This window comes from Stenella coeruleoalba, assembly GCF_951394435.1.
Source record: "Stenella coeruleoalba genome assembly, contig: scaffold_76, whole genome shotgun sequence".
NCBI lineage: Eukaryota > Metazoa > Chordata > Mammalia > Artiodactyla > Delphinidae > Stenella > Stenella coeruleoalba.
The window spans coordinates 1,256,754-1,328,842 of NW_027646368.1; positions in this window are offsets into that span (position 1 = coordinate 1,256,754).

Genomic DNA, 72,089 nt, shown 5'->3' on the forward strand with positions numbered 1-72,089 from the left:
TTGGCTTAAGGAACTTTATCTGTGCTCATTTCAATCTCTGGTTTTATGCAGCACCCCAACTCACCTTTCCCCTTAAGCAAGCATAAGTTGGTTTTCTAAATTTGAGACCCTGTTCTGTTTTGGAATTCAGTTCCTGTGTAGCCAAGTTTACATTCCATGTATTAGTGATATCTTATGATGTTTCTTTTTCTGTGTGACTTATTTAAGTTAGAATCATCGTACCTGAATCCACTCATTATGCTGCTACGGGCCTGATGACATAGATTTCATTGCTGAGTGATACTGCATTGTACGTAAGTACCACAAGTTCTTTATCCATTTTTCACTTTCTGTGATATTGAACTTGTACGGTAAACGAGGTTCTTGTAAACAGAGGCGTCCCAAATTTGGGGTGGCTGTGTCTTTTTCATTTTAATTTCCCTAAGCTATAGGACCATAAGTGGAAGTGCCCTAGGCTCTGTTGCTTTGTTTTTTCGATGTTTCAGGAAACACCATACACTTCTCCCGAGTGTGTGTTGGCAATTTACATCCCGCCCATCAGCATAACAAGGCTCCCAGTTCTCCATGGCCTGTCCTGCCTTTCTGGATTTTACACTTTTTTCAGATGGCCCTTTTGTCCGGGGGGAAATGAGACTTCATTGTAGTGCAGATTTCCTTTGCAAGTTTGCTTGGTTGGCCAAAAAGGGCGTATGCGTTTTTTCCTGAATATATTCAGGAAAAATCGCATACGCCCTTTTTGGCCAAGTGCATCATTGTGGACGTTCTGCCTCTTTCCCTATGCTTTTAATGCAATTCCAGTCTACCTCCTGAAATCGGTTTCCTGCAATTCTGCCCCGCTTTCAAGTCCGCTTGGCAGCCTTACTTCAGTATATTTTTGGACGATAGCTGTCATTTATAGTTCTGCAGGTTTGTGAATTACAGGGCCCCTGAGCTCCTTTCTTCAACTCGCTTTCTTTTGAGCTGGCCGCAACACCGCAGGATGGCTTCAGGCCCTAATCTGGTTCCGGCACGCCACGCTGAGCCTTTGGTTAATTCCTCTTCCTGGTGGGAAATGAGAGTTAAATTTGCCCGTCCAGACACGTCCAGCTAGTCTCTCATTGGTTCTCCCTATTCCTGTTCATCTTCCGCAGAAATTGCAAACTGGGCCAAACAGGAAGTTAAATGCCCTGACTCTCCAAGTGGGGAGAGTGTTAGTAAAGCGTCTGGAATGTTGCACCCGAGTACCAGGGGAGGAAAACTGAGACATATTTGAACACATCTCCCGTTCACACGGTTGATCATACTCTGGGTTCCACATGCATGTTTTAGCTGAAGGAAGAATACCTTAAACCTGGGTAGTTGAGACCCGTGGAATGGGTACCATGCAATATGACTTCAAAGGGTCTTCATTTGCTCACCGAACCTCTCCAATCCTATCACTGCTGCGTTTATGCCCCTGTACACACGCTTGATTCTCTTTTGGAGACATAGCAATCCATAGGTTTTAAGATACTTACTAGTCAGGTACATTCTTAGGCGTTTAATATGGGGTGTTGGGTCCATTTCGTTGAGCAAGGAGTAGCTCTTGTCTATTTCATATTTGGCTTAAGGAACTTTATCTGTGCTCATTTCAATCTCTGGTTTTATGCAGCACCCCAACTCACCTTTCCCCTTAAGCAAGCATATGGTGGTTTTCTAAATTTGAGACCATGTTCTGTTCTGTAATTCAGTTCCTGTGTAGCCAAGTTTACATTCCGTGTATTACTGATATCTTATGATATTTCTTCTTCTGTGTGACTTATTTCAGTTAGAATCATCATACCTGAATCCACTCATTGTGCTGCTAAGGGCCTGATGATAGATTTCATTGCTGAGTGATATTGCTTTGTAAGTAAATACCACAACTTCTTTATCCATTTTTTACTTTCTGCGATGTTGAAATTGTACTGTAAACGAGGTTCTTGTAAACAGAGGCGTCCCAAACTTTGGGGTGGCTGTGTTTTTTTGATTTTAATTTCCCTAAGCTATAGGACCATAAGTGGAAGTGCCCTAGGCTCTGTTGCTTTGTTTTTTAGATGTTTCAGGAAACACCATACACTTCTCCCGAGTGTCTGTTGGCAATTTACATCCCGCCCATCAGCATAACAAGGCTCCCAGTTCTCCATGGCCTGTCCTGCCTTTCTGGATTTTACACTTTTCTCAGATGGCCCTTTTGACCGGGGGGAAGTGAGACTTCATTGTAGTGCAGATTTGCTTTGCAAGCTTGCTTGTTTGGCCAAAAAGGGCGTATGCGTTTTTTCCTGAATATATTCAGGAAAAAACGCATACGCCCTTTTTGGCCAAGTGCATCATTGTGGACGTTCTGCCTCTTATCCTATGCTTTCAATGCAATTCCAGTCTACCTCCTGAAATCGGTTTCCTGCAATTCTGCCCCGCTTTCAAGTCCTCTTGGCAGCCTTACTTCAGTATATTTTTGGACGATAGCTGTCATTTATAACTCTGCAGGTTTGTGAATTACAGTGCCCCTGAGCTCCTTTCTTCAACTCGCTTTCTTTTGAGCTGGCCGAAACACCGCAGGATGGCTTCAGGCCCTAATCTGGTTCCGGCACGCCACACTGAGCCTTTGGTTTTTCCTCTTCCTGGTGGGAAATGAGAGTTAAATTTGCCCGTCCAGACACCTCCAGCTAGTCTCTCATTGGTTCTCCCTATTCCTGTTCATTTTCCGTAGAAATTGCAAACTGGGCCAAACAGGAGGTTAAAGGCGCTGACTCTCCAAGTGGGGAGAGTGTTAGTAAAGCATCTGGAATGTTGCACCCGAGTACCAGGGTACGAAAACTGAGAAATATTTGAACACGTCTCCCGATCACATCGTTGATTATACTCTAGGTTCCACATGCATGTTTTAGCTGAAGGAAGAATACCTTAAACCTGGGTAGTTGAAACCCGTGGAATGGGTACCATGCAATATGACTTCAAAGGGTCTTCATTTGCTCACCGAACCTCTCCAATCCTATCACTGCTGCGTTTATGCCCCTGTACACACGCTTGATTGTCTTTTGGAGACATAGCAATCCATAGGTTTTAAGATACTTACTAGTCAGGTACATTCTTAGGCGTTTAATATGGGGAGTTGAGTCCATTTCGTTGAGCAAGGAGTAGCTCTTGTCTATTCCGTATTTGGCTTAAGGAACTTTATCTGTGCTCATTTCAATCTCTGCTTTTATGCAGCACCCCAACTCACCTTTCCCCTTAAGCAAGCATAAGTTGGTTTTCTAAATTTGAGACCCTGTTCTGTTTTGGAATTCAGTTCCTGTGTAGCCAAGTTTACATTCCGTGTATTAGTGATATCTTCTGATGTTTCTTTTTCTGTGTGATTTATTTCAGTTAGAATCATCGTACCTGAATCCACTCATTATGCTGCTACGGGCCTGATGACATAGATTTCATTGCTGAGTGATACTGCATTGTACGTAAGTACCACAAGTTCTTTATCCATTTTTCACTTTCTGTGATATTGAACTTGTACGGTACACGAGGTTCTTGTAAACAGAGGCGTCCCAAAATTTGGGGTGGCTGTGTCTTTTTGATTTTAATTTCCCTAAGCTATAGGACCATAAGTGGAAGTGCCCTAGGCTCTGTTGCTTTGTTTTTTAGATGTTTCAGGAAACACCATACACTTCTCCCGAGTGTCTGTTGGCAATTTACATCCCGCCCATCAGCATAACAAGGCTCCCAGTTCTCCATGGCCTGTCCTGCCTTTCTGGATTTTACACTTTTTTCAGATGGCCCTTTTGACCTGGGGGAAGTGAGACTTCATTGTAGTGCAGATTTCCTTTGCAAGCTTGCTTGGTTGGCCAAAAAGGGCGTATGCGTTTTTTCCTGAATATATTCAGGAAAAAACGCATACGCCCTTTTTGGCCAAGTGCATCATTGTGGACGTTCTGCCTCTTTTCCTATGCTTTCAATGCAATTCCAGTCTACCTCCTGAAATCGGTGTCCTGCAATTCTGCCCCGCTTTCAAGTCCTCTTGGCAGCCTTACTTCAGTATATTTTTGGACGATAGCTGTCATTTATAACTCTGCAGGTTTGTGAATTACAGTGCCCCCTAGCTCCTTTCTTCAACTCGCTTTCTTGTGAGCTGGCCGCAACACCGCAGGATGGCTTCAGGCCCTAATCTGGTTCCGGCACGGCACGCTGAGCCTTTGGTTATTTCCTCTTCCTGCTGGGAAATGAGAGTTAAATTTGCCCGTCCAGACACCTCCAGCTAGTGTCTCATTGGTTTTCCCTATTCCTGTTCATCTTCCGCAGAAATTGCAAACTGGGCCAAACAGAAGTTTAAAGGTGCTGACTCTCCAAGTGGGGAGAGTGTTAGTAAAGCGTCTGGAATCTTGCACCCGAGTACCAGGGGAGGAAAACTGAGACATATTTGAACACGTCTCCCGTTCACACGGTTGATCATACTCTGGGTTCCACATGCATGTTTTAGCTGAAGGAAGAATACCTTAAACCTGGAGAGTTGAGACCCGTGGAATGGGTACCATGCAATATGACTTCAAAGGGTCTTCATTTGCTCACCGAACCTCTCCAATCCTATCACTGCTGCGTTTATTCCACTGTACACACGCTTGATTCTCTTTCGGAGACATAGCAATCCATAGCTTTTAAGATACTTACTAGTCAGGTACATTCTTAGGCGTTTAATATGCGGTGTTGAGTCCATTTCGTTGAACAAGGAGTAGCTCTTGTCTATTCCATATTTGGCTTAAGGAACTTTATCTGTGCTCATTTCAATCTCTGCTTTTATGCAGCACCCCACCTCACCTTTCCCCTTAAGCAAGCATAAGTTGGTTTTCTAAATTTGAGACCCTGTTCTGTTTTGGAATTCAGTTCCTGTGTAGCCAAGTTTACATTCCGTGTATTAGTGATATCTTCTGATGTTTCTTTTTCTGTGTGATTTATTTCAGTTAGAATCATCGTACCTGAATCCACTCATTATGCTGCTACGGGCCTGATGACATAGATTTCATTGCTGAGTGATACTGCATTGTACGTAAGTACCACAAGTTCTTTATCCATTTTTTACTTTCTGCGATGTTGAAATTGTACTGTAAACGAGGTTCTTGTAAACAGAGGCGTCCCAAACTTTGGGGTGGCTGTGTCTTTTTGATTTTAATTTCCCTAAGCTATAGGACCATAAGTGGAAGTGCCCTAGGCTCTGTTGCTTTGTTTTTTAGATGTTTCAGGAAACACCATACACTTCTCCCGAGTGTCTGTTGGCAATTTACATCCCGCCCATCAGCATAACAAGGCTCCCAGTTCTCCATGGCCTGTCCTGCCTTTCTGGATTTTACACTTTTTTCAGATGGCCCTTTTGACCGGGGTGAAGTGAGACTTCATTGTAGTGCAGATTTCCTTTGCAAGTTTGCTTGGTTGGCCAAAAAGGGCGTATGCGTTTTTTCCTGAATATATTGAGGAAAAAACGCATACGCCCTTTTTGGCCAAGTGCATCATTGTGGACGTTCTGCCTCTTTTCCTATGCTTTCAATGCAATTCCAGTCTACCTCCTGAAATCGGTTTCCTGCAATTCTGCCCCGCTTTCAAGTCCTCTTGGCAGCCTTACTTCAGTATATTTTTGGACGATAGCTGTCATTTATAACTCTGCAGGTTTGTGAATTACAGTGCCCCTGAGCTCCTTTCTTCAACTCGCTTTCTTTTGAGCTGGCCGCAACACCGCAGGATGGCTTCAGGCCCTAATCTGGTTCCGGCACAGCACGCTGAGCCTTTGGTTATTTCCTCTTCCTGTTGGGAAATGAGAGTTAAATTTGCCCGATGAGACACGTCCAGCTAGTCTCTCATTGGTTCTCCCTATTCCTGTTCATCTTCCGCAGAAATTGCAAACTGGGCCAAACAGGAGTTTAAAGGCGCTGACTCTCCAAGTGGGGAAAGTGTTAGTAAAGCGTCTGGAATGTTGCACCCGAGCACCAGGGGAGGAAAACTGAGACATATTTGAACACGTCTCCCGTTCACACGGTTGATCATACTCTGGGTTCCACATGCATGTTTTAGCTGAAGGAAGAATACCTTAAACCTGGAGAGTTGAGACCCGTGGAATGGGTACCATGCAATATGACTTCAAAGGGTCTTCATTTGCTCACCGAACCTCTCCAATCCTATCACTGCTGCGTTTATGCCCCTGTACACACGCTTGATTCTCTTTTGGAGACATAGCAATCCATCGGTTTTAAGATACTTACTAGTCAGGTACATTCTTAGGCGTTTAATATGGGGTGTTGAGTCCATTTCGTTGAGCAAGGAGTAGCTCTTGTCTATTCCATATTTGGCTTAAGGAACTTTATCTGTGCTCATTTCAATCTCTGGTTTTATGCAGCACCCCAACTCACCTTTACCCTTAAGCAAGCATAAGTTGGTTTTCTAAATATGAGACTCTGTTCTGTTTTGGAATTCAGTTCCTGTGTAGCCAAGTTTACATTCCGTGTATTACTGATATCTTATGATGTTTCTTTTTCTGTGTGACTTATTTCAGTTAGATTCATCGTACCTGAATCCGCTCATTATGCTGCTACGGGCCTGATGACATAGATTTCATTGCTGAGTGATACTGCATTGTACGTAAGTACCACAAGTTCTTTATCCATTTTTCACTTTCTGTGATATTGAACTTGTACGGTAAACGAGGTTCTTGTAAAGAGAGGCGTCCCAAACTTTGGGGTGGCTGTGTCTTTTTGATTTTAATTTCCCTAAGCTATAGGACCATAAGTGGAAGTCTCCTAGGCTCTGTTGCTTTGTTTTTTAGATGTTTCAGGAAACACCATACACTTCTCCCGAGTGTCTGTTGGCAATTTACATCCCGCCCATCAGCATAAGAAGGCTCCCAGTTCTCCATGGCCTGTCCTGCCTTTCTGGATTTTACACTTTTTTCAGATGGCCCTTTTGACCGGGGGGAAGTGAGACTTCATTGTAGTGCAGATTTCCTTTGCAAGTTTGCTTGGTTGGCCAAAAAGGGCGTATGCGTTTCTTCCTGAATATATTCAGGAAAAAAGGCATACGCCCTTTTTGGCCAAGTGCATCATTTTGGACGTTCTGCCTCTTTTCCTATGCTTTCAATGCAATTCCAGTCTACCTCCTGATATTGGTTTCCTGCAATTCTGCCCCGCTTTCAAGTCCTCTTGGCAGCCTTACCTCAGTATATTTTTGGACGATAGCTGTCATTTATAACTCTGCAGGTTTGTGAATTACAGTGCCCCTGAGCTCCTTTCTTCAACTCGCTTTCTTGTGAGCTGGCTGCAACACCGCTGGATGGCTTCAGGCCCTAATCTGGTTCCGGCACGGCACGCTGAGCCTTTGGTTAATTCCTCTTCCTGGTGGGAAATGAGAGTTAAATTTGCCCGTCCAGACACCTCCAGCTAGTCTCTCATTGGTTCTCGCTGTTCCTGTTCATCTTCTGCAGAAATTGCAAACTGTGCAAAACAGGAGTTTAAAGGGACTGACTCTCCAAGTCAGGAGAGTGTTAGTAAAGCGTCTGGAATGTTGCACCCGAGTACCAGGGTACGAAAACTGACACATATTTGAACACGTCTCCCGATCACATGGTTGATCATACTCTAGGTTCCACATGCATGTTTTGGCTGAAGGAAGAATACCTTAAACCTGGGTAGTTGAAACCCGTGGCATGGGTACCATGCAATATGACTTCAAAGGGTTTTCATTTGCTCACCGAACCTCTCCAATCCTATCACTGCTGCATTTATGCCCCTGTTCACATGCTTGATTCTCTTTCGGAGACATAGCAATCCATAGGGTTTAAGATACTTACTAGTCAGGTACATTCTTAGGCGTTTAATATGCGGTGTTGAGTCCATTTCGTTGAGCAAGGAGTAGCTCTTGTCTATTCCATATTTGGCTTAAGGAACTTTATCTGTGCTCATTTCAATCTCTGGTTTTATCCAGCACCCCAACTCACCTTTCCCCTTAAGCAAGCATAAGTTGGTTTTCTAAATTTGAGACCCTGTTCTGTTCTGTAATTCAGTTCCTGTGTAGCCAAGTTTACATTCCGTGTATTACTGATATCTTATGATGTTTCTTTTTCTGTGTGACCTATTTCAGTTAGAATCATCATACCTGAATCCACTCATTGTGCTGCTAAGGGCCTGATGACATAGATTTCATTGCTGATTGATATTGCTTTGTAAGTAAATACCACAACTTCTTTATCCATTTTTCACTTTCTGCGATGTTGAACTTGTACTGTAAACGAGGTTCTTGTAAACAGAGCCTTTCCAAACTTTGGGGTGGCTGTGTCTTTTTGATTTTAATTTCCCTAAGCTATAGGACCATAAGTGGTTGTGCCCTAGGCTCTGTTGCTTTGTTTCTTAAATGTTTCAGGAAACACCATACACTTCTCCCGAGTGTCTGTTGGCAATTTACATCCCGCCCATCAGCATAACAAGGCTCCCAGTTCTCCATGGCCTCTCCTGCCTTTCTGGATTTTACACTTTTTTCAGATGGCCCTTTTGACTGGGGGGAAGTGAGACTTCATTGTAGTGCAGATTTCCTTTGCAAGTTTGCTTGGTTGGCCAAAAAGGGCGTATGCGTTTTTTCCTGAATATATTCAGGAAAAAACGCATACGCCCTTTTTGGCCAAGTGCATCATTGTGGACGTTCTGCCTCTTTTCCTATGCTTTCAATGCAATTCCAGTCTACCTCCTGAAATCGGTTTCCTGCAATTCTGCCCCGCTTTCAAGTCCTCTTGGCAGTCTTACTTCAGTATATTTTTGGACGATAGCTGTCATTTATAACTCTGCAGGTTTGTGAATTAGAGTGCCCCTGAGCTCCTTTCTTCAACTCGCTTTCTTGTGAGCTGGCCGCAACACCGCAGGATGGCTTCAGGCCCTAATCTGGTTCTGGCACGGCACGCTGAGCCTTTGGTTAATTCCTCTTCCTGGTGGGAAATGAGAGTTAAATTTGCCCGTCCAGACACCTCCAGCTAGTCTCTCATTGGTTCTCGCTATTCCTGTTCATCTTCCGCAGAAATTGCAAACTGGGCCAAACAGGAGGTTAAAGGCACTGACTCTCCAAGTGGGGAGAGTGTTAGTAAAGCGTCTGGAATGTTGCACCCGAGTACCAGGGTACGAAAACTGAGACATATTTGAACACATCTCCCGTTCACACGGTTGATCATACTCTGGGTTCCACAGGCATGTTTTAGCTGAAGGAAGAATACCTTAAACCTGGGTAGTTGAATCCCGTGGAATGGGTACCATGCAATATGACTTCAAATGGTCTTCATTTGCTCACCGAACCTCTCCAATCCTATCACTGCTGCGTTTATGCCCCTGTACACATGCTTGATTCTCTTTCGGAGACATAGCAATCCATAGGTTTTAAGATACTTACTAGTCAGGTACATTCTTAGGCGTTTAATATGCGGTGTTGAGTCCATTTCGTTCAGCAAGGAGTAGCTCTTGTCTATTCCATATTTGGCTTAAGGAAATTTATCTGTGCTCATTTCAATCTCTGGTTTTATGCATCACCCCTACTCACCTTTCCCCTTAAGCAAGCATAAGTTGGTTTTCTAAATTTGAGACCCTGTTCTGTTCTGTAATTCAGTACCTGTGTAGCCAAGTTTACATTCCGTGTATTACTGATATCTTATGATGTTTCTTTTTCTGTGTGACTTATTTCAGTTAGAATCATCATACCTGAATCCACACATTGTGTTGCTAAGGGCCTGATGACATAGATTTCATTGCTGAGTGATATTGCTTTTTAAGTAAATACCACAACTTCTTTATCCATTTTTCACTTTCTGCAATGTTGAACTTGTACTGTAAACGACGTTTTTGTAAACAGAGCCATTCCAAATTTTGGGGTGGCTGTGTCTTTTTGATTTTAATTTCCCTAAGCTATAGGACCATAAGTGGAAGTGCCCTAGGCTCTGTTGCTTTGTTTTTTAGATGTTTCAGGAAACACCATACACTTCTCCCGAGTGTCTGTTTGCAATTTACATCCTGCCCATCTGCATAACAAGGCTCCCAGTTCTCCATGGCCTGTCCTGCCTTTCTGGATTTTACACTTTTTTCAGATGGCCCTTTTGACTGGGGGAAGTGAGACTTCATTGTAGTGCAGATTTCCTTTGCAAGTTTGCTTGGTTGGCCAAAAAGGGCGTATGCGTTTTTTCCTGAATATATTCAGGAAAAAACGCATACGCCCTTTTTGGCCAAGTGCATCATTGTGGACGTTCTGCCTCTTTTCCTATGCTTTCAATGCAATTCCAGTCTACCTCCTGAAATCGATTTCCTGCAATTCTGCCCCGCTTTCAAGTCCTCTTGGCAGCCTTACTTCAGTGTATTTTTGGACGATAGCTGTCATTTATAACTCTGCAGGTTTGTGAATTACAGTGCCCCTGAGCTCCTTTCTTCAACTCGCTTTCTTTTGATCTGGCCGCAACACCGCAGGATGGCTTCAGTCCCTAATCTGGTTCCGGCACGGCACGCTGAGCCTTCGGTTATTTCCTCTTCCTGGTGGGAAATGAGAGTTAAATTTGCCTGTCCAGACACCTCCAGCTAGTCTCTCATTGGTTCTCCCTATTCCTGTTCATCTTCCACAGAAATTGCAAACTGGGCCAAACCGGAGGTTAAAGGCGCTGACCCCCCAAGTGGGGAGAGTGTTAGTAAAGCGGCTGGAATGTTGCACCCGAGTACCAGGGGAGGAAAACTAAGACATATTTGAACACGTCTCCCGTTCACATGGTTGATCATACTCTGGGTTCCACATGCATGTTTTAGCTGAAGGAAGAATACCTTAAACCTGGAGAGTTGAGACCCGTGGAATGGGTACCATGCAATATGATTTCAAAGGGTCTTCATTTGCTCACCGAACCTCTCCAATCCTATCACTGCTGTGTTTATGCCCCTGTACACACGCTTGATTCGCTTTTGGAGACATAGCAATCCATAGGTTTTAAGATACTTACTAGTCAGGTACATTCTTAGGCGTTTACTATGGGGTGTTGAGTCCATTTCGTTCAGCAAGGAGTAGCTCTTGTCTATTCCATATTTGGCTTAAAGAACTTTATCTGTGCTCATTTCAATCTCTGGTTTTATGCAGCACCCCAACTCACCTTTCCCCTTAAGCAAGCATAAGTTGCTTTTCTAAATTTGAGACCCTGTTCTGATTTGGAATTCACTTCCTGTGTAGCCAAGTTTACATTCCGTGTATTACTGATATCTTATGATGTTTCTTTTTCTGTGTGACTTATATCAGTTAGAATCATCGTACCTGAATCCACTCATTATGCTGGTACGGGCCTGATGACATAGGTTTCATTGCTGAGTGATACTGCATTGTACGTAAGTACCACAAGTTCTTTATCCATTTTTCACTTTCTGTGATATTGAACTTGTACGGTAAACGAGGTTCTTGTAAACAGAGGCGTCCCAAACTTTGGGGTGGCTGTGTCTTTTTGATTTTAATTTCCCTAAGCTATAGGACCATAAGTGGAAGTGCGCTAGGCTCTGTTGCTTTGTTTTTTAGATGTTTCAGGAAACACCATACACTTCTCCCGAGTGTCTGTTCGCAATTTACATCCCGCCCATCAGCATAACAAGGCTCCCAGTTCTCCATGGCCTGTCCTGCCTTTCTGGATTTTACACTTTTTTCAGATGGCCCTTTTGACCGGGGGGAAGTGAGACTTCATTATAGTGCAGATTTCCTTTGCAAGCTTGCTTGGTTGGCCAAAAAGGGCGTATGCGTTTTTTCCTGAATATATTCAGGAAAAAACGCATACGCCCTTTTTTGCCAAGTGCATCATTGTGGACGTTCTGCCTCTTTTCCTATGCTTTCAATGCAATTCCAGTCTACCTCCTGAAATCGGTTTCCTGCAATTCTGCCCCGCTTTCAAGTCCTCTTGGCAGCCTTACTTCAGTATATTTTTGGACGATAGCTGTCATTTATAACTCTGCAGGTTTGTGAATTACAGTGCCCCTGAGCTCCTTTCTTCAACTCGCTTTCATGTGACCTGGCTGCAACACCACAGGATGGCTTCAGGCCCTAATCTGGTTCCGGCACGGCACGCTGAGCCTTTGGTTAATTCCTCTTCCTGGTGGAAAATGAGAGTTAAATTTGCCCGTCCAGACACCTCCAGCTAGTCTCTCATTGGTTCTCGCTATTCCTGTTCATCTTCCGCAGAAATTGCAAACTGGGCCAAACAGGAGGTTAAAGGGACTGACTCTCCAAGTCGGGAGAGTGTTAGTGAAGCGTCTGGAATGTTGGACCGAAGTACCAGGGTACGAAAACTGAGACAAATTTGAACACGTCTCCCGATCACATGGTTGATCATACTCTAGGTTCCACATGCATGTTTTAGCTGAAGGAAGAATACTTTAGAGGGAAGGCGGAAGATGGCGGAAGAGTAAGACGTGGAGATCACCTTCCTCCCCACAGATACACCAGAAATACAACTACACGTGGAACAACTCCTACAGAACACCTACTGAAGGCTGGCAGAAGACCTCAGACCTCCCAAAAGGCAAGAAACTTCCCACGTACCTGGGTAGGGCAAAAGAAAAAACAGAGACAAAAGAATAGGGACGGCACCTGCACCAGTGTGAGGGAGCTGTGAAGGAGGAAAAGTTTCCACACTCTAGGAAGCCCCTTCGCGGGCGGAGACTGCGGGAGGCGGAGGGGGGAGCTTCGAAGCTGCGGAGGAGTGCACAGCAATGGGTGCGGAGGGCAAAGCGGGGAGATTCCCGCACAGAGGATCGGTGCCGACCGGCACTCACCAGCCCGAGAGGCTTGTCTGCTCACCCTCTGGGGCGGGCGGGGCTGCGAGCTGAGGCCGGAACGCAGGGAGAGGACTGGGGTTGGCGGCTTGAACATAGCCTGAAGGGGTTAGTGCACCACAGCTAGCCGGGAGGGAGTCCGGGGAAAAGCCTGCACCTGCAGAAGAGGCAGGAGACTTTTCCTTCCCTCTTTGTTTTCTGGGGCGTGAGGAGAGGGGTTTAAGAACGCTGCTTAAAGGAACTCCAGAGACGGGCGCGAGCCGCGGCTAAAAGCGCGAACCCCAGAGACGGGCGCGAGCCGCGGCTGAAAGCGCGGAATCCAGAGACGGGCGCGAGCCGCGGCTGAAAGCGCGGAATCCAGAGACGGGCGCGAGCCGCGGCTGAAAGCGCGGAATCCAGAGGCAGGCGCGAGCCGCGGCTGAAAGCGCGGAATCCAGAGACGGGCGCAAGCCGCGGCTAAAAGCACGGACCCCAGAGGCGGTCAGGAGACGTTAAGGCTGCTGCTGCCGCCACCGAGGGGCCTGTGTGCGAGCACAGGTCACTCTCCACACCCCTCCTCCGCGGAGCCTGTGCAGCCCGCCACTGCCGGGTTCCCGGGATCCAGGGACAACATCCCTGGGAGAGCGCACAGCGCACCTCAGGCTGGTGCAAAGTCACGCCGGCCTTTGCCACCGCAGGCCCGCCCCGCACTCTGTGCCCCTTCGTCCCCGCCGGCCTGAGTGCGCCAGAGCCCCCAATCAGCGGCTCTTTTAACCCCATCCTGTCTGAGCAAAAAACAGACGTCCTCCAGCGATCTACATGCAGTGGCAGGGCCAAATCCAAAGCTTAGCCCTGGGAGCTGTGAGAACAAAGAAGAGAAAGGGAAATCTCTCCCAGCAGCCTCAGAAGCAGCGGATTAAAGCTCCACAATCAACTTGATGTACCCTGCATCTGTGGAATACCTGAATAGACAACCAATCATCCCAAATTAAGGAAGTGGACTTTAGGAGCAAGATCTATGATTTTTCCCCCTTTCCTCTTTTTGTGAATGTGTATGTGTATGCTTCTGTGTGAGATCTTGTCTGTATAGTCTTGCTTCCACCATTTGTCCTAGGGTTCTATCCGTCCATGTTTTTTTTTTTATTTTTTTTCTTAATAATTAATTTTAATAACCTTATTACACTTTACCTTCGTTCTTTCTTTCTTTCTTTCCGTCCTTCCTTCCCTCCTTTAGACAACGAATCATCCCAAATTGAGGAGGTGGTCTCTGACAGCAAGATTTAGGATTTTTCCCCATTTACCTCTTTTAGTGAGGGTGTATGTGTATGCTTCTGTGTAAGATTTTGTCTGTATAGCTTTGCTTCCAACATTTGTCCTAAGGTTCTTTCCGTCCCTTTTTTTTTTTTTCTAAATAAGAAGTTTTTAATTCAATAACTTTATTATACTTTATTTTATTTTTACTGTATCTTCTTTCTTTCTGCCTTTTTTCCTTCTTTCCCTCCTTCCTTCCTTCCTCCCTCCCTCCCTCCCTCCTTTCTTTCCTTCTTGCCTTCTTTCCTTCTTTGCTTCTTTCTTTCTTTCTTCCTTCCTTCCTACCCTCCTTTCCTTCTTTCTTTCCTCATACTTCTACTAATTCCCTCTACTTTTTCTCCCTTTTATCCTGAGCCTGTGGATGAAAAGCTTTTGGTGCTCCAGCCAGGAGGCAGGGCTCTGCCTCTGAGGTAGGACAGCCAACTTCAGGACACTGATCAACAAGAGACCTCCCAGCTCCACATAATATCAAATGGCGAAAATCTCCCAGAGACCTCCATCTTAACACCAGCACCCAGCTTCACTCAACGACCAGCAAGCCACAGTGCTGGAAAACCTATGCCAAACAACTAGCAAAACAGGAACACAACCCCACCCATTAGCAGAGAGGCTGCCTAAAATCATAATAAGGCCACAGACACCCCCAAACACACCACCAGACGTGAACCTGCCTACTAGAGAAACAAGATACAGCCTCATCCACCACAACACAGGCACTAGCCCCCTCCACCAGGAAGCCTACACAACCCACTGAACCAACCTTAGCCACTGTAGACAGACATCAAAAACAGGAGGAACTACAAACCTGCAGCCTGCAAAAACGAGACCCCAAACACAGTAAGATAAGCAAAATGAGAAGACAGAAAAACACACAGCAGATGAAGGAGCAAGATAAAAACCCACCAGACCTAACAAATGAAGAGGAAATAGGCAGTCTACCTGAAAGAGAATTCAGAATAATGATAGTAAGGTTGATCCGAAATCTTGGAGATAGAATGGACAATAGATTGGACAAAATGCAAGAATCAGTTAACAAGGACCTAGAAGAACTAAAGATGAAACAAGCAACGATGAACAACACAATAAATGAAATTAAAAGTACTCTAGATGGGATCAATAGCAGAATAACTGAGGCAGAAGAACGGATAAGTGACCTGGAAGATAAAATAGTGGAAATAACTACTGCAGAGCAGAATAAAGAAAAAAGAATGAAAAGAACTGAGGACAGTCTCAGAGACCTCTGGGACAACATTAAACGCACCAACATTCGAATTATAGGTGTTCCAGAAGAAGAAGAGAAAAAGAAAGGGACTGAGAAAATATTTGAAGAGATTATAGTTGAAAACTTCCCTAATATGGGAAAGGAAATAGTTAATCAAGTCCAGGAAGCACAGAGAGTCCCATACAAGATAAATACAAGGAGAAATACGCCAAGACACATATTAATCAAACTGTCAAAAATTAAATACAAAGAAAGCATATTAAAAGCAGCAAGGGAAAAACAACAAATAACACATAAGGGAATCCCCATAAGGTTAACAGCTGATCTCTCAGCAGAAACCCTACAAGCCAGAAGGGAGTGGCAGGACATACTGAAAGTGATGAAGGAGAAAAACCTGCAGCCAAGACTACTCTACCCAGCAAGGATCTCATTCAGATTTGATGGAGAAATTAAAACCTTTACAGACAAGCAAAAGCTGAGAGAGTTCAGCACCACCAAACCAGCTTTACAACAAATGCTAAAGGATCTTCTCTAGGCAAGAAACACAAGAGAAGGAAAAGACCTATAATAACGAACCCAAAACAATTTAGAAAATGGGAATAGGAACATACATATCGATAATTACCTTAAATGTAAATGGACTAAATGCTCCCACCAAAAGACACAGATTAGCTGAATGGATACAAAAACAAGACCCTTATATATGCTGTCTACAAGAGACCCACTTCAGACCTAGAGACACACACAGACTGAAAGTAAGGGGATGGAAAAAGATATTCCATGCAAATGGAAGCCAAAAGAAAGCTGGAGTAGCAATTCTCATATCAGACAAAATAGACTTTAAAATAAGGACTATTAAAAGAGACAAAGAAGGACACTACATAATGATCAAGGGATCGATCCAAGAAGAAGATATAACAATTGTAAATATTTATGCACCCAACATAGGAGCACCTCAATACATAAGGCAAATACTAACAGCCATAAAAGGGGAAATCGACAGTAACACATTCATAGTAGGGGACTTAAACACCCCACTTTCACCCATGGACAGATCATCCAAAATGAAAATAAATAAGGAAACACAAGCTTTAAATGATACATTAAACAAGATGGACTTAATTGATATTTATAGGACACTCCATCCAAAAACAACAGAATACACATTTTTCTCAAGTGCTCATGGAACATTCTCCAGGATAGATCATATCTTAGGTCACAAATCAAGCCTTGGTAAATTTAAGAAAATTGAAATTGTATCAAGTATCTTTTCTGACCACAACGCCATGAGACTAGATATCAATTACAGGAAAAGATCTGTAAAAAATACAAACACATGGAGGCTAAACAATACACTACTTAATAATGAAGAGATCACTGAAGAAATCAAAGAGGAAATCAAAAAATACCTAGAAACAAATGACAATGGAGACACAACGACCCAAAACCTGTGGGATGCAGCAAAAGCAGTTCTAAGGGGGAAGTTTATAGCAATACAAGCCCACCTTAAGAAGCAGGAAACATCTCGAATAAACAACCTAACCTTGCACCTCAAGCAATTAGAGAAAGAAGAACAAAAAAACCCCAAAGCTAGCAGAAGGAAAGAAATCATAAAAATCAGATCAGAAATAAATGAAAAAGAAATGAAGGAAACAATAGCAAAGATCAATAAAACTAAAAGCTGGTTCTTTGAGAAGATAAACAAAATAGATAAACCACTAGCCAGACTCATCAAGAAAAAAAGGGAGAAGACTCAAATCAATAGAATTAGAAATGAAAAAGGAGAGGTAACAACTGACACTGCAGAGATAAAAGAGATCATGAGAGATTACTACAAACAACTCTATGCCAATAAAATGGACAATCTGGAAGAAATGGACAAATTCTTAGAAATGCACAACCTGCCAAGACTGAATCAGGAAGAAATAGAAAATATGAACAGACCAATCACAAGCACTGAAATTGAAACTGTGATTAAAAATCTTCCAACAAACAAAAGCCCAGGACCAGATGGCTTCACAGGCGAATTCTATCAAACATTTAGAGAAGAGCTAACACCTATCCTTCTCAAACTCTTCCAAAATATAGCAGAGGGAGGACCACTCCCTAACTCCTTCTACGAGGCCACCATCACCTTGATACCAAAACCAGACAAGGATGTCACAAAGAAAGAAAACTACAGGCCAATATCACTGATGAACATAGATGCAAAAATCCTCAACAAAATACTAGCAAACAGAATCCAACAGCACATTAAAAGGATCATACACCATGATCAAGTGGGGTTTATTCCAGGAATGCAAGGATTCTTCAATATACACAAATCTATCAATGTGATAAACCATATTAACAAATTGAAGGAGAAAAACCATATGATCATCTCAATAGATGCAGAGAAAGCTTTTGACAAAATTCAACACCCATTTATGATAAAAACCCTGCAGAAAGTAGGCATAGAGGGAACTTTCCTCAACATAATAAAGGCCATATATGACAAGCCCACAGCAAACATCATCCTCAATGGTGAAAAACTGAAAGCATTTCCACTAAGATCAGGAACAAGACAAGGTTGCCCACTCTCACCACTATTATTCAACATTGTTTTGGAAGTTTTAGCCACAGCAATCAGAGAAGAAAAGGAAATAAAAGGAATCCAAATTGGAAAAGAAGAAGTAAAGCTGTCACTGTTTGCAGATGACATGATCCTATACATAGAGAACTCTAAAGATGCTACCAGAAAACTACTAGAGCTAATCAATGAATTTGGTAAAGTGGCAGGATACAAAATTAATGCACAGAAATCTCTGGCATTCCTATATACTAATGATGAAAAATCTGAAAGTGAAATCAAGAAAACACTCCCATTTACCATTGCAACAAAAAGAATAAAATATCTAGGAATAAACCTACCTAAGGAGACAAAAGACCTGTATGCAGAAAATTATAAGACACTGATGAAAGAAATTAAAGATGATATAAATCGATGGAGAGATATACCATGTTCTTGGATTGGAAGAATCAACATTGTGAAAATGACTCTACTACCCAAAGCAATCTATAGATTCAATGCAATCCCTATCAAACTACCACTGGCATTTTTCACAGAACTAGAACAAAAAATTTCACAATTTGTATGGAAACACAAAAGACCCCGAATAGCCAAAGCAATCTTGAGAACGAAAGAAGGAACTGGAGGAATCAGGCTCCCTGACTTCAGACTATACTACAAAGCTACAGTCATCAAGACGGTATGGTACTGGCACAAAAACAGAAAGATAGATCAATGGAACAGGATAGAAAGCCCAGAGATAAACCCATGCACATATGGACACCTTATCTTTGCTAAAGGTGGCAGTAATGTACAATGGAGAAAGGACAGCCTCTTCAATAAGTGGTGCTGGGAAAACTGGACAGGTACATGTAAAAGTATGAGATTAGATCACTCCCTAACACCATACACAAAAATAAGCTCAAAATGGATTAAAGACCTAAATGTAAGGCCAGAAACTATCAAACTCTTAGAGGAAAACATAGGCAGAACACTCTATGACATAAATCAAAGCAAGATCCTTTCTGACCCACCTCCTAGAGTAATGGAAATAAAAACAAAAATAAACAAATGGGACCTAATGAAACTTCAAAGCTTTTGCACAGCAAAGGAAACCATAAACAAGACCAAAAGACAACCCTCAGAATGGGAGAAAATATTTGCAAATGAAGCAACCGACAAAGGATTAATCTCCAAAATTTACAAGCAGCTCATGCAGCTCAATAACAAGAAAACAAACAACCCAATCCAAAAATGGGCAGAAGACCTAAATAGACATTTCTCCAAAGAAGATATACAGACTGCCAACAAACACATGAAAGAATGCTCAACATCATTAATCATTAGAGAAATGCAAATCAAAACTACAATGAGATATCATCTCACACCAGTCAGAATGGCCATCATCAAAAAATCGAGAAACAATAAATGCTGGAGAGGGTGTGGAGAAAAGGGAACACTCTTGCACTGCTGGTGGGAATGTGAATTGGTTCAGCCACTATGGAGAACAGTATGGAGGTTCCTTAAAAAACTACAAATAGAACTACCATATGACCCAGCAATCCCACTACTGGGCATATACCCTGAGAAAATCAAAATTCAAAAAGAGTCATGTACCAAAATGTTCATTGCAGCTCTATTTACAATAGCCCGGAGATGGAAACAACCTAAGTGCCCATCATCGGATGAATGGATAAAGAAGATGTGGCACATATATACAATGGAATATTACTCAGCCATAAAAAGAAACGAAATTGAGCTATTTGTAATGAGGTGGATAGACCTAGAGTCTGTCATACAGAGTGAAGTAAGTCAGAAAGAAAAAGAAAAATACCATATGCTAACACATATATATGGAATTTAAGAAAAAAATGTCATGAAGAACCTAGGGGTAAAGCAGGAATAAAGACGCAGACCTCTTAGAGAACGGACTTGAGGTTATGGGGAGGGGGAAGGGTGAGCTGTGACAGGGCGAGAGAGAGTCATGGGCATATACATAGGAACAAACGCAGTAAGGTAGATAGCTAGTGGGAAGCAGCCGCATGGCACAGGGATATTGGCTCGGTGCTTTGTGACAGCCTGGAGGGGTGGGATGGGGAGGGTGGGAGGGAGGGAGACGCAACAGGGAAGACATATGGGAACATATGTTTATGTATGACTGATTCACTTTGTTATAAAGCAGAAACTAACACACCACTGTAAAGCAATTAAACCCCAATAAAGATGTTAAAAAAAAAAAAAAAAAGAATACATTAAACCTGGGTAGTTGAAACCCGTGGAATGGGTACCATGCAATATGACTTCAAATGGTCTTCATTTGCTCACCGACCCTCTCCAATCCTATCACTGCTGCGTTTATGCCCCTGTACACATGCTTGATTCTCTTTCGGAGACATAGCAATCCATAGGTTTTAAGATACTTACTAGTCAGGTACATTCTTAGGCGTTTAATATGCGGTGTTGAGTCCATTTCGTTGAGCAAGGAGTAGCTCTTGTCTATTCCATATTTGGCTTAAGGAAATTTATCTGTGCTCATTTCAATCTCTGGTTTTATGCAGCACCCATACTCACCTTTACTCTTAAGCAAGCATAAGTTGCTTTTCTAAATTTGAGACCCTGTTCTGTTCTGTAATTCAGTACCTGTGTAGCCAAGTTTACATTCCGTGTATTACTGATATCTTATGATGTTTCTTTTTCTGTGTGACTTATTTCAGTTAGAATCATCATACCTGAATCCACTCATTGTGCTGCTAAGGGCCTGATGACATAGATTTCATTGCTCAGTGATATTGATTTGTAAGTAAATACCACAACTTCTTTATCGATTTTTCACTTTCTGTGATGTTGAACTTGTACTGTAAACGACATTCTTGTAAACAGAGCCGTTCCAAATTTTGGGGTGGCTGTGTCTTTTTGATTTTAATTTCCCTAAGCTATAGGACCATAAGTGGAAGTGCCCTAGGCTCTGTTGCTTTGTTTTCTAGGTGTTTCAGGAAACACCATACACTTCTCCCGAGTGTCTGTTGGCAATTTACATCCCGCCCATCAGCATAACAAGGCTCCCAGTTCTCCATGGCCTGTCCTGCCTTTCTGGATTTTACACTTTTTTCAGATGGCCCTTTTGACCGGGGGGAAGTGAGACTTCATTGTAGTGCAGATTTCCTTTGCAAGCTTGCTTGGTTGGCCAAAAAGGGCATATGCGTTTTTTCCTGAATATATTCAGGAAAAAACGCATATGCACTTTTTGGCCAAGTGCATCATTGTGGACGTTCTGCCTCTTTTCCTTTGCTTTCAATGCAATTCCAGTCTATCTCCTGAAATTGGTTTCCTGCAATTCTGCCCCACTATCAAGTCCTCTTGGCAGCCTTACTTCAGTATATTTTTGGACGATAGCTGTCATTTATAACTCTGCAGGTTTGTGAATTACAGTGCCCCTGAGCTCCTTTCTTCAACTCGCTTTCTTGTGATCTGGCTGCAACACCGCAGCATTGCTTCAGGCCCTAATCTGGTTCCGGCACAGCACGCTGAGCCTTTGGTTAATTCCTCTTAGTGGAGGAAAATGAGAGTTAAATTTGCCCGTCCAGACACCTCCAGCTAGTCTCTCATTGGTTCTCCCTATTCCTGTTCATCTTCCGCAGAAATTGCAAACTGGGTCAAACAGGAGGTTAAGGGCCCTGACTCTCCACGTCGGGACAGTGTTAGTAAAGCGTCTGGAATGTTGCACCCGAGTACCAGGGTACGAAAACAGAGACATATCTGAACACACCTCCCAATCACTCGGTTGATCATACTCTGGGTTCCACATGCATGTTTTAGCTGAAGGAAGAATACCTTAAACCTGGAGAGTTGAGACACGTGGAATGGGTACCATGCAATATGTCTTCAAAAGGTCTTCATTTGCTCACCGAACCTCTCCAATCCTATCACTGCTGCGTTTATGACCCTGTACACACGCTTGATTCTCTTTTGGAGACATAGCAATCCATAGGTTTTAAGATACTTACTAGTCAGGTACATTCTTAGGCGTTTAATATGCGGTGTTGAGTCCATTTCGTTGAGCAAGGAGTAGCTCTAGTCTATTCCATATTTGGCTTAAGGAACTTTATCTGTGCTCATTTCAATCTCTGGTTTTATGCAGCACCCCAACTCACCTTTCCCCTTAAGCAAGCATAAGTTGGTTTTCTAAATTTGAGACCCTGTTCTGTTTTTGAATTCAGTTCCTGTGTAGCCAAGTTTACATTCCGTGTATTACTGATATCTTATGATGTTTCTTTTTCTGTGTGACTTATTTCAGTTAGAATCATCGTACCTGAATCCACTCATTATGCTGCTACGGGCCTGATGACATAGATTTCATTGCTGAGTGATACTGCATTGTACGTAAGTACCATAAGTTCTTTATCCATTTTTCACTTTCTGTGATATTGAACTTGTACGGTAAACGAGGTTCTTGTAAACAGAGGCGTCCCAAACTTTGGGGTGGCTGTGTCTTTTTGATTTTAATTTCCCTAAGCTATAGGACCATAAGTGGAAGTGCCCTAGGCTCTGTTGCTTTGTTTTTTAGATGTTTCAGGAAACACCATACACTTCTCCCGAGTGTCTGTTGGCAATTTACATCCCGCCCATCAGCATAACAAGGCTCCCAGTTCTCCATGGCCTGTCCTGCCTTTCTGGATTTTACACTTTTTTCAGATGGCCCTTTTGACCGGGGGGAAGTGAGACTTCATTGTAGTGCAGATTTCCTTTGCAAGCTTGCTTGGTTGGCCAAAAAGGGCGTATGCGTTTTTTCCTGAATATATTCAGGAAAAAACGCATACGCCCTTTTTGGCCAAGTGCATCATTGTGGACGTTCTGCCTCTTTTCCTTTGCTTTCAATGCAATTCCAGTCTACCTCCTGAAATCGGTTTCCTGCAATTCTGCCCCGCTTTCAAGTCCTCTTGGCAGCCTTACTTCCGTATATTTTTGGACGATAGCTGTCATTTATAACTCTGCAGGTTTGTGAATTACAGTGCCCCTGAGCTCCTTTCTTCAACTCGCTTTATTGTGAGCTGGCCGCAACACCGCAGGATTGCTTCAGGCCCTAATCTGGTTCCGGCACGGCATGCTGAGCCTTTGGTTAATTCCTCTTAGTGGTGGGAAATGAGAGTTAAATTTGCCCGTCCAGACACATCCAGCTAGTCTCTCATTGGTTCTCCCTATTCCTGTTCATCTTCCGCAGAAATTGCAAACTGGGCCAAACAGGAGGTTAAAGGCACTGACTCTCCAAGTGGGTAGAGTGTTAGTAAAGCGTCTGGAATGTTGCACCCGAGTACCAGGGGAGGAAAACTGAGACATATCTGAACACGTCTCCCAATCACACGGTTGATCATACTCTGGGTTCCACATGCATGTCTTAGCTGAAGGAAGAATACCTTAAACCTGGAGAGTTGAGACCCGTGGAATGGGTACCATGCAATATGTCTTCAAAGGGTCTTCATTTGCTCACCGAAGCTCTCCAATCCTATCACTGCTGTGTTTATGCCCCTGTACACACGCTTGATTCTCTTTTGGAGACATAGCAATCCATAGATTTTAAGATACTTACTACTCAGGTACATTCTTAGGCGTTTAATATGCGGTGTTGAGTCCATTTCGTTGAGCAAGGAGTAGCTCTAGTCTATTCCATATTTGATTTAAGGAACTTTATCTGTGCTCATTTCAATCTCTGGTTTTATGCAGCACCCCAACTCACCTTTCCCCTTAAGCAAGCATAAGGTGGTTTTCTAAATTTGAGACCCTGTTCTGTTTTTGAATTCAGTTCCTGTGTAGCCAAGTTTACATTCCGTGTATTACTGATATTTTATGATGTTTCTTTTTCTGTGTGACTTATTTCAGTTAGAATCATCGTACCTGAATGCACTCATTATGCTGCTACGGGCCTGATGAGATAGATTTCATTGCTGAGTGATACTCCATTGTACGTAAGGACCACAAGTTCTTTATCCATTTTTCACTTTCTGTGATATTGAACTTGTACGGTAAATGAGGTTCTTGTAAACAGAGGCGTCCCAAACTTTGGGATGGCTGTGTCTTTTTGATTTTAATTTCCCTAAGCTATAGGACCATAAGTGGAAGTGCCCTAGGCTCTGTTGCTTTGTTTTTTAGATGTTTCAGGAAACACCATACACTTCTCCCGAGTGTCTGTTGGCAATTTACATCCCGCCCATCAGCATAACAAGGCTCCCAGTTCTCCATGGCCTGTCCTGCCTTTCTGGATTTTACACTTTTTTCAGATGGCCCTTTTGACAGGGGTGAAGTGAGACTTCATTGTAGTGCAGATTTCCTTTGCAAGCTTGCTTGGTTGGCCAAAAAGGGCGTATGCGATTTTTCCTGAATATATTCAGGAAAAAACGCATACACCCTTTTTGGCCAAGTGCATCACTGTGGACGTTCTGCCTCTTTTCCTATGCTTTCAATGCAATTCCTGTCTAACTCCTGAAATCGTTTTCCTGCAATTCTGCCTCGCTTTCAAGTCCTCTTGGCAGCCTTACTTCAGTATATTTTTGGACGATAGCTGTCATTTATAACTCTGCAGGTTTGTGAATTACAGTGCCCCTGAGCTCCTTTCTTCAACTCGCTTTCTTGTGAGCTAGCCGCAACACCGCAGGATGGCTTCAGGCCCTAATGTGGTTCCGGCATGGCATGCTGAGCCTTTGGTTAATTCCTCTTCCAGGTGGGAAATGAGAGTTAAATTTGCCCGTTCAGACACCTCCAGCTAGTCTCTCATTGGTTCTCCCTATTCCTGTTCATCTTCCGCAGAAATTGCAAACTGGGCCAAACAGGAGGTTAAGGGCACTGACTCTCCATGTCAGGACAGTGTTAGTAAAGCGTCTGGAATGTTGCACCCGAGTACCAGGGGACCGAAACTGAGACATATTTGAACACGTCTCCCGATCACACGCTTGATCATACTCTGGGTTCCACATGCATGTTTTAGCTGAAGGAAGAATACCTTAAACCTGGAGAGTTGAGACCCGTGGAATGGGTACCATGCAATATGACTTCAAAGGGTCTTCATTTGCTCACCGAACCTCTCCAATCCTATCACTGCTGCGTTTATGCCCCTGTACACACGCTTGATTCTCTTTTGGAGACAGCAATCCATAGGTTTTAAGATACTTACTAGTCAGGTACATTCTTAGGCGTTTAATATGGGGTGTTGAGTCCATTTCGCTGAGCAAGGAGTAGCTCTTGTCTATTCCATATTTGGCTTAAGGAACTTTATCTGTGCTCATTTCAATCTCTGGTTTTATGCAGCACCCCAACTCACCTTTCCCGTTAAGCAAGCAGAAGCTGGTTTTCTAAATTTGAGACCCTGTTCTGTTTTGGAATTCAGTTCCTGTGTAGCCAAGTTTACATTCCGTGTATTACTGATATCTTATGATGTTTCTTTTTCTGTGTGACTTATTTCAGTTAGAATCATCGTACCTGAATCCACTCATTATGCTGCTACGGGCCTGATGACATAGATTTCATTGCTGAGTGATACTGCATTGTACGTAAGTACCATAAGTTCTTTATCCATTTTTCACTTTCTGTGATATTGAACTTGTACGGTAAACGAGGTTCTTGTAAACAGAGGCGTCCCAAACTTTGGGATGGCTGTGTCTTTTTGATTTTAATTTCTCTAAGCTATAGGACCATAAGTGGAAGTGCCCTAGGCTCTGTTGCTTTGTTTTTTAGATGTTTCAGGAAACACCATACACTTCTCCCGAGTGTCTGTTGGCAATTTACATCCCGCCCATCAGCATAACAAGGCTCCCAGTTCTCCATGGCCTGTCCTGCCTTTCTGGATTTTACACTTTTTTCAGATGGCCCTTTTGACCGGGGGGAAGTGAGACTTCATTGTAGTGCAGATTTCCTTTGCAAGCTTGCTTGGTTGGTCAAAAAGGGCGTATGCGTTTTTTCCTGAATATATTCAGGAAAAAACGCATACGCCCTTTTTGGCCAAGTGCATCATTGTGGACGTTCTGCCTCTTTTCCTATGCTTTCAATGCAATTCCAGTCTACCTCCTGAAATCGGTTTCCTGCAATTCTGCCCCGCTTTCAAGTCCTCTTGGCAGCCTTACTTCAGTATATTTTTGGACGATAGCTGTCATTTATAACTCTGCAGGTTTGTGAATTACAGTGCCCCTGAGCTCCTTTCTTCAACTCGCTTTCTTTTGAGCTGGCCGCAACACCGCAGGATGGCTTCAGGCCCTAATCTGGTTCCGGCACGGCACGCTGAGCCTTTGGTTAATTCCTCTTCCTGGTGGGAAATGAGAGTTAAATTTGCCCGTCCAGACACCTCCAGCTAGTCTCTCATTGGTTCTCCCTATTCCTGTTCATCTTCCGCAGAAATTGCAAACTGGGCCAAACAGGAGGTTAAAGGGACTGACTCTCCAAGTCGGTAAAGTGTTATTAAAGCATCTGGAATGTTGCACCCGAGTACCAGGGTACAAAAACTGAGACATATTTGAACACGTCTCCCGATCACATGGTTGATCATACTCTAGGTTCCACATGCATGTTTTAGCTGAAGGAAGAATACCTTAAACCTGGGTAGTTGAAACCCGAGGAATGGGTACCATGCAATATGACTTCAAAGGGTCTTCATTTGCTCACCGAACCTCTCCAATCCTATCACTGCTGCGTTTATGCCCCTGTACACATGCTTGATTCTCTTTTGGAGACATAGCAATCCATAGGTTTTAAGATACTTACTAGTCAGGTACATTCTTAGGCGTTTAATATGGGGTGTTGAGTCCATTTCGCTGAGCAAGGAGTAGCTCTTGTCTATTCCATATTTGGCTTAAGGAACTTTATCTGTGCTCATTTCAATCTCTGGTTTTATGCAGCACCCCAACTCACCTTTCCCCTTAAGCAAGCAGAAGTTGGTTTTCTAAATTTGAGACCCTGTTCTGTTCTGTAATTCAGTTCCTGTGTAGCCAAGTTTACATTCCGTGTATTACTGATATCTTATGATGTTTCTTTTTCTGTGTGACTTATTTCAGTTAGAATCATCGTACCTGAATCCACTCATTATGCTGCTACGGGCCTGATGACATAGATTTCATTGCTGAGTGATACTGCATTGTACGTAAGTACCATAAGTTCTTTATCCATTTTTCACTTTCTGTGATATTGAACTTGTACGGTAAACGAGGTTCTTGTAAACAGAGGCGTCCCAAACTTTGGGATGGCTGTGTCTTTTTGATTTTAATTTCTCTAAGCTATAGGACCATAAGTGGAAGTGCCCTAGGCTCTGTTGCTTTGTTTTTTAGATGTTTCAGGAAACACCATACACTTCTCCCGAGTGTCTGTTGGCAATTTACATCCCGCCCATCAGCATAACAAGGCTCCCAGTTCTCCATGGCCTGTCCTGCCTTTCTGGATTTTACACTTTTTTCAGATGGCCCTTTTGACCGGGGGGAAGTGAGACTTCATTGTAGTGCAGATTTCCTTTGCAAGCTTGCTTGGTTGGTCAAAAAGGGCGTATGCGTTTTTTCCTGAATATATTCAGGAAAAAACGCATACGCCCTTTTTGGCCAAGTGCATCATTGTGGACGTTCTGCCTCTTTTCCTATGCTTTCAATGCAATTCCAGTCTACCTCCTGAAATCGGTTTCCTGCAATTCTGCCCCGCTTTCAAGTCCTCTTGGCAGCCTTACTTCAGTATATTTTTGGACGATAGCTGTCATTTATAACTCTGCAGGTTTGTGAATTACAGTGCCCCTGAGCTCCTTTCTTCAACTCGCTTTCTTGTGACCTGGCCGCAACACCGCAGGATGGCTTCAGGCCCTAATCTGGTTCCGGCACGGCACGCTGAGCCTTTGGTTAATTCCTCTTCCTGGTGGGAAATGAGAGTTAAATTTGCCCGTCCAGACACCTCCAGCTAGTCTCTCATTGGTTCTCCCTATTCCTGTTCATCTTCCGCAGAAATTGCAAACTGGGCCAAACAGGAGGTTAAAGGGACTGACTCTCCAAGTCGGTAAAGTGTTATTAAAGCATCTGGAATGTTGCACCCGAGTACCAGGGTACAAAAACTGAGACATATTTGAACACGTCTCCCGATCACATGGTTGATCATACTCTAGGTTCCACATGCATGTTTTAGCTGAAGGAAGAATACCTTAAACCTGGGTAGTTGAAACCCGAGGAATGGGTACCATGCAATATGACTTCAAAGGGTCTTCATTTGCTCACCGAACCTCTCCAATCCTATCACTGCTGCGTTTATGCCCCTGTACACATGCTTGATTCTCTTTTGGAGACATAGCAATCCATAGGTTTTAAGATACTTACTAGTCAGGTACATTCTTAGGCGTTTAATATGGGGTGTTGAGTCCATTTCGCTGAGCAAGGAGTAGCTCTTGTCTATTCCATATTTGGCTTAAGGAACTTTATCTGTGCTCATTTCAATCTCTGGTTTTATGCAGCACCCCAACTCACCTTTCCCCTTAAGCAAGCAGAAGTTGGTTTTCTAAATTTGAGACCCTGTTCTGTTCTGTAATTCAGTTCCTGTGTAGCCAAGTTTACATTCCGTGTATTACTGATATCTTATGATGTTTCTTTTTCTGTGTGACTTATTTCAGTTAGAATCATCGTACCTGAATCCACTCATTATGCTGCTACGGGCCTGATGACATAGATTTCATTGCTGAGTGATACTGCATTGTACGTAAGTACCATAAGTTCTTTATCCATTTTTCACTTTCTGTGATATTGAACTTGTACGGTAAACGAGGTTCTTGTAAACAGAGGCGTCCCAAACTTTGGGATGGCTGTGTCTTTTTGATTTTAATTTCTCTAAGCTATAGGACCATAAGTGGAAGTGCCCTAGGCTCTGTTGCTTTGTTTTTTAGATGTTTCAGGAAACACCATACACTTCTCCCGAGTGTGTGTTGGCAATTTACATCCCGCCCATCAGCATAACAAGGCTCCCAGTTCTCCATGGCCTGTCCTGCCTTTCTGGATTTTACACTTTTTTCAGATGGCCCTTTTGACCGGGGGGAAGTGAGACTTCATTGTAGTGCAGATTTCCTTTGCAAGCTTGCTTGGTTGGTCAAAAAGGGCGTATGCGTTTTTTCCTGAATATATTCAAGAAAAAACGCATACGCCCTTTTTGGCCAAGTGCATCATTGTGGACGTTCTGCCTCTTTTCCTATGCTTTCAATGCAATTCCAGTCTACCTCCTGAAATCGGTTTCCTGCAATTCTGCCCCGCTTTCAAGTCCTCTTGGCAGCCTTACTTCAGTATATTTTTGGACGATAGCTGTCATTTATAACTCTGCAGGTTTGTGAATTACAGTGCCCCTGAGCTCCTTTCTTCAACTCGCTTTCTTTTGAGCTGGCCGCAACACCGCAGGATGGCTTCAGGCCCTAATCTGGTTCCGGCACGGCACGCTGAGCCTTTGGTTAATTCCTCTTCCTGGTGGGAAATGAGAGTTAAATTTGCCCGTCCAGACACCTCCAGCTAGTCTCTCATTGGTTCTCCCTATTCCTGTTCATCTTCCGCAGAAATTGCAAACTGGGCCAAACAGGAGGTTAAAGGGACTGACTCTCCAAGTCGGTAGAGTGTTATTAAAGCATCTGGAATGTTGCACCCGAGTACCAGGGTACAAAAACTGAGACATATTTGAACACGTCTCCCGATCACATGGTTGATCATACTCTAGGTTCCACATGCATGTTTTAGCTGAAGGAAGAATACCTTAAACCTGGGTAGTTGAAACCCGAGGAATGGGTACCATGCAATATGACTTCAAAGGGTCTTCATTTGCTCACCGAACCTCTCCAATCCTATCACTGCTGCGTTTATGCCCCTGTACACATGCTTGATTCTCTTTTGGAGACATAGCAATCCATAGGTTTTAAGATACTTACTAGTCAGGTACATTCTTAGGCGTTTAATATGGGGTGTTGAGTCCATTTCGCTGAGCAAGGAGTAGCTCTTGTCTATTCCATATTTGGCTTAAGGAACTTTATCTGTGCTCATTTCAATCTCTGGTTTTATGCAGCACCCCAACTCACCTTTCCCCTTAAGCAAGCATAAGTTGGTTTTCTAAATTTGAGACCCTGTTCTTTTCTGTAATTCAGTTCCTGTGTAGCCAAGTTTACATTCCGTGTATTACTGATATCTTATGATGTTTCTTTTTCTGTGTGACTTATTTCAGTTAGAATCATCGTACCTGAATCCACTCATTATGATGCTATGGGCCTGATGACATAGATTTCATTGCTGAGTGATACTGCATTGTACGTAAGTACCACAAGTTCTTTATCCATTTTTCACTTTCTGTGATACTGAACTTGTACGGTAAACGAGGTTCTTGTAAACAGAGGCGTCCCAAACTTTGGGGTGGCTGTGTCTTTTTGATTTTAATTTCCCTAAGCTATAGGACCATAAGTGGAAGTGCACTAGGCTCTGTTGCTTTGTTTTTTAGATGTTTCAGGAAACACCATACACTTCTCCCAAGTGTCTGTTAGCAATTTACATCCCGCCCATCAGCATAACAAGGCTCCCAGTTCTCCTTGGCCTGTCCTGCCTTTCTGGATTTTACACTTTTTTCAGATGTCTCTTTTGACCGGGGGGAAGTGAGACTTCATTGTAGTGCAGATTTCCTTTGCAAGTTTGCTTGGTTGGCCAAAAAGGGCGTATGCGTTTTTTCCTGAATATATTCAGGAAAAAACGCATACGCACTTTTTGGCCACGTGCATCATTGTGGACGTTCTGCTTCTTTTCCTATGCTTTCAATGCAATTCCAGTCTACCTCCTGAAATCAGTTTCCTGCAATTCTGCCCCGCTTTCAAGTCCTCTTGGCAGCCTTACTTCAGTATATTTTTGGACGATAGCTGTCCTTTATAACTCTGCAGGTTTGTGAATTACAGTGCCCCTGAGCTCCTTTCTTCAACTCGCTTTCTTCTGAGCTGGCCGCAACACCGCAGGATGGCTTCAGGCCCTAATCTGGTTCCGGCACAGCACGTTGAGCCTTTGGTTATTTCCTCTTCCTGGTGGGAAATGAGAGTTAAATTTGCCCGTCCAGGCACTTCTAGCTAGTCTCTCATTGGTTCTCCCTATTCCTGTTCATCTTCCGCAGAAATTGCAAACTGGGCCAAACAGGAGGTTAAAGGCGCTGACTCTCCAAGTGGGGAGAGTGTTAGTAAAGCGTCTGGAATGTTGCACCCGAGTACCAGGGGAGGAAAACTGAGACATATTTGAACACGTCTCCCGTTCACACAGTTGATCATACTCTGGGTTCCACATGCATGTTTTAGCTGAAGGAAGAATACCTTAAACCTGGGTAGTTGAAACCCGAGGAATGGGTACCATGCAATATGACTTCAAAGGGTCTTCATTTGCTCACCGAACCTCTCCAATCCTATCACTGCTGCGTTTATGCCCCTGTACACATGCTTGATTCTCTTTTAGAGACATAGCAATCCATAGGTTTTAAGATACTTACTAGTCAGGTACATTCTTAGGCGTTTAATATGGGGTGTTGAGTCCATTTCGCTGAGCAAGGAGTAGCTCTTGTCTATTCCATATTTGGCTTAAGGAACTTTATCTGTGCTCATTTCAATCTCTGGTTTTATGCAGCACCCCAACTCACCTTTCCCCTTAAGCAAGCATAAGTTGGTTTTCTAAATTTGAGACCCTGTTCTTTTCTGTAATTCAGTTCCTGTGTAGCCAAGTTTACATTCCGTGTATTACTGATATCTTATGATGTTTCTTTTTCTGTGTGACTTATTTCAGTTAGAATCATCGTACCTGAATCCACTCATTATGCTCCTACGGGCCTGATGACATAGATTTCATTGCTGAGTGATACTGCATTGTACGTAAGTACCATAAGTTCTTTATCCATTTTTCACTTTCTGTGATATTGAACTTGTACGGTAAACGAGGTTCTTGTAAACAGAGGCGTCCCAAACTTTGGGGTGGCTGTGTCTTTTTGATTTTAATTTCCCTAAGCTATAGGACCATAAGTGGAAGTGCCCTAGGCTCTGTTGCTTTGTTTTTTAGATGTTTCAGGAAACACCATACACTTCTCCCGAGTGTCTGTTGGCAATTTACATCCCGCCCATCAGCATAACAAGGCTCCCAGTTCTCCATGGCCTGTCCTGCCTTTCTGGATTTTACACTTTTTTCAGATGGCCCTTTTGACCGGGGGGAAGTGAGACTTCATTGTAGTGCAGATTTCCTTTGCAAGCTTGCTTGGTTGGCCAAAAAGGGCGTATGCGTTTTTTCCTGAATATATTCAGGAAAAAACGCACACGCACTTTTTGGCCAAGTGCATCATTGTGGACGTTCTGCCTCTTTTCCTTTGCTTTCAATGCAATTCCAGTCTACCTCCTGAAATCGGTTTCCTGCAATTCTGCCCCGCTTTCAAGTCCTCTTGGCAGCCATACTTCCGTATATTTTTGGACGATAGCTGTCATTTATAACTCTGCAGGTTTGTGAATTACAGTGCCCCTGAGCTCCTTTCTTCAACTCGCTTTATTGTGAGCTGGCCGCAACACCGCAGGATTGCTTCAGGCCCTAATCTGGTTCCGGCACGGCATGCTGAGCCTTTGGTTAATTCCTCTTAGTGTTGGGAAATGAGAGTTAAATTTGCCCGTCCAGACACCTCCAGCTAGTCTCTCATTGGTTCTCCCTATTCCTGTTCATCTTCCGCAGAAATTGCAAACTGGGCCAAACAGGAGGTTAAAGGCACTGACTCTCCAATTGGGGAGAGTGTTAGTAAAGCGTCTGGAATGTTGCACCCGAGTACCAGGGGAGGAAAAGTGAGACATATCTGAACACGTCTCCCAATCACACGGTTGATCATACTCTGGGTTCCACATGCATGTTTTAGCTGAAGGAAGAATACCTTAAACCTGGAGAGTTGAGACCCGTGGAATGGGTACCGTGCAATATGTCTTCAAAGGGTCTTCATTTGCTCACCGAAGCTCTCCAATCCTATCACTGCTGTGTTTATGCCCCTGTACACACACTTGATTCTCTTTTGGAGACATAGCAATCCATAGGTTTTAAGATACTTACTAGTCAGGTACATTCTTAGGCGTTTAATATGGGGTGTTGAGTCCATTTCGTTGAGCAAGGAGTAGCTCTTGTCTATTCCATATTTGGCTTAAGGAACTTTATCTGTGCTCATTTCAATCTCTGGTTTTATGCAGCACCCCAACTCACCTTTCCCGTTAAGCAAGCAGAAGTTGGTTTTCTAAATTTGAGACCCTGTTCTGTTTTGGAATTCAGTTCCTGTGTAGCCAAGTTTACATTCCGTGTATTACTTATATCTTATGATGTTTCTTTTTCTGTGTGACTTATTTCAGTTAGAATCATCGTACCTGAATCCACTCATTATGCTGCTACGGGCCTGATGACATAGATTTCATTGCTGAGTGATACTGCATTGTACGTAAGTACCATAAGTTCTTTATCCATTTTTCACTTTCTGTGATATTGAACTTGTACGGTAAACGAGGTTCTTGTAAACAGAGGCGTCCCAAACTTTGGGATGGCTGTGTCTTTTTGATTTTAATTTCTCTAAGCTATAGGACCATAAGTGGAAGTGCCCTAGGCTCTGTTGCTTTGTTTTTTAGATGTTTCAGGAAACACCATACACTTCTCCCGAGTGTCTGTTGGCAATTTACATCCCGCCCATCAGCATAATAAGGCTCCCAGTTCTCCATGGCCTGTCCTGCCTTTCTGGATTTTACACTTTTTTCAGATGGCCCTTTTGACCGGGGGGAAGTGAGACTTCATTGTAGTGCAGATTTCCTTTGCAAGCTTGCTTGGTTGGTCAAAAAGGGCGTATGCGTTTTTTCCTGAATATATTCAAGAAAAAACGCATACGCCCTTTTTGGCCAAGTGCATCATTGTGGACGTTCTGCCTCTTTTCCTATGCTTTCAATGCAATTCCAGTCTACCTCCTGAAATCGGTTTCCTGCAATTCTGCCCCGCTTTCAAGTCCTCTTGGCAGCCTTACTTCAGTATATTTTTGGACGATAGCTGTCATTTATAACTCTGCAGGTTTGTGAATTACAGTGCCCCTGAGCTCCTTTCTTCAACTCGCTTTCTTTTGAGCTGGCCGCAACACCGCAGGATGGCTTCAGGCCCTAATCTGGTTCCGGCACGGCACGCTGAGCCTTTGGTTAATTCCTCTTCCTGGTGGGAAATGAGAGTTAAATTTGCCCGTCCAGACACCTCCAGCTAGTCTCTCATTGGTTCTCCCTATTCCTGTTCATCTTCCGCAGAAATTGCAAACTGGGCCAAACAGGAGGTTAAAGGGACTGACTCTCCAAGTCGGTAGAGTGTTATTAAAGCATCTGGAATGTTGCACCCGAGTACCAGGGTACAAAAACTGAGACATATTTGAACACGTCTCCCGATCACATGGTTGATCATACTCTAGGTTCCACATGCATGTTTTAGCTGAAGGAAGAATACCTTAAACCTGGGTAGTTGAAACCCGAGGAATGGGTACCATGCAATATGACTTCAAAGGGTCTTCATTTGCTCACCGAACCTCTCCAATCCTATCACTGCTGCGTTTATGCCCCTGTACACATGCTTGATTCTCTTTTGGAGACATAGCAATCCATAGGTTTTAAGATACTTACTAGTCAGGTACATTCTTAGGCGTTTAATATGGGGTGTTGAGTCCATTTCGCTGAGCAAGGAGTAGCTCTTGTCTATTCCATATTTGGCTTAAGGAACTTTATCTGTGCTCATTTCAATCTCTGGTTTTATGCAGCACCCCAACTCACCTTTCCCCTTAAGCAAGCATAAGTTGGTTTTCTAAATTTGAGACCCTGTTCTTTTCTGTAATTCAGTTCCTGTGTAGCCAAGTTTACATTCCGTGTATTACTGATATCTTATGATGTTTCTTTTTCTGTGTGACTTATTTCAGTTAGAATCATCGTACCTGAATCCACTCATTATGATGCTATGGGCCTGATGACATAGATTTCATTGCTGAGTGATACTGCATTGTACGTAAGTACCACAAGTTCTTTATCCATTTTTCACTTTCTGTGATACTGAACTTGTACGGTAAACGAGGTTCTTGTAAACAGAGGCGTCCCAATCTTTGGGGTGGCTGTGTCTTTTTGATTTTAATTTCCCTAAGCTATAGGACCATAAGTGGAAGTGCACTAGGCTCTGTTGCTTTGTTTTTTAGATGTTTCAGGAAACACCATACACTTCTCCCAAGTGTCTGTTAGCAATTTACATCCCGCCCATCAGCATAACAAGGCTCCCAGTTCTCCTTGGCCTGTCCTGCCTTTCTGGATTTTACACTTTTTTCAGATGTCTCTTTTGACCGGGGGGAAGTGAGACTTCATTGTAGTGCAGATTTCCTTTGCAAGTTTGCTTGGTTGGCCAAAAAGGGCGTATGCGTTTTTTCCTGAATATATTCAGGAAAAAACGCATACGCACTTTTTGGCCACGTGCATCATTGTGGACGTTCTGCTTCTTTTCCTATGCTTTCAATGCAATTCCAGTCTACCTCCTGAAATCAGTTTCCTGCAATTCTGCCCCGCTTTCAAGTCCTCTTGGCAGCCTTACTTCAGTATATTTTTGGACGATAGCTGTCCTTTATAACTCTGCAGGTTTGTGAATTACAGTGCCCCTGAGCTCCTTTCTTCAACTCGCTTTCTTCTGAGCTGGCCGCAACACCGCAGGATGGCTTCAGGCCCTAATCTGGTTCCGGCACAGCACGTTGAGCCTTTGGTTATTTCCTCTTCCTGGTGGGAAATGAGAGTTAAATTTGCCCGTCCAGGCACTTCTAGCTAGTCTCTCATTGGTTCTCCCTATTCCTGTTCATCTTCCGCAGAAATTGCAAACTGGGCCAAACAGGAGGTTAAAGGTGCTGACTCTCCAAGTGGGGAGAGTGTTAGTAAAGCGTCTGGAATGTTGCACCCGAGTACCAGGGGAGGAAAACTGAGACATATTTGAACACGTCTCCCGTTCACACAGTTGATCATACTCTGGGTTCCACATGCATGTTTTAGCTGAAGGAAGAATACCTTAAAATTGGAGAGTTGAGACCCGTGGAATGGGTACCATGCAATATGACTTCAAAGGGTCTTCATTTGCTCACCGAACCTCTCTAATCCTATCACTGCTGCGTTTATGCCCCTGTACACATGCTTGATTCTCTTTTGGAGACATAGCAATCCATAGGTTTTAAGATACTTACTAGTCAGGTACATTCTTAGGCGTTTAATATGGGGTGTTGAGTCCATTTCGCTGAGCAAGGAGTAGCTCTTGTCTATTCCATATTTGGCTTAAGGAACTTTATCTGTGCTCATTTCAATCTCTGGTTTTATGCAGCACCCCAACTCACCTTTCCCCTTAAGCAAGCATAAGTTGGTTTTCTAAATTTGAGACCCTGTTCTTTTCTGTAATTCAGTTCCTGTGTAGCCAAGTTTACATTCCGTGTATTACTGATATCTTATGATGTTTCTTTTTCTGTGTGACTTATTTCAGTTAGAATCATCGTACCTGAATCCACTCATTATTCTGCTACGGGCCTGATGAGATAGATTTCATTGCTGAGTGATACTGCATTGTACGTAAGTACCACAAGTTCTTTATCCATTTTTCACTTTCTGTGATACTGAACTTGTACGGTAAACGAGGTTCTTGTAAACAGAGGCGTCCCAAACTTTGGGGTGGCTGTGTCTTTTTGATTTTAATTTCCCTAAGCTATACGACCATAAGTGGAAGTTCACTAGGCTCTGTTGCTTTGTTTTTTAGATGTTTCAGGAAACACCATACACTTCTCCCAAGTGTCTGTTAGCAATTTACATCCCGCCCATCAGCATAACAAGGCTCCCAGTTCTCCATGGCCTGTCCTGCCTTTCTGGATTTTACACTTTTTTCAGATGGCTCTTTTGACCGGGGGGAAGTGAGACTTCATTGTAGTGCAGATTTCCTTTGCAAGTTTGCTTGGTTGGCCAAAAAGGGCGTATGCGTTTTTTCCTGAATATATTCAGGAAAAAACGCATACGCCCTTTTTGGCCAGGTGCATCATTGTGGACGTTCTGCTTCTTTTCCTATGCTTTCAATGCAATTCCAGTCTACCTCCTGAAATCAGTTTCCTGCAATTCTGGCCCGCTTTCAAGTCCTCTTGGCAGCCTTACTTCAGTATATTTTTGGACGATAGCTGTCCTTTATAACTCTGCAGGTTTGTGAATTACAGTGCCCCTGAACTCCTTTCTTCAACTCGCTTTCTTCTGAGCTGGCCGCAACACCGCAGGATGGCTTCAGGCCCTAATCTGGTTCCGGCACAGCACGTTGAGCCTTTGGTTATTTCCTCTTCCTGGTGGGAAATGAGAGTTAAATTTGCCCGTCCAGGCACTTCTAGCTAGTCTCTCATTGGTTCTCCCTATTCCTGTTCATCTTCCGCAGAAATTGCAAACTGGGCCAAACAGGAGGTTAAAGGCGCTGACTCTCCAAGTGGGGAGAGTGTTAGTAAAGCGTCTGGAATGTTGCAACCGAGTACCAGGGGAGGAAAACTGAGACATATTTGAACACGTCTCTCGTTCACACGGTTGATCATACTCTGGGTCCACATGCATGTTTTAGCTGAAGGAAGAATACCTTAAACCTGGAGAGTTGAGACCTGTGTAATGGGTACCATGCAATATGACTTCAAAGGGTCTTCATTTGCTCACCGAACCTCTCCAATCCTATCACTGCTGCGTTTATGCCCCTGTACACACGCTTGATTCTCTTTTGGAGACATAGCAATCCATCGGTTTTAAGATACTTACTAGTCAGGTACATTCTTAGGCGTTTAATATGGGGTGTTGAGTCCATTTCGTTGAGCAAGGAGTAGCTCTTGTCTATTCCATATTTGGCTTAAGGAACTTTATCTGTGCTCATTTCAATCTCTGGTTTTATGCAGCACCCCAACTCACCTTTCCCCTTAAGCAAGCATAAGTTGGTTTTCTAAATATGAGACTCTGTTCTGTTTTGGAATTCAGTTCCTGTGTAGCCAAGTTTACATTCCGTGTATTACTGATATCTTATGATGTTTCTTTTTCTGTGTGACTTATTTCAGTTAGATTCATCATACCTGAATCCGCTCATTATGCTGCTACGGGCCTGATGACATAGATTTCATTGCTGAGTGATACTGCATTGTACGTAAGTACCACAAGTTCTTTATCCATTTTTCACTTTCTGTGATATTGAACTTGTACGGTAAACGAGGTTCTTATAAACAGAGGCGTCCCAAACTTTGGGGTGGCTGTGTCTTTTTGATTTTAATTTCCCTAAGCTATAGGACCATAAGTGGAAGTGCCGTAGGCTTTGTTGCTTTGTTTTTTAGATGTTTCAGGAAACACCATACACTTCTCCCTAGTGTCTGTTGGCAATTTACATCCCGCCCTTCAGCATAACAAGGCTCCCAGTTCTCCATGGCCTGACCTGCCTTTCTGGATTTTACACTTTTTTCAGATGGCCCTTTTGACCGGGGGAAGTGAGACTTCATTGTAGTGCAGATTTCCTTTACAAGCTTGCTTGGTTGGCCAAAAAGGGCGTATGCTTTTTTTCCTGAATATATTCAGGAAAAAACGCATACGCCCTTTTTGGCCAAGTGCATCATTGTGGACGTTCTGCCTCATTTCCTATGCTTTCAATGCAATTCCAGTGTACCTCCTGAAATCGGTTTCCTGCAATTCTTCCTTGCTTTCAATGCTTCTTCATAGCCTTACCTCAATATATTTTTTGAAAATAGTTGGCCTTTATAACTCTGCAGGTTTTTGAATTGCAGTGGCCCTTAGCTCCATTTTTCAGCTCTTATTTTTGTGATCTTGCCCCATAACCACAGGATTCCTTGAAGCTCTATTCTTCTTCTGGGGCACCTTGCTGTTCCTTTGGTTAATTCTTCTTACTGATGTGACATTAGAGTGACATGTGCCCATTTAAACCGCTACAGCTAGTTTCTCACTGGTTCCCCCTATTCCCATTCATCCTCCGCACTAACTGCAGACTGTGCGATACCAGAACTTAAAGGCATTGACTCTCCATGTGGGGATGTTGTTAGTAAAGTGGCTGGAATGTCGATCCGGAGCCCCAGGAGAGGAAAAATGAGGTGTGTTTTAGAAACCTTTCCCGATCATATCGTATACCAGTCGCTGGGTTTCCCATGGTTTAGCTGTAGGAAGATTCCCTTCAACCTGGAGTGTTGGGACCCTTGGAATGAGTAGCATGAAGTATTGCATTAAACTTTCGGCAGTTGCTCACCAAAGCTCACCAATCCTCTCAGCCCCAAGTGTCCAGCCTTATGTCTTATCCAGCTGTGGGTTTATATGTGGTCAATCCAGGTTGCATCACAGCCCCTGAGCGAATTTTGTAAGAATTTTTCTCTCTTTCATTGTTTCAGCGTTTTGTTTTCAAAATTTATTTCTATAATGGGGTTTAGCTCATTTTCACTGCTGTGTTTGTGCCGCTCTGCACACACTTGATTCCCTTATGGAGATATATCAATACATGGGTTTTAAGATTCTTATTACTCAGATATATTTCTCTGCGGTGTATAGGGTGTGTTGAGGCCAGTTCATTGAGCAAGGTGTAGATCTTGTCTAATACCTATTTGGTTTATTGAACGGTATCTGTGCTAATTTCAAACTCTGGTTTTATGCATCACCCCACCTCTCCTTTCCCCTTAAGCTGACATAAGTGTGTTTTCTAAATGTGAGACACTGTTCTGTTCTGTAATTCATTTCTTGTGCAGCCATATTTACCCTCCCTCTATAAGTGATATCTTATGATATGTTTCTTTTTCTGTTTGACTTATTTCAAGTAGTATTATCGGACCTAAATCCACTCTTTATCCTTCTACTAGCCTTATTACATTGATTTCATGGTGAAGAGATATTCCATTGTACATAAGTACCCCATCTTCTTTATCCATTGTTCTCTTTCCTGGGATATTTAAGGTGTACTGAAGTTGAGGTTCTTGTAAACAGAGTAGCCCTAAACTGTGGTGTGCTTGTGTCTTGTTGATTTTTAGACTTCCCTAGATATACTCCCATGATTGGAAGTGTCCTATGCTCTGTAGCTCTATTTTTTAGATGATTTAGGAACCACCATACACTTCTCCAGAGTGGCTCTCGGCAGTTCACACACTGCCCATCAGCGTATAAAGGCTCCCTGTTCTCCATGGCCTGTCCTGCATTTCTGGTGTTTACAATTTTTTAGGATGGCCCTTTTGACTGGTGGGAAATGAGACTTCTTTGTTGTGCACATTTGCATTGCTTGCTTGCTTCGTTGCCCATAAAGTGCGTATGCGTTTTTTCCTGGATATAATCAGGAAAAAACGCATACGCCCTTTTGGGCCAACTGCATCATTGTCGAAATTCTGCCGCTTTTCATGTGCGTTAAAGACGAGTCCAATCTATCTCTTGAAATCTGTTTCTTGCAATTCTGTCTTGCATTCAGATCCTCTTCTTTGCCTTACCTCAACATATTTATGGATGTTAGTTTTCATTTATAACTCTGCAGGTTTGTGAATTGCAGTGACCCTGAGCTCCATTTTTTAAGTTGTTCTTTTGTGAGCTGGCCTCAAACCCGCAGGATTGCTTCAGGCCCTATTTTGGCTCCGGCGAGGCAGGCTGAGCCTTTCTTTAATTCTTATTCTTAATGGGAAATTAGAGTGATATGTGCCCATCCAAACCCCTACAACTATTCTTTCATTGGTTCCCCCTCTTCCCGTTCATCCTCCTCACAATTTGCAAAATGTGTGAAACAGAAGTTTAAATGTGCTGATTCTCCAAGTGGGGAGATTCTAAGTAGCGTGGCTGGAATGGTGAACAGGAGCACCAGGAGAGGATAAATGAGGTGCATTTTAGACACATCTCCCGATCACATGGTGTACAGTCCTCTGGGTTTTCCATGCATGTTTTAGCTGTAGGAAGATCCCTTGAACCTGCAGATTTGGGACCCATTGAATGGGTACCAGGTAGTATTACTTTAAAGGGTGTGCATTTCCTCACCCAACCTCACATTTCTCTTAGCGCAAACAGTTTCCAGCCTTATGTCTCATCCTGCTGTGGGTCTAGATGTGTTCAATCCATGTTGCATCACCGTCCCTGAGGAAAAGTTGTAAGAGGTTTTCTCTGTCTCTCTGTCGTTTATTTTTTTCAATTTATTACTATATTGGTTACAGCTGATCTTCAAAGCTCTGTTTCTTGCTGCTGTACATCCGCTTGATTCACGTACAGAGAGACATCAATAAATTCTTTTTCAGATTCTTACCAGTCGTATATATTCTTTTCCGGTGACTTGAGTGTGCTGAGTGCAGTTCTTTTAGCTACCGTGTAGGCCTTGTTGATTATCAGTTTGGTATTTGGAATGGTATCTTTGCTAATTTCAACCTCCTGGATGATGCCTCACCCCTCCCCACCTTTCCCGTTTAGCAGCCTTATGCGTGTTTTCTACATATTTGACTATGTTTTTGTTTTGTAATTTATTTCATGTGTAGCCATTTTGGATTCCACCTTTAAGTGATATCTTATGATATGTGTCTTTTTCTTTTTGAATTCTGTCACTTAGAATGATCATACGTAACTCCTCCGGAGTTGTTACAACTGGCCATATTTCATTGATTTCCAGGCTGAATAATATTCCACTCTACCTAAGTACCACATCTCTATCCATTTTTTCCCTCCAGAGACATTTAAGTTATATCCTAGTCGAGGATCTTTTAAACAGAGAGGGGGTAAACATTGGGGTGCCTGTGTCCTCTCGATTTTTGTTTTTCCCAAGATATACGCCCATGAGTGCAAGTGCCCTATGCTCTGTAGCTCATTTTTTAGATGCTTTAGTAAACACAATACACTTCTCCAGAATGGCCGTTGGCAATATACATTTCCACTATAAGTCTCACAGGGCTCCCTCTTCTCGTTGCCCTGTCCTGCATTTCTGTTGTTTACGCTTTATGAGGATGGCTCTTCTGACTGATGCGAAGTGATATCTTTCGTAGTATTGACTTCCAGTGCCCACCTGTTTGGTTGGCTAAAAAAGTGTATGCCCTTTTCTTGAATATATACAGAAAAAAACGCATACACCCTTTTTGGCCAACTGCAATGTTGGCAATGTTCAGCTCCTTTTCTTGTGCTTAATGGCGAGTCCTTTCTACCTCCTCAAATCCCTTTCCTGCCATTCTCCCTTGCTTACAAGTCCTTTTCTCTGACTTTCCTCAAGACATTTTTCAGTGATGGATATTTTCAACTCTGCAGTTTTGTGAATTTTACTGCCCCTGAGTTCCATTGTTCAACTTGTGTTTATGGGAACTGGCCACAAAGCAGCGGGATTTCCTCAAGCCCTATACTGTTTCCATGGGCAACCCTAGCCTTTGGTCAATTCGTCTTCCTGATTGGAAATTAGAGTGACATGTGCCTGTCTGAACACCTAGGACTTGTCTCTCATTGTTCCTCATCCTTCCGCTTCATCCTCTGGACAAATTCCAAACTGTACGCAACAGGATGTTGACAGTGCTGACATCTCCAAGTGGGGAGACTGTTAGTAAAGACGCTGGAGGGGTGAACCCGAGCACCAGGAGATGAGGAGATGAGATGCCTTTTCCAAACTCTTCCCGATCAGACGGTATACCATCCTCTGGGTGTGACAGACATGTTTTAGCAGTAGGAAGAGTCCCATTCATGTAAGGAGAACACCAGGGCTTTTTCAAAATCAGTGTCTCCCCGAAACCCAAACTGGGGAAGTTTTTAAGCTACGGCTACACATATGTTCATTAAGGGCCTTGGGAAGTAGGCAGAGTCCAAACTTTAGATGATTGAAGTCTTCAGGGTCAGAAGCACTCACCACCAGCTTCCCTTAGGTTACACTTTAACTGTCATTGATAGATGATGTCAATAAAAATATCTATTCTTTTTCAGATTATTTCCCCTTATAGGTTATTGCAAAATGTTGAGTGTAGTTCCCTGTGCTATACAGTAGTTCCTTGTTGATGATCTATTTTAGACATAGCAGTGTGTATGTGTTAATCCCAAACTGTTAATTTATCCCTCCTCCCACCTTTCCCCTTTGGTAATAATAAATTATAAGATTTTATACTTCTCAGAAATGGGGGAGCTGAAAGAGAGGTATCATTTTCAATGGAAAAGCATTTAAAACAAGATTGAAGGTTTAACCAAGATTATTAGATGTACATCCTTGGAAAGAAATCACTTCGTTGCTCTAATATTGACCTGACAAATAAGACAAACCTTTTCACTGAACTTGCTTATAAAAAGTGATGGAAATATCAAATGGAAGTGTTAAAAACATCTTATTTTACCCGAGCCTTATACACTGTTCTATGTTAACTACAGTTTGGCTCACACATCTGTTCATTGAGGTTACAATAGTCTCAATTTCTGTTACTGATCCTCCAGAGTGGACCCCAACAAGTGTCCCCCTGCCCAGTGTCATTGGGGCCAACAGATCGAGACTGAGTTTGGTTCACAAGCAAAGGAAACTTTATATTTTGATCAGAGAATGGAGAGGTGAGAGCATGCACTACCCCGTGGGCTGTGGGCTGGGCTGCTGTGTAGAGATCCTGTCAGAGTCAGTGGGAGGGAGGGGGCGGAGCTCTCGAGGGCCGGGTTGGCTGTAGCTCAGGCTCTATATCGTGGAGTCTGCACTGGGCCCCAGGAGCTGAGGTGTCGACCCAGCCATTCTGCACTAGGAAATCTGGTCTGAAGTGCCGGGTGTGGAACCTCTGCATGCGGGACCCTAGGAGCACGTGAAATTAGACAAAGCACAAAGGATAAAAAAGGTTAGACTTGACTTTATTGCCCAGATTCTATTTTTATCTCCCAGGGATTTTTAATGGGCTTTGCTGGGGACAAACCCCTCCTCTGCCTTTTGTCCCGTTCCTCATTCTTGGAGTGCTGAGTGTGCAGACCCTTCTTCTGTAACTGCTGAGTGCTGAGTTGGGAGCCCTCATACCCTGGGGCGAGGGTCAGAGCTTCTCCCCAGCAGCCTCCCGGTGACGTTGATTGTCCCCAGGACCCCTGCCTCCCTGCTCGTCCACCTGAGCACCAGCATTGGAAGTGTTATAGATTCTAATGACCTTTAAGGGTCCAAGAAAGAGATGTGCAGAGACGCTGTGGGGGCCGGTTTCACCCCGCCCCACATTTGTTCGGCCACCTTAGGCTGACCGTTTCTGCCAGCCTAGATGCTCTGACCAGTAGTCTGCGCTTTCTTCAATTAGGCCCCTGAATTAACGTACAAACAGCACCAGGTGTCAGAGCCCTGCCCGCTCAACTCCCAGACAGTCCAGGGTCAGTGGTGATCAAGGACCATGATGGCTACTGAGTCAACAGCCTTTTGAAGTAAACAGGAGTCCAGCCGGTCTTATTGGCCACCATCATCACGGTGTCTGTAGGCTTTTCTATGGTGACAGTGTGATATACGGTTCCCCCGCCAAGATTATTAGTTCCGTTCTGGGTGCAGTAAGTCCTGCAAGCAGTAGTCTACTCTTTTGGGACACACTCTTGTTGTTTTATGAGAGAAACTCCAGGTCAAGTGATGTTCACACGAGTCGTCATGGTGCCCTGTTGCCCCCGGTTATCTCTCTGGATGTTGGAGTTGGAGGGCCTCCTCACTCGAGGTCGGTGTGCCCACGGAGCGAACCCTGCAACTTCAGGGCATGGTTGGTGGTTAGGATCACCACGTGGGGTCCTTTTCCCTTAGGAGGTAGGTGACCTTTTGGGCTGCTGATTTCCAGGTTTTTAGATACCGCCAGTATCTTGGCCAGATGTGGCAGTGGGCCAAGCCCCTTGGTGACCGTAGTTTATCCTACCTGGATGGCATTCTTGCATTGTTCCATTTCAAGTGGTCCCAGTTTTTGCACTAATTCTCCAATGACGATTCACCTTTCACCGGGAATGTAAAGGTCAAAGGGTTTAGCTAAATTAGGGAGTTCCAGGGCAAGGGTCTGAATTGACTGCTCTTTCCATTCTTGAAAGGCCACTTCTGGATTCTATTCAAAAGGATCATCATCTTTTCCTTTCAGTGTTTCATATAGAGGCCCAGCTAGTAGACTCTAGTTAGGGATCCAGAAGCAGCAAACCCTGGCCTCCCCAGGAACCCCTAAGCTGTCTTCTAGTTTTAGAAAGGAGTAAGGCTGAAAATGGTTTCTTCCCTTTCCTGGGATGGGCTTCTCCGACCTTCTGTGAGAATGAAGCCCAGGCAGGTCACTGCAGTCTGTGATATTTGAGCTTTTTCTTGGACAACTTCTATCCTTTATTGGCTTGGTAGTTCAGAGGCCTCCTTAGTAGGGCTGGTGATCAGAATGTCGTCTGCATATTGAAGGAGGGTTTCCTTTTCCAGAGGTAGAACTTTTAGGTCTTTAGCTAAGCTTTCCCCAAAGATGGTGTGGGAATTTTTGCACCCTTGGGGCCAGACGGCCCGGAAGTATTGTTTTAGTTGTATGTTGAGTCCTGCCACTCACAAGCCAAAATTTCTTGTGACTCTGGGACTAATGGAATACAAAAGAAGGCATCATTGAAGACTAATACAGAATACCATGTCCTGGTGGTTGGTAGAATGACCAGCAGGGTGTAGGAATTAGGAGCAACTGGAGGTATATCCTCGGTGGCTTCACTGACTGTCCTGACATCTTTTACCAGGTCCCCAGCAGCCCATGGGGCTCTCGTGGTCAGACCAATCCCAGAATATGGAGCTCACCTGGGCAGGTACCCCACCCCCACCCCAGCCCACGGGGCTCTCGTGGTCAGGCCCCTCCCAGGATACAGAGCTACCCTTGCAGGTACCGTGGCAGGGCTGGGCACACAGGAACCATGCACATAGCCCTCACTGCAGAGCACCCCCAGCTCACCTGTCGCTCAGAGCTGACACAGAGCACCTCAGAGCAGGACTTGAACTAACAAACAGCAGCTGTGACAGGTCTGTGACCCTGGGCATCACTCCGTGAGGCCTCCCTCCACCTGGTCTTCCAGAGACTTCCACTGCACCCGGGGCACCAGGCCTCTGTCTCCAACCACCACCCGCTCCTCCTCTCCCTGACTCCTGGGTTCCTCTCATTAGGAGAGGGTTTTCTTGAAGTTGTCTCCCACTCATGGGCCAGATAAAATGATTAGAAAACAAGCCAAAGCTGCAGCCCCTTGTGTATCCTGACTCTCAGGAGCCCACACCTGTTCCTTGGACCTGGCCGGTTCAGCAAGTTCCATTTTCTGCAACTGTGAGCCCCTGAGGGGTGATGATTGGCTGACCTGGGCAGCCTTACCGTGCCGGCCAGCCCTCCCCAGGTGTGCCTGGGTTGAGATCAATATAAATACCACTCCAGGCAGCAAGAGCCCCTGCAGCCGTGCCTGACGCCATTTTCTCTGCCCTGTCAGCAGTCTCGGGGCTGGGCTGGTGAGAGGGAGTGAGAGGCCACGGCTTTGTGGGTGGCCCAGTGTGAGTGGGGTTCTGCTGGACTTTCTGCAGCAGTTGCCAGGCTGCCACCTGCTAAAGAAGAGGATGTGTCACCCATACCTGCTGCTGGAATTTCTCCCTGGGCAGAGGTGAGGAAGGAAAAAAGCAGTGGGGGCAGGGACAGGACGGGTATCTCAGGCAGGGCAATGGAAATCTTCCAGAAGAGCACCCAGGGCCAGGACCATCCTGGCTGGCCTGCAGGCACCAAGTCGGCCGGCATGCTGTCACTCGTGTGGCTCTATGGCCCTTCCTCTAGGCTTTCAAGTCCTTGTATATATTCAGGTGTTTTACCTGGGACGGGTGGGAATAGTTCAGCAGCAACTGGCCTGGGGCTCAGCTCACGTTTACTCACAGATGCCTCGGCACGGTGCCCCAGCTTTGCAATGAGGACGCTTGTTGCGTGGGGGCTGCTGGCTGAATGGGAGACGATTCCCCACCACTGACCAACTTCAGAATTGTTTACAACTGGAGCAAGTGCCCTGATACGGTTTTCCTCTGTGTAACTGGTGGGTTCTGTGTTTTTTTCTCTTTTACGTTTTTGGTTCAAGGTAGATTTTATTCCTCTTTTTTGTATTTACAGATATAAGCATGGAAATAATTTATTCATATAAATACATGTATGTGCAGGGAATAATTGTTTTTTCTGTTTTATTTTCTAAATTTTATTTCTTTTTAATTTTGAATTTTATTTTATATTTTTATACAGCAGGTTCTTATTGGTTATCTATTTTATACATATAAATGTATACATGCCAATCCCAGTCTCTCAACTCCTCCCACCACCACCCCCCCAACAGCTTTCCCCCCTTGTTGTCCATACGTTTGTTGTCTACATCTGTTGCTCTATTTATGCCTTGCAAAATGGTTAATCTGTAGTTTTTCTAGGTTCCACATATATGCATGAATACACAAGATTTGTTTTTCTCTTTCTGACTTACTTCACTCTGTATGACAGTCTCTAGATCCATCGACGTCTCTACAAATGACCCAATTTCATTCCTTTTCATGGCTTAGTAATATTCCATTTTATATATGTACCACAGCTTTATGCATTCGTCTGTCTGTGGGCATTTAGGTTGCTTCCATTACCTCGATATTGTAAATAGTGATGCAATGAACATTGCGGTGAATGACTCTTTTTGATTTATGGTTTTGTCTGGGTATATGTCCAGTACTGGGATTGCTGTATCATATGGTAATTCTATTGTTAGTTTCTTAAGAAATTCCATATTGTTCTCCATAATGACTGTATCAATTTATATTCCCAACAATAGTGGAAGAGGGTTCCTTTTCTCCACACCATTTCCAGCATTTTTTGTTTGTAGATTTTCTATGATGCCTATTCTACCAGGTGTGAGGTGATACCTCATTGTTGAATCCATTTCGTTGAGCAAGGGGTAGGTCTTGTCTATTACATATTTGGCTTATGGAACGGTATCTGTGCTAATTTCAAACTCTGCTTTTATGCAGCACCCCAACTCACCTTCCCCCTTAAGCAGGCATAAGTTGGTTTTCTAAACTTGAAACCCTGTTCTGTTTTGTAATTCAGTTCATGTGTAGCCAAGTTCACATTCCGTGTATTAGTGATACCTTATGATGTTTCTTTTTCTGTGTGACTTATTTCACTTAGAATCATCGTGCCTCAATCCACTCATTATGCTGGTACGGGCCTGGAGACATAGATTTCATTGCTGAGTGGTATTCTGTTGTACATAAGTACCGCAAATTCTTTATCCATTATTTGCTTTCTGTGATATTTAACTTGTGCCGTAGAAGAGATTTCTGTAAAAAGAGCCGTCCCAAATTTTGGGGTGGCTGTGTCTTTTTGATTTTAATTTCCCTAAGCTATAGGACCATAAGTGGAAGTGCCCTAGGCTCTGTTGCTTTGTTTTTTAGATGTTTCAGGAAACACCATACACTTCTCCCGAGTGTCTGTTGGCAATTTACATTCCGCCCATCAGCATAACAAGGCTCCCAGTTCTCCATGGCCTGTCCTGACATTCTGGGTTTTACACTTTATTCAGATGGCCCTTTTGACCGGGGAGAAGTGAGACTTCACTGTAGTGCAGATTTCCTTTGCAAGCTTGCTTGGTTGGCCAAAAAGGGCGTATGCGTTTTTTCCTGAATATATTCAGGAAAAAACGCATACACCCTTTTTGGCCAAGTGCATCATTGTGGACGTTCTGCCTCTTTTCCTATGCTTTCAATGCAATTCCAGTCTACCTCCTGAAATCGGTTTCCTGCAATTCTGCCCCGCTTTCAACTCCTCTTGGCAGCCTTACTTCAGTATATTTTTGGACGATAGCTGTCATTTATAACTCTGCAGGTTTGTTAATTACAGTGCCCCTGAGCTCCTTTCTTCAACTCGCTTTCTTGTGACCTGGCCGCAACACCGCAGGATGGCTTCAGGCCCTAATCTGGTTCCGGCACGGCACGCTGAGCCTTTGGTTAATTCCTCTTCCTGGTGGGAAATGAGAGTTAAATTTGCCCGTCCAGACACCTCCAGCTAGTCTCTCATTGGTTCTCGCTATTCCTGTTCATCTTCCGCAGAAATTGCAAACTGGGCCAAACAGGAGGTTAAAGGGACTGACTCTCCAAGTCGGGAGAGTGTTAGTAAAGCGTCTGGAATGTTGCACCCGAGTACCAGGGTACGAAAACTGAGACATATTTGAACACGCCTCCCGATCACATGGTTGATCATACTCTAGGTTCCACATGCATGTTTTAGCTGAAGGAAGAATACGTTAAACCTGGGTAGTTGAAACCTGTGGAATGGGTACCATGCAATATGACTTCAAAGGGTCTTCATTTGCTCACCGAACCTCTCCAATCCTATCACTGCTGCGTTTATGCCCCTGTACACATGCTTGATTCTCTTTTGGAGACATAGCAATCCATAGGTTTTAAGATACTTACTAGTCAGGTACATTCTTAGGCGTTTAATATGCGGTGTTGAGTCCATTTCATTGAGCAAGGAGTAGCTCTTGTCTATTCCATATTTGGGTTAAGGAACTTTATCTGTGTTCATTTCAATCTCTGGTTTTATGCAGCTCCCCAACTCACCTTTCCCCTTAAGCAAGCATAAGTTGGTTTTCTAAATTTGAGACCCTGTTCTGTTCTGTAATTCTGTTCCTGTGTAGCCAAGTTTACATTCTGTGTATTACTGATATCTTATGATGTTTCTTTTTCTGTGTGACTTATTTCAGTTAGAATCATCATACCTGAATCCACTCATTGTTCTGCTAAGGGCCTGATGACATAGATTTCATTGCTGAGTGATATTGCTTTGTAAGTAAATACCACAACTTCTTTATCCATTTTTCACTTTCTGCGATGTTGAACTTGTACGGTAAACGAGGTTCTTGTAAACAGAGGCGCCCAAACTTTGGGGTGGCTGTGTCTTTTTTATTTTAATTTCCCTAAGCTATAGGACCATATGTGGAAGTGCCCTAGGCTCTGTTGCTTTGTTTATTAGATGTTTCAGGAAACACCATACACTTCTCCCGAGTGTCTGTTGGCAATTTACATCCCGCCCATCAGCATAACAAGGCTCCCAGTTCTCCTTGGCCTGTCCTGCCTTTCTGGATTTTACACTTTTTTCAGATGGCCCTTTTGACCGGGGGGAAGTGAGACTTCATTGTAGTGCAGATTTCCTTTGCAAGCTTGCTTGGTTGGCCAAAAAGGGCGTATGCGTTTTTTCCTGAATATATTCAGGAAAAAACGCATACGCCCTTTTTGGCCAAGTGCATCATTGTGGACGTTCTGCCTCTTTTCCTATGCTTGAAATGCAATTCCAGTCTACCTCCTGAAAACGGTTTCCTGAAATTCTGCCCCGCTTTCAAGTCCTCTTGGCAGCCTTACTTCAGTATATTTTTGGTCGATAGCTGTCATTTATAACTCTGCAGGTTTGTGAATTACAGTGCCCCTGAGCTCCTTTCTTCAACTCGCTCTCTTGTGAGCTGGCCGCAACACCGCAGGATGTCTTCAGGCCCTAATCTGGTTCCGGCATGGCACGCTGAGCCTTTGGTTAATTCCTCTTCCTGGTGGGAAATTAAAGTTAAATTTGCCCATTCAGACACCTCCAGCTAGTCTCTCATTTGTTCTCCCTATTCCTGTTCATCTTCCGCAGAAATTGCAAACTGGGCCAACCAGGAGGTTAAAGGCACTGACTCTCCAAGTCGGGAGAGTGTTAGTAAAGCATCTGGAATGTTGCACCCGAATACCAGGGGACCAAAACTGAGACATATTTGAACATCTCTCCCGATCACACGGTTGATCATACTCTGGGTTCCACATGCATGTTTCAGCTGAAGGAAGAATACCTTAAACCTGGAGAGTTGAGACCCGTGGAATGGGTACCATGCAATATGAGTTCAAAGGGTCTCCATTGGCTCACCGAACCTCTCCAGTCCTATCACTGCTGCGTTTATGACCCTGTACACACGCTAGATTCTCTTTCGGAGACATAGCAATCCATAGGTTTTAAGATACTTACTAGTCAGGTACATTCTTAGGCGTTTAATATGCGGTGTTGAGTCCATTTCGTTGAGCAAGGAGTAGCTCTTGTCTATTCCATATTTGGCTTAAGGTACTTTATCTGTGCTCATTTCAATCTCTGGTTTTATACAGCACCCCAACTCACCTTTACCCTTAAGCAAGCATAAGTTGGTTTTCTAAATTTGAGACCTTGTTCTGTTCTGTAATTCAGTTCCTGTGTAGCCAAGTTTACATTCCGTGTATTACAGATATCTTATGATGTTTCTTTTTCTGTGTGACTTATTTCAGTTAGAATCATCGTACCTGAATCCACTCATTGTGCTGCTAAGGGCCTGATGACATAGATTTCATTGCTGAGTGATACTGCAGTGTACGTAAGGACCACAAGTTCTTTATCCATTTTTCACTTTCTGTGATATTGAACTTGTACGGTAAACGAGGTTCTTGTAAACAGAGGCGTCACAAACTTTGGGGTGGCTGTGTCTTTTTGATTTTAATTTCCCTAAGCTATAGGACCATAAGTGGAAGTGCCCTAGGCTCTGTTGCTTTGTTTTTTAGATGTTTCAGGAAACACCATACACTTCTCCCGAGTGTCTGTTGGCAATTTACATCCCGCCCATCAGCATAACAAGGCTCCCAGTTCTCCATGGCCTGTCCTGCCTTTCTGGATTTTACACTTTTTTCAGATGGCCCTTTTGACCGGGGGAAGTGAGACTTCATTGTAGTGCAGATTTCCTTTGCAAGCTTGCTTGGTTGGCCAAAAAGGGCGTATGCTTTTTTTCCTGAATATATTCAGGAAAAAACGCATATGCCCTTTTTGGCCAAGTGCATCATTGTGGACGTTCTGCCTCTTTTCCTATGCTTTCAATGCAATTCCAGTCTACCTCCTGAAATCGGTTTCCTGCAATTCTGCCCCGCTTTCAAGTCCTCTTGGCAGCCTTACTTCAGTATATTTTTGGACGATAGCTGTCATTTATAACTCTGCAGGTTTGTGAATTACAGTGCCCCTGAGCTCCTTTCTTCAACTCGCTTTCTTGTGAGCTGGCCGCAACACCGCAGGATGGCTTCAGGCCCTAATCTGGTTCCGGCACGGCACGCTGAGCCTTTGGTTAATTCCTCTTCCTGGTGGGAAATTAAAGTTAAATTTGCCCATTCAGACACCTCCAGCTAGTCTCTCATTTGTTCTCCCTATTCCTGTTCATCTTCCGCAGAAATTGCAACCTGGGCCAAACAGGAGGTTAAAGGCACTGACTCTCCAAGTCGGGAGAGTGTTAGTAAAGCATCTGGAATGTTGCACCCGAATACCAGGGGACCAAAACTGAGACATATTTGAACATCTCTCCCGATTACACGGTTGATCATACTCTGGGTTCCACATGCATGTTTCAGCTGAAGGAAGAATACCTTAAACCTGGAGAGTTGAGACCCGTGGAATGGGTACCATGCAATATGAGTTCAAAGGGTCTCCATTGGCTCACCGAACCTCTCCAGTCCTATCACTGCTGCGTTTATGACCCTGTACACACGCTAGATTCTCTTTCGGAGACATAGCAATCCATAGGTTTTAAGATACTTACTAGTCAGGTACATTCTTAGGCGTTTAATATGCGGTGTTGAGTCCATTTCGTTGAGCAAGGAGTAGCTCTTGTCTATTCCATATTTGGCTTAAGGTACTTTATCTGTGCTCATTTCAATCTCTGGTTTTATGCAGCACCCCAACTCACCTTTACCCTTAAGCAAGCATAAGTTGGTTTTCTAAATTTGAGACCTTGTTCTGTTCTGTAATTCAGTTCCTGTGTAGCCAAGTTTACATTCCGTGTATTACAGATATCTTATGATGTTTCTTTTTCTGTGTGACTTATTTCAGTTAGAATCATCGTACCTGAATCCACTCATTGTGCTGCTAAGGGCCTGATGACATAGATTTCATTGCTGAGTGATACTGCAGTGTACGTAAGGACCACAAGTTCTTTATCCATTTTTCACTTTCTGTGATATTGAACTTGTACGGTAAACGAGGTTCTTGTAAACAGAGGCGTCACAAACTTTGGGGTGGCTGTGTCTTTTTGATTTTAATTTCCCTAAGCCATAGGACCATAAGTGGAAGTGCCCTAGGCTCTGTTGCTTTGTTTTTTAGATGTTTCAGGAAACACCATACACTTCTCCCGAGTGTCTGTTGGCAATTTACATCCCGCCCATCAGCATAACAAGGCTCCCAGTTCTCCATGGCCTGTCCTGCCTTTCTGGATTTTACACTTTTTTCAGATGGCCCTTTTGACCGGGGGAAGTGAGACTTCATTGTAGTGCAGATTTCCTTTGCAAGCTTGCTTGGTTGGCCAAAAAGGGCGTATGCTTTTTTTCCTGAATATATTCAGGAAAAAACGCATATGCCCTTTTTGGCCAAGTGCATCATTGTGGACGTTCTGCCTCTTTTCCTATGCTTTCAATGCAATTCCAGTCTACCTCCTGAAATCGGTTTCCTGCAATTCTGCCCCGCTTTCAAGTCCTCTTGGCAGCCTTACTTCAGTATATTTTTGGACGATAGCTGTCATTTATAACTCTGCAGGTTTGTGAATTACAGTGCCCCTGAGCTCCTTTCTTCAACTCGCTTTCTTGTGACCTGGCCGCAACACCGCAGGATGGCTTCAGGCCCTAATCTGGTTCCGGCACGGCACGCTGAGCCTTTGGTTAATTCCTCTTCCTGGTGGGAAATGAGAGTTAAATTTGCCCGTCCAGACACCTCCAGCTAGTCTCTCATTGGTTCTCGCTATTCCTGTTCATCTTCCGCAGAAATGGCAAACTGGGCCAAACAGGAGGTTAAAGGGACTGACTCTCCAAGTCGGGAGAGTGTTAGTAAAGCGTCTGGAATGTTGCAACCGAGTACCAGGGTACGAAATCTGAGACATATTTGAACACGCCTCCCGATCACATGGTTGATCATACTCTAGGTTCCACATGCATGTTTTAGCTGAAGGAAGAATACCTTAAACCTGGGTAGTTGAAACCTGTGGAATGGGTACCATGCAATATGACTTCAAAGGGTCTTCATTTGCTCACCGAACCTCTCCAATCCTATCACTGCTGCGTTTATGCCCCTGTACACATGCTTGATTCTCTTTTGGAGACATAGCAATCCATAGGTTTTAAGATACTTACTAGTCAGGTACATTCTTAGGCGTTTAATATGCGGTGTTGAGTCCATTTCATTGAGCAAGGAGTAGCTCTTGTCTATTCCATATTTGGGTTAAGAAACTTTATCTGTGTTCATTTCAATCTCTGGTTTTATGCAGCTCCCCAACTCACCTTTCCCCTTAAGCAAGCATAAGTTGGTTTTCTAAATTTGAGACCCTGTTCTGTTCTGTAATTCAGTTCCTGTGTAGCCAAGTTTACATTCTGTGTATTACTGATATCTTATGATGTTTCTTTTTCTGTGTGACTTATTTCAGTTAGATTCATCGTACCTGAATCCGCTCATTATGCTGCTACGGGCCTGATGACATAGATTTCATTGCTGAGTGATACTGCATTGTACGTAAGTACCACAAGTTCTTTATCCATTTTTCACTTTCTGTGATATTGAACATGTACGGTAAACGAGGTTCTTCTAAACAGAGGCGTCCCAAACTTTGGGGTGGCTGTGTCTTTTTGATTTTAATTTCCCTAAGCTATAGGACCATAAGTGGATGTGCCCTAGGCTCTGTTGCTTTGTTTTTTAGATGTTTCAGGAAACACCATACACTTCTCCCGAGTGTCTGTTGGCAATTTACATCCCGCCCATCAGCATAACAAGGCTCCCAGTTCTCCATGGCCTGTCCTGCCTTTCTGGATTTTACACTTTTATCAGATTGCCCTTTTGACCGGGGGAAGTGAGACTTCATTGTAGTGCAGATTTCCTTTGCAAGCTTGCTTGGTTGGCCAAAAAGGGCGTATGCGTTTTTTCCTGAATATATTCAGGAAAAAACGCATACGCCCTTTTTGGCCAAGTGCATCATTGTGGACGTTCTGCCTCTTTTCCTATGCTTTCAATGCAATTCCAGTCTACCTCCTGAAATCGGTTTCCTGCAATTCTGCCCCGCTTTCAACTCCTCTTGGCAGCCTTACTTCAGTATATTTTTGGACGATAGCTGTCATTTATAACTCTGCAGGTTTGTCAATTACAGTGCCCCTGAGCTCCTTTCTTCAACTCGCTTTCTTGTGAGCTGGCCGCAACACCGCAGGATGGCTTCAGGCCCTAATCTGGTTCTGGCACGGCACGCTGAGCCTTTGGTTAATTCCTCTTCCTGGTGGGAAATGAGAGTTAAATTTGCCCGTCCAGACACCTCCAGCTAGTCTCTCATTGGTTCTCGCTATTCCTGTTCATCTTCCGCAGAAATTGCAAACTGGGCCAAACAGGAGGTTAAAGGGACTGACACTCCAAGTCGGGAGAGTGTTAGTAAAGCGTCTGGAATGTTGCACCCGAGTACCAGGGTACGAAAACTGAGACATATTTGAACACGCCTCCCGATCACATGGTTGATCATACTCTAGGTTCCACATGCATGTTTTAGCTGAAGGAAGAATACCTTAAATCTGGGTAGTTGAAACCTGTGGAATGGGTACCATGCAATATGACTTCAAAGGGTCTTCATTTGCTCACCGAACTTCTCCAATCCTATCACTGCTGCGTTTATGCCCCTGTACACATGCTTGATTCTCTTTCGGAGACATAGCAATCCATAGGTTTTAAGATACTTACTAGTCAGGTACATTCTTAGGCGTTTAATATGCGGTGTTGAGTCCATTTCATTGAGCAAGGAGTAGCTCTTGTCTATTCCATATTTGGGTTAAGGAACTTTATCTGTGTTCATTTCAATCTCTGGTTTTATGCAGCTCCCCAACTCACCTTTCCCCTTAAGCAAGCATAAGTTGGTTTTCTAAATTTGAGACCCTGTTCTGTTCTGTAATTCTGTTCCTGTGTAGCCAAGTTTACATTCTGTGTATTAGTGATATCTTATGATGTTTCTTTTTCTGTGTGACTTATTTCAGTTAGAATCATCATACCTGAATCCACTCATTGTGCTGCTAAGGGCCTGATGACATAGATTTCATTGCTGAGTGATATTGCTTTGTAAGTAAATACCACAACTTCTTTATCCATTTTTCACTTTCTGCGATGTTGAACTTGTACGGTAAACGAGGTTCTTGTAAACAGAGGCGCCCAAACTTTGGGGTGGCTGTGTCTTTTTTATTTTAATTTCCCTAAGCTATAGGACCATATGTGGAAGTGCCCTAGGCTCTGTTGCTTTGTTTATTAGATGTTTCAGGAAACACCATACACTTCTCCCGAGTGTCTGTTGGCAATTTACATCCCGCCCTTCAGCATAACAAGGCTCCCAGTTCTCCATGGCCTGTCCTGCCTTTCTGGATTTTACACTTTTTTCAGATGGCCCTTTTGACCGGGGGGAAGGGAGACTTCATTGTAGTGCAGATTTCCTTTGCAAGCTTGCTTGGTTGGCCAAAAAGGGCGTATGCGTTTTTTCCTGAATATATTCAGGAAAAAACGCATACGCCCTTTTTGGCCAAGTGCATCATTGTGGACGTTCTGCCTCTTTTCCTATGCTTGAAATGAATTCCAGTCTACCTCCTGAAATCGGTTTCCTGCAATTCTGCCCCGCTTTCAAGTCCTCTTGGCAGCCTTACTTCAGTATATTTTTGGACGATAGCTGTCATTTATAACTCTGCAGGTTTGTGAATTACAGTGCCCCTGAGCTCCTTTCTTCAACTCGCTTTCTTGTGAGCTGCCCGCAACACCGCAGGATGTCTTCAGGCCCTAATCTGGTTCCGGCATGGCACGCTGAGCCTTTGGTTAATTCCTCTTCCTGGTGGGAAATTAAAGTTAAATTTGCGCATCCAGACACCTCCAGCTAGTCTCTCATTTGTTCTCCCTATTCCTGTTCATCTTCTGCAGAAATTGCAAACTGGGCCAAACAGGAGGTTAAAGGCACTGACTCTCCAAGTCGGGAGAGTGTTAGTAAAGCATCTGGAATGCTGCACCCTAATACCAGGGGACCAAAACTGAGACATATTTGAACATCTCTCCCGATCACACGGTTGATCATACTCTGGGTTCCACATGCATGTTTTAGCTGAAGGAAGAATACCTTAAACCTGGAGAGTTGAGACCCGTGGAATGGGTACCATGCAATATGACTTCAGCGGGTCTTCATTTGCTCACCGAACCTCTCCAATCCTATCACTGCTGCGTTTATGCCCCTGTACACATGCTTGATTCTCTTTTGGAGACATAGCAATCCATAGGTTTTAAGATACTTACTAGTCAGGTACATTCTTAGGCGTTTAATATGCGGTGTTGAGTCCATTTCGTTGAGCAAGGAGTAGCTCTTCTCTATTCCATATTTGCCTTAAGGAACTTTATCTGTGCTCATTTCAATCTCTGGTTTTATGCAGCACCCCAACTCACCTTTCCCCTTAAGCAAGCATAAGTTGGTTTTCTAAATTTGAGACCCTGTTCTGTTTTGGAATTCAGTTCCTGTGTAGCCAAGTGTACATTCCGTGTATTAGTGAGATCTTATGATGTTTCTTTTTCTGTGTGACTTATTTCAGTTAGAATCATCGTACCTGATTCCACTCATTATGCTGCTACGGCCCTGATGACATAGATTTCATTGCTGAGTGATACTGCATTGTACGTAAGTACCACAACTTCTTTAAACATTTTTCACTTTCTGCGATGTTGAACTTGTACTGTAAACGAGGTTCTTGTAAACAGAGGCGTCCCAAACATTGGGGTGTCTGTGTCTTTTTGATTTTAATTTCCCTAAGCTATAGGACCATAAGTGGAAGTGCCCTAGTCTCTGTTGCTTTCTATTTTAGATGTTTCAGGAAACACCATACACTTCTCCCGAGTGTCTGTTGGCAATTTACATCCCGCCCATCAGCATAACAAGCCTCCCAGTTCTCCATGGCCTGTCCTGCCTTTCTGGATTTTACACTTTTTTCAGATGGCCCTTTTGACCGGGGGGAAGTGAGACTTCATTGCAGTGCAGATTTCCTTTGCAAGTTTGCTTGGTTGGCCAAAAAGGGCGTATGCGTTTTTTCCTGAATATATTCAGGAAAAAACGCATACGCCCTTTTTGGCCAAGTGCATCATTGTGGACGTTCTGCCTCTTTTCCTATGCTTTCAATGCAATTCCAGTCTACCTCCTGAAATCGGTTTCCTGCAATTCTGCCCCGCTTTCAACTCCTCTTGGCAGCCTTACTTCAGTATATTTTTGGACGATAGCTGTCATTTATAACTCTGCAGGTTTGTTAATTACAGTGCCCCTGAGCTCCTTTCTTCAACTCGCTTTCTTGTGACCTGGCCGCAACACCGCAGGATGGCTTCAGGCCCTAATCTGGTTCTGGCACGGCACGCTGAGCCTTTGGTTAATTCCTCTTCCTGGTGGGAAATGAGAGTTAAATTTGCCCGTCCAGACACCTCCAGCTAGTCTCTCATTGGTTCTCGCTATTCCTGTTCATATTCCGCAGAAATTGCAAACTGGGCCAAACAGGAGGTTAAAGGGACTGACTCTCCAAGTCGGGAGAGTGTTAGTAAAGCGTCTGGAATGTTGCACCCGAGTACCAGGGTACGAAAACTGAGACATATTTGAACACGCCTCCCGATCACATGGTTGATCATACTCTAGGTTCCACATGCATGTTTTAGCTGAAGGAAGAATACCTTAAACCTGGGTAGTTGAAACCTGTGGAATGGGTACCATGCAATATGACTTCAAAGGGTCTTCATTTGCTCACTGAACCTCTCCAATCCTATCACTGCTGCGTTTATGCCCCTGTACACATGCTTGATTCTCTTTCGGAGACATAGCAATCCATAGGTTTTAAGATACTTACTAGTCAGGTACATTCTTAGGCGTTTAATATGCGGTGTTGAGTCCATTTCATTGAGCAAGGAGTAGCTCTTGTCTATTCCATATTTGGGTTAAGGAACTTTATCTGTGTTCATTTCAATCTCTGGTTTTATGCAGCTCCCCAACTCACCTTTCCCCTTAAGCAAGCATAAGTTGGTTTTTTAAATTTGAGACCCTGTTCTGTTCTGTAATTCTGTTCCTGTGTAGCCAAGTTTACATTCTGTGTATTAGTGATATCTTATGATGTTTCTTTTTCTGTGTGACTTATTTCAGTTAGAATCATCATACCTGAATCCACTCATTGTGCTGCTAAGGGCCTGATGACATAGATTTCATTGCTGAGTGATATTGCTTTGTAAGTAAATACCACAACTTCTTTATCCATTTTTCACTTTCTGCGATGTTGAACTTGTACGGTAAACGAGGTTCTTGTAAACAGAGGCGCCCAAACTTTGGGGTGGCTGTGTCTTTTTGATTTTAATTTCCCTAAGCTATAGGACCATATGTGGAAGTGCCCTAGGCTCTGTTGCTTTGTTTATTAGATGTTTCAGGAAACACCATACACTTCTCCCGAGTGTCTGTTGGCAATTTACATCCCGCCCATCAGCATAACAAGGCTCCCAGTTCTCCTTGGCCTGTCCTGCCTTTCTGGATTTTACACTTTTTGCAGATGGCCCTTTTGACCGGGGGGAAGTGAGACTTCATTGTAGTGCAGATTTCCTTTGCAAGCTTGCTTGGTTGGCCAAAAAGGGCGTATGCGTTTTTTCCTGAATATATTCAGGAAAAAACGCATACGCCCTTTTTGGCCAAGTGCATCATGGTGGACGTTCTGCCTCTTTTCCTATGCTTGAAATGCAATTCCAGTCTACCTCCTGAAATCGGTTTCCTGCAATTCTCCCCGCTTTCAAGTCCTCTTGGCAGCCTTACTTCAGTATATTTTTGGACGATAGCTGTCATTTATAACTCTGCAGGTTTGTGAATTACAGTGCCCCTGAGCTCCTTTCTTCAACTCGCTTTCTTGTGAGCTGGCCGCAACACCGCAGGATGTCTTCAGGCCCTAATCTGGTTCCGGCATGGCACGCTGAGCCTTTGGTTAATTCCTCTTCCTGGTGGGAAATTAAAGTTAAATTTGCGCATCCAGACACCTCCAGCTAGTCTCTCATTTGTTCTCCCTATTCCTGTTCATCTTCTGCAGAAATTGCAAACTGGGCCAAACAGGAGGTTAAAGGCACTGACTCTCCAAGTCGGGAGAGTGTTAGTAAAGCATCTGGAATGCTGCACCCGAATACCAGGGGACCAAAACTGAGACATATTTGAACATCTCTCCCGATCACACGGTTGATCATACTCTGGGTTCCACATGCATGTTTTAGCTGAAGGAAGAATACCTTAAACCTGGAGAGTTGAGACCCGTGGAATGGGTACCATGCAATATGACTTCAAAGGGTCTTCATTTGCTCACCGAACCTCTCCAATCCTATCACTGCTGCGTTTATGCCCCTGTACACATGCTTGATTCTCTTTTGGAGACATAGCAATCCATAGGTTTTAAGATACTTACTAGTCAGGTACATTCTTAGGCGTTTAATATGCGGTGTTGAGTCCATTTCGTTGAGCAAGGAGTAGCTCTTCTCTATTCCATATTTGCCTTAAGGAACTTTATCTGTGCTCATTTCAATCTCTGGTTTTATGCAGCACCCCAACTCACCTTTCCCCTTAAGCAAGCATAAGTTGGTTTTCTAAATTTGAGACCCTGTTCTGTTCTGTAATTCAGTTCCTGTGTAGCCAAGTTTACATTCTGTGTATTACTGATATCTTATGATGTTTCTTTTTCTGTGTGACTTATTTCAGTTAGAATCATCATACCTGAATCCACTCATTGTGCTGCTAAGGGCCTGATGACAAAGATTTCATTGCTGAGTGATATTGCTTTGTAAGTAAATACCACAACTTCTTTATCCATTTTTCACTTTCTGCGATGTTGAACTTGTACTGTAAACGAGGTTCTTGTAAACAGAGGCGTCCCAAACTTTGGGGTGGCTGTGTGTTTTTGATTTTACTTTACCTAAGCTATAGGACCATAAGTGGAAGTGCCCTAGGCTCTGTTGCTTTGTTTTTTAGATGTTTCAGGAAACACCATACACTTCTCCCGAGTGTCTGTTGGCAATTTACATCCCGCCCATCAGCATAACAAGGCTCCCAGTTCTCCATGGACTGTCCTGCCTTTCTGGATTTTACACTTTTTTCAGATGGCCCTTTTGACCGGGGGGAAGTGAGACTTCATTGCAGTGCAGATTTCCTTTGCAAGTTTGCTTGGTTGGCCAAAAAGTGCGTATGCGTTTTTTCCTGAATATATTCAGGAAAAAATGCATACGCCCTTTTTGGCCAAGTGCATCATTGTGGACGTTCTGTCTCTTTTCCTATGCTTTCAATGCAATTCCAGTCTACCTCCTGAAATCGGTTTCCTGCAATTCTGCCCCGCTTTCAACTCCTCTTGGCAGCCTTACTTCAGTATATTTTTGGACGATAGCTGTCATTTATAACTCTGCAGGTTTGTTAATTACAGTGCCCCTGAGCTCCTTTCTTCAACTCGCTTTCTTGTGACCTGGCCGCAACACCGCAGGATGGCTTCAGGCCCTAATCTGGTTCCGGCACGGCACGCTGAGCCTTTGGTTAATTCCTCTTCCTGGTGGGAAATGAGAGTTAAATTTGCCCGTCCAGACACCTCCAGCTAGTCTCTCATTGGTTCTCGCTATTCCTGTTCATCTTCCGCAGAAATTGCAAACTGGGCCAAACAGGAGGTTAAAGGGACTGACTCTCCAAGTCGGGAGAGTGTTAGTAAAGCGTCTGGAATATTGCACCCGAGTACCAGGGTACGAAAACTGAGACATATTTGAACACGCCTCCCGATCACATGGTTGATCATACTCTAGGTTCCACATGCATGTTTTAGCTGAAGGAAGAATACCTTAAACCTGGGTAGTTGAAACCTGTGGAATGGGTACCATGCAATATGACTTCAAAGGGTCTTCATTTGCTCACCGAACCTCTCCAATCCTATCACTGCTGCGTTTATGCCCCTGTACACATGCTTGATTCTCTTTCGGAGACATAGCAATCCATAGGTTTTAAGATACTTACTAGTCAGGTACATTCTTAGGCGTTTAATATGCGGTGTTGAGTCCATTTCATTGAGCAAGGAGTAGCTCTTGTCTATTCCATATTTGGGTTAAGGAACTTTATCTGTGTTCATTTCAATCTCTGGTTTTATGCAGCTCCCCAACTCACCTTTCCCCTTAAGCAAGCATAAGTTGGTTTTCTAAATTTGAGACCCTGTTCTGTTCTGTAATTCTGTTCCTGTGTAGCCAAGTTTACATTCTGTGTATTACTGATATCTTATGATGTTTCTTTTTCTGTGTGACTTATTTCAGTTAGAATCATCATACCTGAATCCACTCATTGTGCTGCTAAGGGCCTGATGACATAGATTTCATTGCTGAGTGATATTGCTTTGTAAGTAAATACCACAACTTCTTTATCCATTTTTCACTTTCTGCGATGTTGAACTTGTACGGTAAACGAGGTTCTTGTAAACAGAGGCGCCCAAACTTTGGGGTGGCTGTGTCTTTTTGATTTTAATTTCCCTAAGCTATAGGACCATATGTGGAAGTGCCCTAGGCTCTGTTGCTTTGTTTATTAGATGTTTCAGGAAACACCATACACTTCTCCCGAGTGTCTGTTGGCAATTTACATCCCGCCCATCAGCATAACAAGGCTCCCAGTTCTCCTTGGCCTGTCCTGCCTTTCTGGATTTTACACTTTTTTCAGATGGCCCTTTTGACCGGGGGGAAGTGAGACTTCATTGTAGTGCAGATTTCCTTTGCAAGCTTGCTTGGTTGGCCAAAAAGGGCGTATGCGTTTTTTCCTGAATATATTCAGGAAAAAACGCATACGCCCTTTTTGGCCAAGTGCATCATTGTGGACGTTCTGCCTCTTTTCCTATGCTTGAAATGCAATTCCAGTCTACCTCCTGAAATCGGTTTCCTGCAATTCTGCCCCGCTTTCAAGTCCTCTTGGCAGCCTTACTTCAGTATATTTTTGGACGATAGCTGTCATTTATAACTCTGCAGGTTTGTGAATTACAGTGCCCCTGAGCTCCTTTCTTCAACTCGCTTTCTTGTGAGCTGGCCGCAACACCGCAGGATGTCTTCAGGCCCTAATCTGGTTCCGGCATGGCACGCTGAGCCTTTGGTTAATTCCTCTTCCTGGTGGGAAATTAAAGTTAAATTTGCGCATTCAGACACCTCCAGCTGGTCTCCCATTTGTTCTCCCTATTCCTGTTCATCTTCTGCAGAAATTGCAAACTGGGCCAAACAGGAGGTTAAAGGCACTGACTCTCCAAGTCGGGAGAGTGTTAGTAAAGCATCTGGAATGCTGCACCCGAATACCAGGGGACCAAAACTGAGACATATTTGAACATCTCTCCCGATCACACGGTTGATCATACTCTGGGTTCCACATGCATGTTTTAGCTGAAGGAAGAATACCTTAAACCTGGAGAGTTGAGACCCGTGGAATGGGTACCATGCAATATGACTTCAAAGGGTCTTCATTTGCTCACCGAACCTCTCCAATCCTATCACTGCTGCGTTTATGCCCCTGTACACATGCTTGATTCTCTTTCGGAGACATAGCAATCCATAGGTTTTAAGATACTTACTAGTCAGGTACATTCTTAGGCGTTTAATATGCGGTGTTGAGTCCATTTCATTGAGCAAGGAGTAGCTCTTGTCTATTCCATATTTGGGTTAAGGAACTTTATCTGTGTTCATTTCAATCTCTGGTTTTATGCAGCTCCCCAACTCACCTTTCCCCTTAAGCAAGCATAAGTTGGTTTTCTAAATTTGAGACCCTGTTCTGTTCTGTAATTCTGTTCCTGTGTAGCCAAGTTTACATTCTGTGTATTACTGATATCTTATGATGTTTCTTTTTCTGTGTGACTTATTTCAGTTAGAATCATCATACCTGAATCCACTCATTGTGCTGCTAAGGGCCTGATGACATAGATTTCATTGCTGAGTGATATTGCTTTGTAAGTAAATACCACAACTTCTTTATCCATTTTTCACTTTCTGCGATGTTGAACTTGTACGGTAAACGAGGTTCTTGTAAACAGAGGCGCCCAAACTTTGGGGTGGCTGTGTCTTTTTGATTTTAATTTCCCTAAGCTATAGGACCATATGTGGAAGTGCCCTAGGCTCTGTTGCTTTGTTTATTAGATGTTTCAGGAAACACCATACACTTCTCCCGAGTGTCTGTTGGCAATTTACATCCCGCCCATCAGCATAACAAGGCTCCCAGTTCTCCTTGGCCTGTCCTGCCTTTCTGGATTTTACACTTTTTTCAGATGGCCCTTTTGACCGGGGGGAAGTGAGACTTCATTGTAGTGCAGATTTCCTTTGCAAGCTTGCTTGGTTGGCCAAAAAGGGCGTATGCGTTTTTTCCTGAATATATTCAGGAAAAAACGCATACGCCCTTTTTGGCCAAGTGCATCATTGTGGACGTTCTGCCTCTTTTCCTATGCTTGAAATGCAATTCCAGTCTACCTCCTGAAATCGGTTTCCTGCAATTCTGCCCCGCTTTCAAGTCCTCTTGGCAGCCTTACTTCAGTATATTTTTGGACGATAGCTGTCATTTATAACTCTGCAGGTTTGTGAATTACAGTGCCCCTGAGCTCCTTTCTTCAACTCGCTTTCTTGTGAGCTGGCCGCAACACCGCAGGATGTCTTCAGGCCCTAATCTGGTTCCGGCATGGCACGCTGAGCCTTTGGTTAATTCCTCTTCCTGGTGGGAAATTAAAGTTAAATTTGCGCATTCAGACACCTCCAGCTGGTCTCCCATTTGTTCTCCCTATTCCTGTTCATCTTCTGCAGAAATTGCAAACTGGGCCAAACAGGAGGTTAAAGGCACTGACTCTCCAAGTCGGGAGAGTGTTAGTAAAGCATCTGGAATGCTGCACCCGAATACCAGGGGACCAAAACTGAGACATATTTGAACATCTCTCCCGATCACACGGTTGATCATACTCTGGGTTCCACATGCATGTTTTAGCTGAAGGAAGAATACCTTAAACCTGGAGAGTTGAGACCCGTGGAATGGGTACCATGCAATATGACTTCAAAGGGTCTTCATTTGCTCACCGAACCTCTCCAATCCTATCACTGCTGCGTTTATGCCCCTGTACACATGCTTGATTCTCTTTTGGAGACATAGCAATCCATAGGTTTTAAGATACTTACTAGTCAGGTACATTCTTAGGCGTGTAATATGCGGTGTTGAGTCCATTTCGTTGAGCAAGGAGTAGCTCTTCTCTATTCCATATTTGCCTTAAGGAACTTTATCTGTGCTCATTTCAATCTCTCGTTTTATGCAGCACCCCAACTCACCTTTCCCCTTAAGCAAGCATAAGTTGGTTTTCTAAATTTGAGACCCTGTTCTGTTCTGTAATTCAGTTCCTGTGTAGCCAAGTTTACATTCCGTGTATTACTGATATCTTATGATGTTTCTTTTTCTGTGTGACTTATTTCAGTTAGAATCATCATACCTGAATCCACTCATTGTGCTGCTAAGGGCCTGATGACATAGATTTCATTGCTGAGTGATATTGCTTTGTAAGTAAATACCACAACTTCTTTATCCATTTTTCACTTTCTGCGATGTTGAACTTGTACTGTAAACGAGGTTCTTGTAAACAGAGGCGTCCCAAACTTTGGGGTGGCTGTGTGTTTTTGATTTTACTTTACCTAAGCTATAGGACCATAAGTGGAAGTGCCCTAGGCTCTGTTGCTTTGTTTTTTAGATGTTTCAGGAAACACCATACACTTCTCCCGAGTGTCTGTTGGCAATTTCCATCCCGCCCATCAGCATAACAAGGCTCCCAGTTCTCCATGGACTGTCCTGCCTTTCTGGATTTTACACTTTTTTCAGATGGCCCTTTTGACCGGGGGGAAGGGAGACTTCATTGTAGTGCAGATTTCCTTTGCAAGCTTGCTTGGTTGGCCAAAAAGGGCGTATGCGTTTTTTCCTGAATATATTCAGGAAAAAACGCATACGCCCTTTTTGGCCAAGTGCATCATTGTGGACGTTCTGCCTCTTTTCCTATGCTTTCAATGCAATTCCAGTCTACCTCCTGAAATCGGTTTCCTGCAATTCTGCCCCGCTTTCAAGTCCTCTTGGCAGCCTTACTTCAGTATATTTTTGGACGATAGCTGTCATTTATAACTCTGCAGGTTTGTGAATTACAGTGCCGCTGAGCTCCTTTCTTCAACTCGCTTTCTTGTGAGCTGGCCGCAATACCGCAGGATGGCTTCAGGCCCTAATCTGGATCCAGCACGGCACGCTGAGCCTTTGGTTATTTCCTCTTCCTGGTGGGAAATGAGAGTTAAATTTGCCCGTCCAGACACCTCCAGCTAGTCTCTCATTGGTTCTCACTATTCCTGTTCATCTTCCGCAGAAATTGCAAACTGGGTCAAACAGGAGGTTAAAGGCGCTGACTTTCCAAGTGGGGAGAGTGTTAGTAAAGCGTCTGGAATGTTGCACCAAAGTACCAGGAGACGAAAACTGAGACATATCTGAACACGTCTCCCATTCACACGGTTGATCATACTCTGGGTTCCACATGCATGTTTTAGCTGAAGGAAGAATACCTTAAACCTGGGTAGTTGAAACCCGTGGAATGCGTACCATGCAATATGACTTCAAAGGGTCTTCATTTGCTCACCGAACCTCTCCAATCCTATCACTGCTGCGTTTATGCCCCTGTACACATGCTTGATTCTCTTTCGGAAACATAGCAATCCATAGGTTTTAAGATACTTACTAGTCATGTACATTCTTAGGTGTTTGATATGGGGTGTTGAGTCCATTTCGTTGAGCAAGGAGTAGCTCTTGTCTATTCCATATTTGGCTTAAGGAACTTTATCTGTGCTCATTTCCATCTCTGGTTTTATGCAGCACCCCAACTCACCTTTCCCCTTAAGCAAGCATAAGTTGGTTTTCTAAATTTGAGACACTGTTCTGTTTTGGAATTCAGTTCCTGTGTAGCCAAGTGTACATTCCGTGTATTAGTGAGATCTTATGATGTTTCTTTTTCTGTGTGACTTATTTCAGTTAGAATCATCGTACCTGAATCCACTCATTATGCTGCTAAGGGCCTGATGACATAGATTTCATTGCTGAGTGATACTGCATTGTACGTAAGTACCACAACTTCTTTAAACATTTTTCACTTTCTGCGATGTTGAACTTGTACTGTAAACGAGGTTCTTGTAAACAGAGGCGTCCCAAACATTGGGGTGTCTGTGTCTTTTTGATTTTAATTTCCCTAAGCTATAGGACCATAAGTGGAAGTGCCCTAGGCTCTGTTGCTTTCTATTTTAGATGTTTCAGGAAACACCATACACTTCTCCCGAGTGTCTGTTGGCAATTTACATCCCGCCCATCAGCATAACAAGCCTCCCAGTTCTCCATGGCCTGTCCTGCCTTTCTGGATTTTACACTTTTTTCAGATGGCCCTTTTGACCGGGGGGAAGTGAGACTTCATTGTAGTGCAGATTTCCTTTGCAAGCTTGCTTGATTTGCCAAAAAGGGCGTATGCGTTTTTCCCTGAATATATTCAGGAAAAAACGCATACGCCCTTTTTGGCCAAGTGCATCATTGTGGACGTTCTGCCTCTTTTCCTATGCTTTGAATGCAATTCCATTCTACCTGGTGAAATCGGTTTCCTGCAATTCTGCCCCGCTTTCAAGTCCTCTTGGCAGCCTAACTTCAGCATATTTTTGGACGATAGCTGTCATTTATAACTCTGCAGGTTTGTGAATTACAGTGCCCCTGAGCTCCTTTCTTCAACTCCCTTTCTTGTGAGCTGGCCGCAACACCGCAGGATGGCTTCAGGCCCTAATCTGGTTCAGGCACAGCACGCTGAGCCTTTGGTTATTTCCTCTTCTTGGTGGGAAATGAGAGTTAAATTTGCCCGCCCAGACACCTGCAGCTTGTCTCTCATTGGTTCTCCCTATTCCTGTTCATCTTCCGCAGAAATTGCAAACTGGGCCAAACAGGAGGTTAAAGGCGCTGACTCTCCAAGTTGGGAGAGTGTTAGTAAAGCGTCTGGAATGTTGCACCCGAGTACCAGGGTACGAAAACTGAGACATATTTGAACACGTCTCCGGATAACATGGTTGATCATACTCTAGGTTCCACATGCATGTTTTAGCTGAAGGAAGAATACCTTAAACCTGGGTAGTTGAAACCTGTGGAATGGGTACCATGCAATATGACTTCAAAGGGTCTTCATTTGCTCACCGAACCTCTCCAATCCTATCACTGCTGCGTTTATGCCCCTGTACACACGCTTGATTCTCTTTTGGAGACATAGCAATCCATAGGTTTTAAGATACTTACTAGTCAGGTACATTCTTAGGTGTTTAATATGGGGTGTTGAGTCCATTTCGTTGAGCAAGGAGTAGCTCTTGTCTATTCCATATTTGGCTTAAGGAACTTTATCTGTGCTCATTTCAATCTCTGGTTTTATGCAGCACCCCAACTCACCTTTCCCCTTAAGCAAGCATAAGTTGGTTTTCTAAATTTGAGACCCTGTTCTGTTCTGTAATTCAGTACCTGTGTAGCCAAGTTTACATTCCATGTATTACTGATATCTTATGATGTTTCTTTTTCTGTGTGACTTATTTCAGTTAGAATCATTATACCTGAATCCACTCTTTATGCTGCTACGGGCCTGATGACATAGATTTCATTGCTGAGTGATACTGCATTGTACGTAAGTACCACAAGTTCTTTATCCATTTTTCACTTTCTGTGATATTGAGCTTGTACTGTAAACGAGGTTCTTGTAAACAGAGGTGTCCCAAACTTTGGAGTGGCTGTGTCTTTTTGATTTTAATTTCCCTAAGCTATAGGACCATAAGTGGAAGTGCCCTAGGCTCTGTTGCTTTGTTTTTTAGATGTTTCAGGAAACACCATACACTTCTCCCGAATGTCTGTTGGCAATTTACATCCCGCCCATCAGCATAACAAGGCTCCCAGTTCTCCATGGACTGTCCTGCCTTTCTGGATTTTACACTTTTTTCAGATGGCCCTTTTGACCGGGGGGAAGGGAGACTTCATTGTAGTGCAGATTTCCTTTGCAAGCTTGCTTGGTTGGCCAAAAAGGGCGTATGTGTTCTTTCCTGAATATATTCAGGAAAAAACGCATACGCCCTTTTTGGCCAAGTGCATCATTGTGGACGTTCTGCCTCTTTTCCTATGCTTTCAATGCAATTCCGGTGTAACTCCTGAAATCGGTTTCCTGCAATTCTGCCCCGCTTTCAAGTCCTCTTGGCAGCCTTACTTCAGTATATTTTTGGACGATAGCTGTCATTTATAACTCTGCAGGTTTGTGAATTACAGTGCCCCTGAGCTCCTTTCTTGAAGTCGCTTTCTTGTGACCTGGCCGCAACACCGCAGGATGGCTTTAGGTCCTAATCTGGTTCCGGCACGGCACGCTGAGCCTTTGGTTAATTCCTCTTCCTGGTGGGAAATGAGAGTTAAATTTGCCCGTCCAGACACCTCCAGCTAGTCTCTCATTGGTTCTCGCTATTCCTGTTCATCTTCCGCAGAAATTGCAAACTGGGCCAAACAGGAGGTTAAAGGGACTGACTCTCCAAGTCGGGAGAGTTTTAGTAAAGCGTCTGGAATTTTGCAACCAAGTACCAGGGTACGAAAACTGAGACATATTTGAACACGTCTCCGGATCACATGGTTGATCATAGTCTAGGTTCCACATGCATGTTTTAGCTGAAGGAAGAATACCTTAAACCTGGGTAGTTGAAACCCGTGGAATGGGTACCATGCAATATGACTTCAAAGGGTCTTCATTTGCTTACCGAACCTCTCCAATCCTATCACTGCTGTGTTTCTGCCCCTGTACACACACTTGATTCTCTTTCGCAGACATAGCAATCCATATGTTTTATGATACTTACTACTCAGGTACATTCTTAGGCGTTTAATATGGGGTGTTGAGTCCATGTCGTTGAGCAAGGAGTAGCTCTTGTCTATTCCATATTTGGCTTAAGGAACTTTATCTGTGCTCATTTCAATCTCTGGTTTTATGCAGCACCCCAACTCACCTTTCCCCTTAAGGAAGCATAAGTTGGTTTTCTAAATTTGAGACCCTATTCTGTTTTGGAATTCAGTTCCTGTGTAGCCAAGTTTACATTCCGTGTAATACTGATATCTTATGATGTTTCTTTTTCTGTGTGACTTATTTCAGTTAGAATCATCGTACCTGTATCCACTCATTATGCTGCTACCGGCCTGATGACATAGATTTCATTGCTGAGTGATACTGCATTGTACGTAAGGACCACAAGTTCTTTATCCATTTTTCACTTTCTGTGATATTGAACTTGTACGGTAAATGAGGTTCTTGTAAACAGAGGCGTCCCAAACTTTGGGGTGGCTGTGTCTTTTTGATTTTAATTTCCCTAAACTATAGGACCATAAGTGGAAGTGCCCTAGGCTCTGTTGCTTTGTTTTTTAGATGTTTCAGGAAACACCATACACTTCTCCCGAGTGTCTGTTGGCAATTTACTTCCCGCTCATCAGCATAACAAGGCTCCCAGTTCTCCATGGCCTGTCCTGTCTTTCTGGATTTTCAATTTCTTCAGATGGTCCTTTTGACCGGGGGGAAGTGAGACTTCATTGTAGTGCAGATTTCCTTTGCAAGCTTGCTTGGTTGGCCAAAAAGGGCGTATGCGTTTTTTCCTGAATATATTCAGGAAAAAACGCATACGCCCTTTTTGGCCAAGTGCATCATTGTGGACGTTCTGCCTCTTTTCCTATGCTTTCAATGCAATTCCAGTCTACCTCCTGAAATCGGTTTCCTGCAATTCTGCCCCGCTTTCAAGTCCTCTTGGCAGCCTTACTTCAGTATATTTTTGGATGATAGCTGTCATTTATAATTCTGCAGATTTGTGAATTACAGTGCCCCTGAGCTCCTTTCTTCAACTCGCTTTCTTGTGACCTGGCCGCAACACCGCAGAATGGCTTCAGGCCCTAATCTGGTTCCGGCGCGGCACGCTGAGCCTTTGGTTATTTCCTCTTCCTGGTGGGAAATGAGAGTTAAATTTGCCCGTCCAGACACCTCCAGCTAGTCTCTCATTGGTTCTTGCTATTCCTGTTCATCTTCCGCAGAAATTGCAAACTGGGCCAAACAGGAGGTTAAAGGCGCTGACTCTCCAAGTGGGGAGAGTGTTAGTAAAGCATCTGGAATGTTGCACCCGAGTACCAGGGGAGGAAAACTGAGACATATTTGAACACGTCTCCCATTCACACGGTTGATCATACTCTGGGTTCCACATGCATGTTTTAGCTGAAGGAAGAATACCTTAAACCTGGAGAGTATAGACCCGTGGAATGGGTACCATGCAATATGACTTCAAAGGGTCTTCATTTGCTCACCGAACCTCTCCAATCCTATCACTGCTGCGTTTATGCCCCTGTACACACGCTTGATTCTCTTTTGGAGACATAGCAATCCATAGGTTTTAAGATACTTACTAGTCATGTACATTCTTAGGCGTTTGATATGGGGTGTTGAGTCCATTTCGTTGAGCAAGGAGTAGCTCTTGTCTATTCCATATTTGGCTTAAGGAACTTTATCTGTGCTCATTTCCATCTCTGGTTTTATGCAGCACCCCAACTCACCTTTCCCCTTAAGCAAGCATAAGTTGGTTTTCTAAATTTGAGACACTGTTCTGTTTTGGAATTCAGTTCCTGTGTAGCCAAGTGTACATTCCGTGTATTAGTGATATCTTATGATGTTTCTTTTTCTGTGTGACTTATTTCAGTTAGAATCATCGTACCTGAATCCACTCATTATGCTGCTAAGGGCCTGATGACATAGATTTCATTGCTGAGTGATACTGCATTGTACGTAAGTACCACAACTTCTTTAAACATTTTTCACTTTCTGCGATGTTGAACTTGTACTGTAAACGAGGTTCTTGTAAACAGAGGCGTCCCAAACATTGGGGTGTCTGTGTCTTTTTTATTTTAATTTCCCTAAACTATAGGACCATAAGTGGAAGTGCCCTAGGCTCTGTTGCTTTCTATTTTAGATGTTTCAGGAAACACCATACACTTCTCCCGAGTGTCTGTTGGCAATTTACATCCCGCCCATCAGCATAACAAGCCTCCCAGTTCTCCATGGCCTGTCCAGCCTTTCTGGATTTTACACTTTTTTCAGATGGCCCTTTTGACCGGGGGGAAGTGAGACTTCATTGTAGTGCAGATTTCCTTTGC